This window comes from Budorcas taxicolor, chromosome 5 (genome assembly GCF_023091745.1).
Source record: "Budorcas taxicolor isolate Tak-1 chromosome 5, Takin1.1, whole genome shotgun sequence".
NCBI lineage: Eukaryota > Metazoa > Chordata > Mammalia > Artiodactyla > Bovidae > Budorcas > Budorcas taxicolor.
This window is the reverse complement of record NC_068914.1, coordinates 40,993,199-41,065,287: the sequence shown is the minus strand read 5'-3', so window position 1 is coordinate 41,065,287 and position 72,089 is coordinate 40,993,199. Positions and strand designations below refer to the sequence as shown.

The window sequence follows — 72,089 nt, the reverse complement described above, 5'->3', positions numbered from 1 at the left end:
ATTTTTAGACCAAGAAAAATAGAGAAAATTGACCATGAAATAGATTTGCACTGAAGGACATACTAAATGGTATTATTCAGGCAGATGAAAATACACTCCCAGCTGGAAGACCGGAAATGCAAGAAGCAATAAAGAACAATGAAAATGGTAAACGTTTGAGTTAATATCGGATTAACTACTAATTATTATTATTATTATGTCTTACTGAATTTAAAATAGAAAAATTTAAAACATGACAACAATAGCACATGTATCAAAAGGAGGAAAATGGTACTTCTGTTGCTTAGGAGGTGGGTAAAAGTACTGAATAACATTAGGTTTTGATAAGTCTAGGATTGCATGCTGCAATCTTTAGGGAATCCCTAACAGATTAGTCTGGAGATGGGAATGGCAACCCACTCCAGTATTCTTGTCTGGAAAATCCCATGGACAGAGGAGCCTGTCTATGGGCTCAGAGAGTGACATTAATGAGTGACTAAACCACCACCACCACCCACCACCACCACCAACACAAGGCTGAGAAATGGGAGAAGGCCTGGAGAAAAAGAACATAAAAAGTTAAGTCAATCTAACAGAATGCAAGCAAGGAAGGACACAAAAGAGATGAAACAAAAAAAGAACAAATAAGGAGGTGGTAGGTTTAAGCTGAACGTACCAGTAAGTACATTCAGTGTAATTAGACTAACTCGTTTAATTGAAATGAAAGGATATGGAAAAAAATACTATGCAAATTCTAACCAAGAGAAAACTGGTTGCTTCTATATTAATACATTTAAAAAGTTGGTTTTAAAGCAAACACTCTTACTAAAGAGTTTCACTTCTTAAAGAAAAAGAGCAAATGTTAAACCAAACTTTCAATTTAACAGAAATACACCACACACACATACACATATAATTTGCATGTGAATCACAAGATTTGTGTGGAACTAATAATTAGGAGGAATATAATTTATGGAACTATATATATACATTGTGTCACTGCTCACTGGGTGGTCAAGCTGTGCCACAGGATGGAATGTTATGTTACCAGAAGTGTGGTCAAGGCTAAAAGGCAGATAAGTGCCACCCAGGGAGGAAATCAGTGCAAGATTCAAGGTCGCTGAGAAGAGAAAACACAAACACCAGGCTCAAGTGGCCCAGTGTTTACTTATGGCAAGAAGAGAGGGTGATCTATTCTGCAACCAGCCAGGGGACTGCATCCTCTCACTTCAAGCTGCCGTGGAAGGGCCCCCACCCCTCCCACCCAGGATCTAAATACAGAAAGCTGGAGGTGTGCCTGGGGGTCACTGACACACGTGCTTAAGCAGAACAAAGGAGTACCTACATATCAAGCCCAGGACAGGAATATGCATTCCCTCCCAAGGCTGAGAGCCCAAAACAGGCCGTGAGGGCTTTTATCTCCCAGTGAGGAAGTGTTCCGGGACCACAGGCCATTCTTAGGCAGCTGAGCTGCAGCTGGCAGACTGTGTGTACATGACTGCCTTTCTATATAAAATTGACAGAATTATAAGGAGAAATAGCCAACTCCATAATATTAGACAGATTTTCATACACTTTTATCAGTAACTGATAAAATAAATAGATTCTAAAAAATCAGTAAGGATATATAGAAGATTTGATCAATATAATGAACAAACGGCTTAATTTACGTTACAAATCATTGTACTTAACAATTATAGAACACGCTTTCTATTCAAAAACACAAGATGAAGCAAAAATTCTAATGTGTGTTCAGTTGCTCAGTCATGTTCAACTCTTTGTGACCCCCCTGGATCGTAGCCCACCAGGCTCCTTTGTCCAAGAAATTTTCCAGGCAAGAATACTGGAGTGGGTTGCCATTTCCTCCTCCAGGGGATCCTCCCAACCCAGAGATTGAACCTGTGTCTCCTGCAATGCGGGTGGATTATTTACCACTTCATAATTATTAAAGAAATATAATCCAAAATTTAAAACCTTCACATACACACACAAGCAAACACGGAACTCATGGACTAATTATTTCAGTGTAAATTCTAATATTTAGAGAATAAATCATGCCATTATTAAGTGAATTCTTTCAGAGAAATAAAACAGGAGAAGAACCACTTCCTAATTTTGTTTTATGAAGAGAGCATCATCTTGATACCAAAACCTAACAAGGATGTCATTAAAAAAAAAGTTGAAGGACAATCTTTCTCATAAAGATAGATGTGAAAATCCTAAACAAAACAATAGCAAACAAAATTCAGCTTTGTCTAAAAGGATAATGAATTCCAATAAACTGGTACTTACCTTTGTAGTGAGAGCTTGGTTTGACATTTGCTATAGCTTCCTAGGGGCTTTCCAGGTGGCGCTAGTGGTAAAGAACCTGCCTGCTAACTAAGCAGATATAAGGGATTTGGGTGAGTTGGGACGATCTCCTGGAGGAGGGCATAGCAACCTACTCCAGTATTCTTGCCTGGAGAATCCTGTGGACAGAGATGCCTGGCAGGCTATGGCCCTTTGGGTTATAAAGAATCAGACATGAGTGAAGTGTCTTAGCACACATGCACACACATAGCTTCCTAGGTGGCACAATGGTACAGAATCCACCTGCCAATGCGGAAGAGGCAAGAGATGTGGATTTGGTCCCTGGGTTGTAAGATCCCCTGGAGGGGGAAATGGCAACCTACTCCAATGTTCTTGGCTGGAAAATTCCATGGGCAGAGGAGCCTGGTAGGCTAGAGTCCATGGAGTTGCAACGAGTCACAATTGAGCAACTGAACATACACATACATACTAAATAGTAAGACTTCATATAGGGCTTCCCTGGTAGTAGAGTGGATAAAAATCCTCTTGCCAATGCAAGAGACACGGGTTCAATTCCTGATCTGGGAGGACTCCACATACTGGAGCAACTAAGCCCGTAGCCACAACTACTGAAGCCTGTGTGCCTAGAGCCTGTGCTCCACAGCAGGAGAAGCCACTGATATGAGAAACCCATGCCCTGCAACAAAGAGCAGCCCCTGCTTGCTGCAACTAGGAGAAGCCGGGACGCAGCAACAAAGACTCAGGACAGCCCAAATAAATAAACAAGAATTTTAAAACTTCATGTGTAGTTATGATAATTTAGACAGGGTAGTATATGGATGGTTACATAATTTACGACAAAGGTGACACTGTAGAGCAGTAGGGAAAATGAATTTTTAACAAATTATACTTAGTTGGATAGAAAATGAAATTTGACTCTTACATTATGCTCAGTAATCAGTTCTAAGTGGATTGTAGCTTTAAGTTGAAAGGCAGAATAATAAAGCTTCTAATAGTTGATATAGGAAAATATCTTCATTACTTTGGTATAGGGAAACACTTCTTAAAGGTGAAAAAAAATCTTTGCCATAGAAAAAGAGACTTTAAAAATAAAGACTTTTATTCTTCAAAAGACACAACTGAGGGAGTAAAAATTCAGTCCAAGACTTGAAGAAAGTGCCTTAATACATAGAACTGGCAAAGAATTTGTGGGCAGAATATATCCCCCCCCCAAAAAAATATTCTACAGAGTAATAAAAAAGTACAAGCATTATGCAAATCAAGAACTTCCAGACTTCCAAGCCGGGTTTAGAAAAGGCAGAGGAACCAGAGAGATAATAGCCAACATTTGTTGAATCACAGAGAAAGCAAGGGAATTCCAGAAAAGCATCTAGGTCTGTTTCATCGAGAAAACAAAGGCTTCACACTAAAGCCTTTGACTGTGCGGAATCATGACAAACTGTGGAAAGCTCTTAAGGAGACGGGAATACCAGACCACCTTCCCTGTCTCCTGAGAAACCTGTATGTAGATCAAGAGGCAACAGTTAGAACCCTGTATGGAACAACTGATTGGTTCAAGATTGAGAAAGCAAGGAGTACAACAGGGCTGTCTGCTGTCATCCTTTGTTTAACCTATACGCTGAGCACATCATGAGACATGCCAGGCTGGGTGAGTTCATATAGGCCTTCCCTGGTAGTACAGAGGGTAAAAGCTGGACTCAAGATAGGTGGGAGAAAGCAACAACCTCAGATATGCAGAAGATACCATTCTAATGGCAGAAAGCCAAGAGGAACTGAAGCACCTCTTAATGATCGTGGAGGAGAGTGAAAGAGCCGGCTTAAAACTAAATATTAAAAAAACTAAGATCATGGCATCTGGTCCTGTTACTTCATGGCAAATAGAAGGGAAACAGGTGGAAGCAGTGACAGATTTCCTCTTCTTGGCTCCAAAATCACTGCGGACGGTGACTGCCGCCATGAAATCAGAAGATGATTGCTTCTTGGCAGGAAAGCTATGACAAACCTAGACAGTGTGTTAAAAAGCAGAGACATCACTCTGCTGGCAAAGGTCGGTGTAGTCAAGGCCCTTCCAGTGGTCACGTATGGTTGTGAGAGTCGGACTGTGAAGAAGGCAGAGCACCAAAGAACTGATGCCTTCTAAGGGTGTTGGAGAAGACTCCTGAGAGTCCCTTGGACTGCAAGGAGATCAAACCAGTCAATCTTAAAGGAAACCAACCCTGAATACTTATTGGAAAGACTGAAACTGAAGCTCCAATATTTTGGTCACTTAATGCTAATAGCTGACTTTGGAAAAGCCCCTGATGCTGAGAAAGATTGAGGGCAGAAGGAGAAGCTGGCATCAGAGAATAAGATGGCTGGGTGACATCACTGATGCCATGGACATGAACTTGGGCAAATTTTGGGAGACGGTGAGGGACAGGGAGGTCTGGCGTGCTGCAGCCCATGGGGTCACGAAGAGTCAGACATGACTGGGTGACTGAACAACAATAAAAGAATAAAAAAATCCAATTTTAAAATGGTGACTGAAGAACAGCTTGATAAGTGTGAAGGAGGAGAGTGAGAGTGCTTCATGTGAACATCCAAATGACCACTGAACGTCTGAAGACTTATTTCATCAGTAGTCACTAGAAAATGCAGGTTTAAATCACAATGGAATATCGTTACACACTTTGCAAGATGGTAAAAATGTAAATAAAGGGGTCTGTAAGTATGTGAAATAAATGAAACTCTCATACACTGCTGGTAGGAATATGAATTAATCCAAGAATTTGTTAAACATTTTGACACTTTTGGGGAGGTTAAATCTATGCATACTTTATTACCCAGAAATTTTGCACTTGGTACATTCATGCACCAAGAGGTTTATATAAGAATGTTCATAGCAGCATTATTTTCAGTAACCAAAGTTTGACAAGGACTCAAATTTTCATGAACAATAGACTGGATAAGCAAATTCTCAGCAATGAAAATGAACAAACTATGGCTACTTTCATCAGTATGGATGAATTTCACGACTATAATGCTGAATGAAACAAAGCCATATATAAAAGAATAAATATTGTTTAATCGAAAGTTTGAAACACCAAAACTAAGCTAGAAACATTGTGAGTCAGTTAAGTGTTTACATTTGAGAGGAAAGACGGTGACTGGGAGAAAGCTTCTGAGGTGTTGGTGATGTTCTGTTGCCAGACTGAATCGGTGTTACATTGAATGGATATTACACCGGATGTTATACAGGACGCTACAGTGGATTCATGGCGAAGGTACCATATTTTGTGTATTTTCCTCTGTATGTGACTTATATTTTGCAATTTAAAAGAGTGTTTTTTGAAGGAAGAAAATGATCTCACAAGGAAAATCTAAGATTAAGGAAGATATGAAGAGAAAAGAAAGTGGTAACAAACAATGAATAAACTGATGGTATATAAGAAGAGTCTAGATTGTAGGTGTTAGAAAAATAGTAGACAACGTATGTAACACGATGTAATGTAACTCAACAAAATACAATACAAGGCATGCAAATCTGGAAGAAAGAATTGGGATTAATATAATGTAAGGCAGAGACATTACTTTGCCGACTAAGGTCCGTCTAGTCAAGGTTATGGTTTTTCCTGTGGTCATGTATGGATGTGAGAGTTGGACTGTGAAGAAGGCTGAGCGCCGAAGAATTGATGCTTTTGAACTGTGGTGTTGGAGAAGACCCTTGAGAGTCCCTTGGACTGCAAGGAGATCCAACCAGTCCATCCTGAAGGAGATCAGCCCTGGGATTTCTTTGGAAGGAATGATGCTAAAGCCGAAACTCCAGTACTTTGGCCACCTCATGCGAAGAGTTGACTCATTGGAAAAGACTCTGATGCTGGGAGGGATTGGGGGCAGGAGGAGAAGGGGACGACAGAGGATGAGATGGCTGGATGGCATCACGGACTCGATGGATGTGATTCTGAGTGAACTCCGGGAGTTGGTGATGGACAGGGAGGCCTGGTGTGCTGCGATTCATGGGGTCGCAAAGAGTCAGACACGACTGAGCGACTGAACTGAACTGAACTGATTTCTTACAGATGAAGGATACACTTTTTTGGTATTGTTAAGTATAAATATTACAATTTCAAGGAAGACCACCAGATATAGACATATATATTTTCCAATCCAGTGGGAAAGAAAGGTTCAATGAGAAATAAAACCCACAATCAATTTTTTAATAATGGAAGTAAAGACGGAAGATTAGAAAAAGTTAGGAAAATAGAAAACAAAACACTTTGGTGGAAATAAATCATCAGTAATCATAATCAATGTCAATGTATTTAATTGCCCAGTTAAAATGCATGTTGTTAGAGTAGATTAAAAAATTAAAATTCCTTGTTATTTATAGGAGATGCTTCTAAAATGTAGTGCAGGAAAAATGATGAAAACTGAATGACGAAAAGAATATTCCAAGCGAATCAAAAGAAAGATGATGAACTCTCTTAATTTTTGACAAGTAGAGTTTAAGGCAAAAAGGATAACTAGGTATAAGGAGCATTTATATAATTTCGTTGTTCGTTGTTCAGCTACTCAGTCGTGTCCAAGTCTTTGTGGCCCCATGGACTGTAGCATGCCAGGCTTCCCTGTGCATCACTATCTCTGGAAGTTTGTTCAAACTTGTGTCCGTTGAGTTGGTGATGCCGTCCAACCATCTGGTCCTCTGTCATCCCCTTCTCCTCCTGCCTTCTATCTTTCCTAGCATCAAGGTCATTTAAATGCTTATATAAAGAGTATTTATATAATAATTTAATATATATTAGATAATTACAGAAGGCAATTTACCAAGAGGACATAACAATTCCAATTTTTTTCATACTCGATGTATCTCTAAAAAAATCAAGAAAATACATTTTGTCAAAAGTGCAAAAATGAAAAAGTGATATATCTATCATTACAGGAGAAGATTTTCACACACTTTCCCCAGTAATGCAAAGGTCAAGTAATCAAACAAGCAGTAAGTAAGGTGGCAGTAGTGGTAAAGAATCTGCCTGCCAGTGCAAGAGATGCAAGAGAGGCGGGTTTGACCCCTGGGTCAGGAAGATCCCTTGGAGTAGGAAGTGGCAACCACTCCAGTATTCTTGCCTGGAAAGTTGATGTACAGAGAAGCCTGGTAGTCGACAGCCCATGGGGTCTCGAAGAGCTGGACAGAACTGAGCGTACACACACAGGAGTTGAACAAGATGGTTCACAAGTTAACTATAATGAACCCTGTAGAGCCCTCACCCAACAGTTGTAAAAGGTGAAATTTGGGGGAGGCAACTAAAGTGATGTTTAGTAGGATACATGATTCATTGAATTCAAAACATTGTAAAAGAAGTGAGGCTGAATTTTTGTGAACTAAACAGGTGGTTTCTTTGAAAAAGAAAAAAAGGGTCACTTGTTGAAAGAAGTTTGATTTTTAGGTCCAGCACTGTGAGTTTCCTGTTGTGAGTTTCAGCAACTTCTTAAGAGCATTGAAGTCAACTCAGTTCTTTGAGAAGCAGTACATCTGCTGAGGCAAAAGGCACACGTACCAGAATGATTTGTATTGTAGTCTGGAGAGGTAGAGAAATCAAACCTGGCAGCTTTCTTAGTCACTTGGTAAATGTATTGAAGCGGGAAAACAGGAAATTATAAATGCTGCCTCCAGAATTCCAAGAGGCTCAGCAAAGGGACTTCACTGGTGGTTCAATGGTTAAGAATCCACCTGGCAATGCAGGGGACATGGGTTCGATCCCTGGGTGGGGAACTAAGATCCCACATGCCTTGAAGCAATTAAGCCCATGTGCCACAACTAGAGAGTCTGTGCGCCGCAAGGAAAGAGCCTGAGTTCCGCAACCAAGACCTGGTGCAACCTAAAGAAACACATATTTTTAAAAAAGGTCCAGCGAATATTGTACCACCTTCCCTGTGGTTGTGAGTGAAAGATATTAGAGCAGAATATCTTTTTGTGACATGGGTGAAAATAGCTTGACACATTCTAACCTACTAAAGGTGTAATTTCTATGATGTAGCAGAATCTTGTTTTTTCATGGATTTTTGTTTTCAAATCCTGTAAATATGTCATGCACTGCGTCTCAGGTCCTGCTATTTTTAGCTGTCTGGATCCTATTGGCATGCTTTCCTCGGTGTAGTGAATTACTGTTCTATCTTGAAGAAGAATAAGGCAGTCAGTCACATGTGGCAATGAACAAGAGCTACTATCTTGAGCCAGGATAGTAGAGGTGTACTGCTGTCCATGTCGGTTCAGTTCAGTTCAGTCGTTCAGTCGTGTCTGACTCTTTGCGACCCCATGAATCGCAGCATGCCAGGCCTCCCTGTCCATTGCCAACTTCCAGAGTTCACCCAAACTCATGTGCATCGAGTTGGTGATGCCATCCAGCCATCTCATCCTCTGTCATCCCCTTCTCCTCCTGCCCCCAATCCCTCCCACCATCAGAGTCTTTTCCAATGAGTCAACTCTTCACATAAGGTGGCCAAAGTACTGGAGCTTCAGCTTTAGCATCATTCCTTCCAAAGAAATCCCAGGGCTGATCTCCTTCAGAATGGACTGGTTGGATCTCCTTGCCGTCCAAGAGACTCTCAAGAGTCTTCTCCAACACCACAGTTCAAAAGCTTCAATTCTTCGGCATTCAGCATTCTTCACAGTCCAACTCTCACATCCATACATGACCAACAGGAAAAACCATGCAAGCAAATTCTTCTACTGTTATTTTTAAGTTATTTACAACCATTGAAAACAACCAAACTACCTTTCATGATTCCTACTTCTACCTTCCCTTTGAATTGGCTCATTGCGATATCTACATGGTCCGCTAGAACTCTGAGGTCAGAGGGCACACAGTCCCAGATGGCCCCAAGCAATAACATTTCACCATGGTGTACTGTGAGCTGCTGCCTTCCCATCCTGCAGCGTAAAGTGTGATTCTCTTCTGCTGCTTCTTAGCCTATAACCAGTACTGCGTTCCCCACAGGTTCCTGCAATCTGGGCTGTGGTTATGACCTTTGAATCAGTTAAAGTTTTTAATGTGGCAAGCAATGCAAGCTAACTATAATTTAAACAAGATGAAAGAATTTATTTGAGATTCTGGAGAACAACCAGCATCGAAAGAAAAGATGGACAATGGCTCTTTGGGGAGAATAGGAATCAGAGCAGTTTCAGGGATCGTATTCTTGGGAAGTCCTGGACCTGCAAATGACTCAGCTAAAATCATGTATCCTCCTAGGGTGTGTCTGTTTGAAAGTCAAATTCTGGGAGAGAGAACAGATTTATTTTGGATTATATGTCATAGAGAAGAACAAATGCATAAAGGAAGTGATATTGGGCAGGGCAAAAGCAACATGTTATATAATACCATAATATAATAGCATAACAATACATTCAAATCCAAGCCCATTTTTGGAAGTATGAAAAATGTAGGAAATCAAGGCATGGGAACCTACCATGCTTCAATAACCAAAGATATTCACGGTTATTATTTTTCTAACTATTATTTTCTTCAATAGAATAGGAAAAACACTATAAATAATTTGAAATAATTCAAATGTATACAACACATTAAAATTGCCAATAAACATACAAATACAACATTATATTTTGATGTTATTCATTAAAAATTTTAAGGTCAAAAGATTTTTAAAATTACAAACATAATACATGCTGGTTACATTCCAGAAATTATGCAAGGTGAAACAAATGTCTCCTATAATTCTGACACCCTGAGATAATCACTGTTAAAAGTTTGAGATTTTTCCTCATTATTTCTACATGTGCATATATTAATTTAATGAAAATTGAATTCTGTTGTTTCTTTTTGCTAAATCTTGTCATTAAATATTTCATTAAATGCCACTTAACTCTGTATCTTGTAAAGTATTTCCATGTTAGTACATTTACTGTAACCTCATTAAACAGCCCTATATTATTCTATTAAATGGATATACCATAATTTATTGAACTAATCCTATTGATAAACATTTAAGTCATTTCAGATATTTTACTATTACAAATAGACTTCATTGTAAAAATCCTTGACCTATGCTGACTCAGGTTTCTGAGTCAGTTTTTCTATAGAAAGACATATTTAATAGATTGACATCATATTAATAGTATATGTAAATGTATATCAAACTTTATTAGTTAGCATATCACTGATTCTTAAAATAGTATCAAAATGTGAGCTAAATGTAATCTTTATGTAAAATTCCATTTCATACAAGTGTCATAATTTAATTAATGTAATGGTTCTTATATTTTAGAGTTTTAATTTGTTTCCAAGGTTGGGTAATAGAAATAATTCTTCACTGAACATTTGTGTTTCTAAAGCTTTAGTTGCATTTCTGAATAATTTTAGGGGATATTCCTGGAAGTGAAATCTTTGGAACAAATAATATGAACATTATTTAAGGTTATTGATGTATATTGACAAATTATTTTTTCAAAAAGTTGTGGAATTTACATCAACAATATGACTAGGATTACTGGACTCTTAGCCATGTGGTGTTGGGAAGACTCTTGAGTCCCTTGGACTGCAAGGAGATCCAACCAGTCCATTCTAAAAGAGATCAGCCCTGGATGTTCTTTGGAAGGAATGATGCTAAAGCTGAAACTTCAGTAGTTTGACCACCTCATGCGAAGAGTTGATGGATTGGAAAAGACTGATGGTGGGAGGGATTGGGGGCAGGAGAAAAAGGGGACAACAGAGGATGAGATGGCTGGATGGCATCACTGACTCGATGGACGAGAGTTTGAGTGAACTCCAGGAGATGGTGATGGACAGGGAGGCCTGGCGTGCTGCGATTCATGGGGTTGCAAAGAGTCAGACACGACTGAAATGAACTGAACTGAACCATTGATTGTATTGTTAGTAACTTTTTCTGTGCATAGTTACATTGTATCGTTTATTCACTTGGTATAAACAACTTACCAAGGCATTTCAAACTCTTGGTAAATTTCTTTTCATAATATATTACATAAGTGAAGCATGGTTTGGTTTATGCCCTTGTTGTTGGATATTTTGACAATTTCTTGACTTACTCTTTTTTTTTCTCTCAGCTCCTATTTACTATGAAATTACAGAAAGTTTCTTAAAGTGTATTGTCAATATCTGTAGTTTTATTTATTTTTTTAATGAAAGTTGTTTTTTTAAAATTTTTAATATAAACTTATTTATTTTAATTGGAGGTTAATTACAATCTGTAGTGGTTTTGCCATACATCAACATGAATCCACCACGGGTGTACACGTGTTCCCCATCCTGAACCCCCCTCCCACCTCCCTCTCCATACCATCCCTCTGGGTCGTCCCAGTGCACCAGCCCCGAGCATCCTGTACCATGTATCGAACCTGGACTGGCAATTCATTTCATATATGATATTATACATGTTTCAATGTCATTCTCCCAAATCATCCCACCCTCTCCCTCTCCCACAGAGTCCAAAAGACTGTTCTATACATCTGTCTCTCTTTTGCTGTCTCGCATACAGGGTTATCGTTACCATCTTTCTAAATTCCATATATATGCATTAGTATACTGTATTGGTGTTTTTATTTCTGGCTTACTTCACTCTGTATTATAGGCTCCAGTTTCATCCACCTCATTAGAACAAATTCAAATGTATTCTTTATAATGGCTGAGTAATGCTCCATTGTGTATATGTACCACAGCTTTCTTATCCATTCGTCTGCTGATGGACATCTAGGTTGCTTCCCTGTCCTGGCTATTATAAACAGTGCTGGGATGAACACTGGGGTACATGTGTCTCTTTCAATTCTGGTTTCCTCAATGTGTATGCCCAGCAGTGGGATTGCTGGGTCGTATGGCAGTTCTATTTGCAGTTTTTTAAGGAATCTCCACACTGTTCTCCATAGTGACTGTATTAGTTTGCATTCCCACCAGCAGCGTAAGAGGGTTCCCTTTCCTCCACACCTTCTCCAGCATTTATTGCTTGTAGACTTTTTGATAGCAGTCATTCTGACTGGCCTGAAATGGTACCTCATTGTGGTTTTGTTTTGCATTTCTCTGATGAGTGATGTTGAGCATCTTTTCATGTGTTTGTTAGCCATCTGTATGTCTTCTCTGGAGAAATGTCTATTTAGTTCTTTGGCCCATGTTTTGATTGGGTTGTTTATTTTTCTGGAATTGAGCTGTAGGGGTTGCTTGTATGTTTTTGAGATTAGTTGTCTGTCAGTTGCTTTGTTTTCTATTATCTTCTCCCATCCTGAAGGCTGTCTTTTCACCTTACTTATAGTTTCCTTTGTTGCACAGAAGCCTTTATTTTTAATTAGGTCCCATTTGTTTATTTTTACTTTTATTTCCAATATTCTGGGAGGTGGGTCATAGAGGATCCTGCTGTGATTTATGTTAGAGAGTGTTTCGCCTATGTTCTCCTCTAGGAGTTTTATAGTTTCTGGTCTTACGTTTAGATCTTTAGCCCATTTTGAGTTTATTTTTGTGTATGGTGTTAGAAAGTGTTCTAGTTTCCATCTTGAGAAAGAAGAATGGACCTGGAGGAATCAACCTGCCTGACTTCAGGCTCTACTACAAAGCCACAGTCATCAAGACAGTATGGTACTGGCACAAAGACAGAAATATAGATCAATGGAACAAATAGAAAGCCCAGAGATAAATCCACGCACCTATGGACACCTTATCTTTGACAAAGGAGGCAAGAATATACAATGGATTAAAGACAATCTCTTTAACAAGTGGTGCTGGGAAAACTGGTCAACCACTTGTAAAAGAATGAAACTAGAACACTCTTGACTGAAATCATTTAAAAATGTTATTTAGGTCCCACTGGCATGATGATTTTCTCAAAGAGCAGACCAGAGCCACGTCCTATGTGGGACAGTGAGATGAGCAAGATCTCTGCAGACTGGATTCTTGCACAGACACGACCTTGAAGTAAGAAAGAAAGTGTGCTCTGGTGTCCCTGTGAGGCGAAAGTAAATAGTCAGATCAATGGGTATAATTTCAGATTCTGGAAGTGGTTTTGATCTGTCTTAGAAAAGAGAGCTGCTGTTTGAAATAGCAGCTGCAATTTGAGTCACTACCTAATTACACTTAGGATAATCCACTCTAATTACCCAAGACTCATTTTGCTCTTGAAAAAGAGGGAAGTTAAACAGGGTTGCGCTAAGAATAATCAGGTCTCTGATGGTGACACAGTCTCTGATTTCCCTAGAAACGTGGTGTTGCTCTGGCTTTGTCTTTTGGAAGGAAAATCTTCAGACTTCCACTGGGCCCTTCCTATAGCCATAGGATATACTTCATAGATCAGGTCAGTGTGAAAATTCTTCCAGATTTCAGTATTTGTATTCCAACTATCCACTTCTTTATTCAAGAAACAACTATGGAATGGGCTAGGAATCCCCTTGAACCCACCACGAGCATGACTCAGATAAAGGCTTTATTAATCATCTAGTGTCAATAAACCCCCACACTTACCAGTAGACCACAGTAGCCCTCTGGTTTCTAGCTAGTCTTTGCCATAATTATCCCAGTAAGTGAACACAAGTTCCTTAGGGAAGACTAGGGGGTTAATTTACAGAATGTATTGGTGATGTTATTGCTGGTGTCTTCTTCCAGAGTATCTCACTTCCCCTTTGCTCCAAGACATTCTAAGTCAATAAACTTACTCTGTATGGGAATTGGGTGAGCGGCAGTGATATTTGATCATGGACACTTGAGTAAGGCCTTATTTGCAGGGAATTTAGTGGGCAGTTTGGTTCTGGGGTCTGTGTGACCTACAGCCATTCTGATTATTGCCCCTACAGTGCTGTCTATTATAGTAATCACGGCACTTTAACTTTTTAAAGACTGATTTTTTTAAAGTTTTAGTTTCGGCTGTGGTGGGTCTTTGTCTCTGCTTTGGGGCTTTTTCTAGCTGTGCTAAGTGGGGGCTACTCTTTAGCTGTTCTCTTGTAGGCTTCTCGTTTAGTTGGCTCCTCTTGCGATGGAACACAGACTCAGGCACATGGTTTTAGTAGTTCTGGCTCAAGGGCTCTAGAGTATGGACTCAGCAGTTGTGGCTCATGGGCTCAGTTGCTTGGCAGTGTGTGGGGTCTTCCTTGACCAGGGATCGAACCAGGGTCCCTTGCCTTGCAAAGTGGACTCACTGGACCACCAGGGAAGCCCCTCCTCCCCCACCGCCACCCACCACTTTGATTTTTAAGTGTTTCTTCTGGCCACTGCCTAGGATCCCATTCACCTTGTCGGAATTAAAAAGCCCATTTCAATGGCAGAATCACCTACCTGCATCCCCAGGTTATTGAAAACAGTTACTAGAGCACTTTGAAAATATGATACATCCTTCACCATTGTACTTCTCAAGCTGTAATGAAGAGTGTATTCAAAGTCTTGTTACTGGAAATAAGGAAAGCATGAGTGAGTAGATGGATTTGATAAATCCATTCTAGCATTCCTGTCTCCCCTCCTCTATTTTATAAAAAGGAATTTCTTGCAATTTTATTCCATGTAGCGCTGGCCACCATTGAGTTCAAGTTTAGTTCAGTTGCTCAGTCATGTCCGACTCTTTGCGATCCCATGGACTGCAGCACGCCAGGCCTCCCTGTCCATCACCAACTCCTGGAATTTACTTAAACTCATGCCCATTGAGTTGGTGATGCTATCCAACCATCTCATCCTCTGTCATCCCCTTTTTCTCCTGCCTTCAGTCTTTACCAGCATCACAAGTAAGTAAACAAATTGTTAGAATCCCTCTCATCTGCCTGAGTTGTTCAGTCTCTAAGTTGTGTCTGACTCTGCGACTCCATGCACTGCAGCAAGCCATGACCCCTTGTCCTTCACTATCTCCTGGAATTTGCTCAAATTCACATCCCCTTAGTCAGTGATGCTCTCTAACCATCTCATCCTCTGTCGCCCCCTTCTCCTTTTGCCTTCAATCTTTCCCTGCATCAGGGTCTTTTCCAATGAGTCGGCTCTTGGAGCTTCAGCTTCAGCAACTGTCCTTCCAATGAATATTTAGGGTTGATATCCTTTAGGATTGATTGGTTTGATCTCCTTCTTGTCCAAGGGACTTTCAAGAGTTTTCCCAGCACCAAAATTTGGAAGGATCAGTTCTTCAGCACTCAGCCTTCTTTATGGTCCAGCTCTCCAATCTGTACATGACTATTGGAAAAATCTGCTTGAGTACCTTTCAATAAATTTGTTTCTACCTAAAAGTAATCCTCTTGCCCTAGCCTAAGACTTACCAAATGCATTGTCATTTTATTCTTTAGGTTTTTACCATGTAAATGAACAAAAGTTTTTGTTGTGTGAGGGCTTCTCCATTCAAGTTTGGCTTTGTAACTGGCTTCTGGATGCCTGCTTGGATTTGACCCTGTTAATAGACACAAGGGTAAATGAGAAGCCATGAAAAGGAAGAATAAGGGAATTTGGCCACCTCTTACACGGTGACTCTTAAAGGCAAGATCATTAAAAAATTTCCAGGCAAAGCAGGAACATCTCTATCAGATATGTGGGGTGGGAGATTGCATGTCTCCTTGCAAGAAATGCTCAGTGAAGTGTGGAGTAGCCTAAGTTACCCCAATACTCCCCTGTTTTCCCGTTTCAGTTATTGGAGTCTTCCATTCTATCTCAGTTAATGCCTTAATTTTGCATGCAGTCTGCTGATGCTGTGAATACAACTGAACTTTGCAATTTTGCAATCCATAGGTTCAAGATTTTAAAAATTTATTTTGTTGAGGTACAATGTTGTGTTGGTTTCTGGTGTACAGCAATGTGATTCAAGTGTGTGTGTGTATATATATATATATATATATATATACATCCATATGTATATATATATGCTACCCAATTGCTAACCTTGTTGCATATCACAGGTGTCTTGGTCCTTGGTGCAGGTTGGAAAGAATTTCCAAATGTGAGGCAGAACAAGAGGAGAATGGAGTTTATTAGAGTGGGAGACACTGTTAGAACAGCAGGCTGGCTCAAGATAGGGTGGACCCCTTTCATAAGCCAGTTTCTATAGTCTCCAGACAAAGAAAACTTCTGCTGGAAGGGTGGCATTAGATGATTGGTTAGGATGCTGAAAGATGGGCATGTTACCTAACATGGGGTCAGTGAGCTGGTTGGTTTAAGTCAGGGGGGCTCAGGGGAACAGTTGCTATGGGGCTAAGTCAGTTCTGGAGGTAGCCTTGTTACAGGACTCCACATCTGTGGCCTTGGTACAAGGCTTTACACCTATGACTTTGGTGTAGGACTCCACAACAGAATCAAATTTTGATCCTGATTTTATGCTACCTTAGTACCTAAAAGTGCTCATAGCACAAAGACAGCTCCTGGTTCTCTACTCTTGGTCAAGAATTTTATCTTGGGCCTGTCATCATCTTCCTGTTTGCTCCAAACATTGCAAAATGCATCTATGATATAAAGTCTATTCTTCATTAACAATTTTCTGTAAGTGTAAAATACTCCTGCCTGATTTGGGCTTTATTAACATTAATTTTTTTGTGTGAAAGTTATCAATGAGATTCTTAATTCTCTGTGTTTATCGACCTGCAGATATTATTTTTTTTATTTTCTGTTCTTTTTTCTTTTCCCTGCAGAGTCCTAACCACCAGGCCACCAGGGAATTTTTTGTCCTCCATTCCAGCCAAAGTTTGTGATTTCTATTCTTAAGCACCTAGAGAGATTCAACTTCTCGGGAAATTCTTATTTGAATTTAATTTCTGTGACACTTATAAGACCAGTTCAGTTCAGTTTGGTTGCTCAGTAGTGTCCGACTTTTTGCAACCCCATGAACTGCAGTTTGCCGGGCCTCCCTGCCCATCACCAGCTCCTGGAATCTACCCAAACCCATGTCCATTGAGTTGGTGACGCCATCCAACCATCTCATCCTCTCTTGTCCCCTTCTCCTCCTGCCCTCAACCTTTGCCAGCATCAGGGTCTTTTCAAATGAGTCAGCTCTTCACATCAGGTGGTCAAAGTATTGGAGCTTCAGCTTCAACATCAGTCCTTCCAATGAACACCCAGGGCTGATTTCCTTTAGGATGGACTGGTTGGATCTCCTTGCAGTCCAAGGGACTCTCAAGAGTCTTCTCCAACACCACAGTTCAAAAGCATCAATTCTTCAGTGTTCAGCTTTCTTTATAGTCCAACTCTCACATCCATACATGACCACTAGAAAGACCATAGCTTTGACTAGACGGACCTTTGCTGACAAAGTAATGTCTCTGCTTTTTAATATGTTGTCTAGGTTGGTCATAATTTTCCTTCCAAGAAGTAAGAGTCTTTTAGTTTCATGGCTGCAATCACCATCTGCAGTGATTTTGGAGCCCAGAAAAATAAAGTCAGCCTCTGTTTCCACTGTTTCCCCATCTATTTCCCATGAAGTGATGGGACTGGATGCCATGATCTTCGTTTTCTGAATGTTGAGCTTTCAGCCAACTTTTTCACTCTCCTCTTTCACTTTCATCAAGACGCTCTTTAGTTCTTCTTCACTTTCTGCCATAAGGATGGTGTCATCTGCATATCTGATGTTATTGATATTTCTCCTGGCAATCTTGATTCCAGCTTATGCTTCCTTCAGCCCAGCATTTCTCATGATGTACTCTGCATATAAGTTAAATAAGCAGGGTGACAATATACAGCCTTAACATACTCCTTTTCCGATTTGGAGCCAGTCTGTTGTTCCATGTCCAATTCTAACTGTTGCTTCCTGACCTGCATATAGGTTTCTCAAGAGGCAGGTCAGGTGGTCTTGTATTCCATCTCTCTCAGAATTTTTCACAGTATATTGTGATTCCACATAGTCAAAGGCTTTGGCATAGTCAATAAAGCAGAAATAGATGTTTTTCTGGAACTCTCTTGCTTTTGTGATGATCCAGCGGATGTTGGCAATCTAATCTCTCGTTCCTCTGCCTTTTTGATCTCCGGTTCCTCTGCCTTTTCTAAAACCAGCTTGAACATCTGGAAGTTCATGGTTTATGTAGCTGAAGCCTGGCTTGGAGCATTACTTTACTAGTGTGTGAGATGAGTGTAATTGTGCATTAGTTTGAGCATTCTTTGGCATTGGAATGAAAACTGACCTTTTCCAGTCCTGTGGCCACTGATGAGTTTTCAAATTTGCTGGCATATTGAATGCAGCACTTTCATAGCATCATCTTTTAGGATTTTAAATAGCTCAACTGGCATTCCATCACCTCCACTTCCACTAGCTTTGTTCATAGTGATGCTTTCAGAGGCCCATTTGACTTCACATTCCATGTCTGGAATGTCTTCACTTCACATGTCTGCCTCTAGGTGAGTGTGAGTGGTCACACCATCGTGATTATCTGGGTCATGAAGATCTTTTTTGTACAGTTCTTCTGTGTATTCTTGATACCTCTTCTTAATATCTTCTGCTTCTGTTAGGTCCATACCATTTCTGTCCTTTATTGAGCCCATCTTTGCATGAAATGTTCCCTTGGTATCTCTAATTTTATTAGACCAGAAATAAAAAATATATCATGTGACACTGTGGGCCACTGTTCTTTAAGTTCAGAGTCCTCCTACAGTTCATTTCTACCATAGTTTGTGGTCAATTCCTTCTCCATACATGTGGAAAAATGGTAAATGCAATCACCATTACACCGTGGATGTGATGGCATGGGTAAAGGAAAGGAAAGAAAATATTTTTTATATAATTGCAGCAACCAGGAGATAGGGGTAGAACCTGTAGTTCTTGTTTCTGCTAGTCTTCAGGCTGTAACTGGCATTTTCCTCCCCTGCCACTGTTACAGGAAGAGTCAACTATGACTCCATGTTGGATCTGTTATTTTTTACTTTAACCTCCACTTCCTCTTGCTTTTGTTCCCTAAAAAATACTGTTTATACATAATGAGCTGCCTTGGGGAACCCTGCCCTTCTACCTAAATATTAAACCAAAATGCCTTTGTTCAGGACCCTGTCCACCTGAGGGTGGCTACAGGAAGGAAGAAATTAACACATCTCCTCCCTGAGGCTAGCCATTCAAGAAGATATTTGCAAAATTAATGGCCTTTTAACTTCATTTCCTTACCTAGCCCTACTCTGTTTTATAAAAGAACCTGGCATCCAGACCCTGCAATAAGATGGTTAATTTGAGATTATTAGTCTGCCATCTTCTAGATCAGCTGGTTTTCTGAATAAAGTTGTATTCCTTGCCCCAACACCTTGTCTCTCGGATTTAGTGGCCTGTTATATGGCGAGCAGAGCGAGCTTGGACTCGGTCATACCTCTGAATCCATGTTTTTCCTGTCTTTGGCTCACACCATAGTTGGCTAAAGTTCTCTCCCAAATGCGGCAACCAAAACCTTCATTTCTGTGGGGCTTAAGTTCCTAGTGGTCCTGACTGTAAATTTAGTCTGCTGATAATTCTGACCCTTGCATACGGTATACAATAAAGGACCCCTGGGATCTCCTGTGTTGCAGCTGTACTTTCCCAGCATCTATTGTGAAAGAGCAACCTTATTTCCTTTTCATAGTCAAGGTCAGTTAGTTAGTGCCCCTCCTAACTTCCCCCTGCACCTGTTTGTTTAGTGCTGAGTTTCTCAACCTCTGTGCTATTGACATTTTAGACCAGATAATTCTTTGTTGTGGGGAGCTGTTCTGTGTATTGGAAAAGGTTTGGCAGTATCCCTGGCCTCTACCCACTAGATGCCAGTAATAACCCTACTCCTATCGTCCCAGGTGTGACAACCAAAAAAGTCTCCAGACATTGTCAAATGTTCCTTAGGAGGAAAATCATCTTTTATTGAGAACCATTGGTTCGGTTGTTTGAAGAGTCCCAAAGGGACAGGGGAGAGTGTTAGCCTTAGTGATGACCAGAGTCTTCCTCTGAGAGTGTTCTTCTCTGGTGACTACCACTGCTGGACCAGCAAAATCTATACTTGGAATGTGAAGATCTCCAAATAGCAGCCACACTGGCAGAGCTGGAGGGCAATTTACCACTAGAGTAAAGGGGTAATGTGCGCAAAGGGTGCTGGGCAGAACAAAGGGATACAAGTTCATTGCATTCGTTTTACATTAAGCAATGACCTTGTTACAGAAAATTTTAAAAATACAGAGGGAAGAGGGAAAAAAATCTCCTTATACCAACATTTGAAGCCAAGTACTATTAATATTTTAGAAATAACATCCTCCCTTATTATAAATATAATGTAGAGTTGCCATAGAGAGTTTGAAAAATGAAAATGAAACTTCCCATAATCATATCATTCAGAGAAAAACTCCACATTTAACACTGAAATATATTTGCTTCAGTCTTTATAACAAAATTTAAAACCTATATTTTCTTTTATAACATCTAAGCATTATAGGAATTTATACTTTAGAAAGTTCTCCATATTTCTGACTCCAGATATAACCACTGTTAATATCTGGAATATTCTTTCTCATATTTTTTTCCTATATGGTAACATAAATTACATTTTAAAAAAATTATGAAATAAGATCTCACTCTAAGTACTGTTTTGTAACTTGCCTTTTTTTACCAAATGATATATTTTGACTATCTGTTAATGTAAATAACATCTTACATGTAAGAATTAAAGATTTTAAAATTTAAAAAAAAAATAAAAAAAAAAACCAAAACAAACAAACAAAAAAAAACCCTTAAAAAAAATAAAAGTCAATATAGTATTCTGTTGTATAAGTGCATACAAATTTAGCTAACGAATGTACTGCTGCTGCTGCTGCTAAGTCGCTTCAGTCATGTCTGACTCTGTGTGACCCCATAGACGGCAGCCTAGTGGACATTAATTTCTAATTTATTTTATTTTATTTTTTACTGAAGTATGAGTGAAAGTTGCTCAGTCATGTCAACTCTTTGTGATCCCATGGTCGCACAGAGTCGGACATGACTGAAGTGACTTAGCAGTAGCAGTAGCAGTTGTACATTATATCCTTATGACTTATTTTATCCATAATATATGAAGTTTGTACCTCTTTATGTCCTGCCCCTATATACCCCTTCGCCTTCCTATTTTAACATACTATAAACAGTGATGCCAGGAGCATCTTGCATGTATGCATGTGTACATGTGCACACACACACATATATTTGCACAAATCCTGGTGCTTCTTAACTAGCATTTTTAAACATAAAAACATATTACATCAGTCACCTGTTTTTCTGGGTTGTGTTTGCAGTGAGTAAACTTGAGAGATGATGTAACATCCCTAAGAATAAAGCAAGCCTGAAAGTAAGTGAATGTGTTAGTCATGTCCCACTCTTTCGACCCCATGGACTGTAGCCTGGCAGACTCCTCAGTCCATTGAATTCTCCAGGAAAGAATACTGGAGTGGGTAGCCATTCCCTTCTCCAGGGGATCTTCCTGACCCACAGATTGAACCCAGGGATTAAATCTCCTGCAGACAGGATTCTTTACCGTCTGAGTCATCAGGGAAGGCCCAAACACTTAAATGTGTCAAAACTGCTAAGTTACTTTAGTCGTGTCCGACTCTGTGCAACCCCATAGATGGCAGCCCACCAGGCTCCCCCGTCCCTGGGATTCTCCAGGCAAGAACACTGGAATGGGTTGCCATTTCCTTCTTCAATGCATGAAAGTGAAAAGTGAAAGTGAAGCCACTCAGTCATGTCTGACCCTCAGCGACCCCATGGACTACAGCCTTCCAGGCTCCTCTGTCCATAGGATTTTCCAGGCAAGAGTACTGGAGTGGGGTGCCATTGCCTTCTCTGTCAAAACTACTTACTGCTTACTATAAAAGCAGTGGAGCCTCTAGTTCAGTGTCCTTCAGCTGTGACAAAAATTTGCTATGTGCACGGAATTCATCTGGGCTCCTCTGTATTTCTCCTGTAGAAATTGGGAAACAAAGGAAACCAATGCTACATGATACATTGCTTGTTGTGAGCAATTCAGTTTTTTATCTCTGACCCATGATTCTAACCTTCTCTGCTAGCATCTGTGAAATAGTAAAAGGCTAATGTTGTTAAAATGCTATGCTCAATATGCCAGTAAATTTGGAAAACTCAGCTAGTGACCATGGGACTGAAAAAGGTGTTTTCATTCCAATTCCAAAGAAAGGCAATGCCAAAGAATGCTCAAAGTACTGTACAATTGCACTCATTTCACATGCCTAGCGAGGTAATGCTCAAAATCCTCTAAGTTAGGCTTCAACAGTACTAGAACTGAGAAATTCCAGATGTAAAAGCTGGATTTAGGAAAGGCAGTAGAATAAGAGATCAAATTGCCAACATCTGTTGGATCATACAGAGAAGGCAATGGCAACCCATTCCAGTTCTCTTGCCTGGAAAACCCCATGGACGGAGGAGCCTGGTAGGCTGCAGGCCATGGGGTTGCTAAGAGTCGGACACGACTGAGCAACTTCACTTTCACTTTTCACTTTTGTGCACTGGAGAAGGAAATGGCAACCCACTCCAGTGTTCTTGCCTGGAGACTCTCAGGGACGGGGGAGCCTTGGGGGCTGCCGTCTATGGGATCACACAGAGTCGGACACGACTGAAGCGACTTAGCAGCAGCAGCAGAAGCTGGATCATAGAAAAAGCAAGGGAATTCCAGAAAAACATTTACTTTTGTTTTCTTGACTACACTAAAGCCTTTGACTGTGTGGATTACAACAAACTATGGAAAACTCGTCCAGAGATGAGTGCAGCAGACCATCTCACCTGTCTCCTGAGAAACCTGTATGCAGGACAAGGAGAAACAGACCAGACATGGAACAATGGACTGGCTCAAGATCAGGAAAGGAGTGCGTCAAGGCTGTTTATTGTCACCCTGCTTATTTAATTTCTATGCAGAGTACACCATGTGAAATGCCAGGCAGGATGAATCACTAGCTGGAATCAAGATGCTGGGAGAAATATCAACTACCTCAGATATGCAGATGATAACACTCTAATGGCAGAAAGCGAAGAGGAATAAAAGAGCCTCTGGAAGAGGGTGAAAGAGGTCAGTGAAAAAGCTGGCCTAAAACTCAACATTCGAAAAACTAATATCATGGCATCCAGTCATATCATTTCATGGCAAGTAGATGGGGAAAATGTGGAAACAGTGGCAAACTATTTTCTTGGGCTCCAAAATTACTGCAGATGATGACTGCAGCCACAAAATTAAAAGATACTTGCTCCTTGGAAGGAAAGCTATGACAAAGCTAAACATGAATTGAAAAGCAAGACATCACTTTGCTGACAAAGATCCATATAGTCAAAGCTATGGTTTTTCCAGTAGTCAAGTACAATGTGAGAGTTGGGCCAGAAAAAAAGGCTAAAAGCCAAAGAATTGATGCTTTCAAATTGTGGTGTTGGAGAAGACTCTTGAGAGTCCCTTGGATAGCAAGGAGACCAGTGAATCCTAAATGAAATCAACCCTGAATATTCACTGGAAGGACTAATGCTGAAGCTAAAGCTCCAATAATTTGGCCACCTGATGTGAAGAGCCGACTCATTGGAAAAGACCCTGATGCTGGGAAAGATAGAGGGCAAGAGGAGAAGGGGGTGACAGAGGATGAGACTGTTGGATGGCATCACTGACTCAGTGGACATGAGTTTGAGCAAACTCTGGGAGATAGTGAAGGACAGGGAAGCCTGGCGTGCTGCAGTTCATAGGGTCACAAAGATTTAGACAGGATTTAGCAACTGAACAACAACAACAACTTATTAGCTTGTAAGTAAGGTAAAAGCAAAGAATAGGAAAGATATAAGCATCTGAATGCAGAGTTCCAAAGAAGAGCAAAGAGATAAGAAAGCCTTCCTCATCAATCAATGCAAAGAAATAGAGGAAAACAACAGAATGGGAAAGACTAGAGATCCCTTCAAGAAAATTAGAGATGCCAAGGGAACATTTCATACAAAGATGGGCTCGATAAAGAACAGAAATGGTATGGACCTAACAGCAGCAGAAGATATTAAGAAGAGGTGGCAAGAATACACAAAAGAACTGTACAAAAAACACCTTCACGACCAAGATAATCACGATGGTGTGATCACTCATCTAGAGCCAGACATCCTGGAATGTGAAGTCAAGTGGGCCTTAGGAAGCATCACTACGAACAAAGCTAGTGGAGGTGATGGAATTCCAGTTGAGCTATTTCAAATCCTAAAAGATGATGCTGTGAAGTGCTGCACTCAATATGCCAGCAAATTTGAAAACTCAGCAGTGGCTGCAGGACTGGAAAAGGTCAGTTTTCATTCCAATCCCAAAGAAAGGCAATGCCAAAGAATGCTCAAACTACCTCACAATTGCCCTCATCTCACATTCCAGTAAAGTAATGCTCAAAATTCTCCAAGCCAGGCTTCAGCAATTTGTGAACCATGAACTTGAAGATGTTCAAGCTAGTTTTAAAAAAGGCAGAGGAACCAGAGATCAAATTGCCAACATCTGCTGGATCATCACAAAAGCAAGAGAGTTCCAGAAAAACATCTATTTCTGCTTTATTGACTATGCCAAAGCCTTTGACTGTGTGGGATCACAATAAACTGTGAAAAAATCTGAAAGAGATGGAATACCAGACCACCTGACCTGCCTCTTGAGAAACCTATATGCAGGTCAGGAAGCAACAGTTAGAACTGGACATGGAAAAACAGACTGGTTCCAAATAGGAAAAGGAGTATGTCAAGGCTGTATATTGTCACCCTGCTTATTTAACTTATATGCAGAGTACATCATGAGAAACACTAGGCTGAAAGAAGCACAAGCTGGAATCAAGATTGCTGGGAGAAATATCAATAACCTCAGATATGCAGATGACACCACCCTTATGGCAGAAAGTGAAGAAGAACTAAAGAGCCTCTTGATGAAAGTGAAAGAGGAGAGTGAAAAAGTTGGCTTAAAGCTCAACATTCAGAAAACGAATATCATGGCATCCAGTCCCATCACTTCATGGGAAATAGATGGGGAAACAGTGGAAACAGTGTCAGACTTTATTTTGGGGGGGTCCAAAATCACTGCAGATGGTGACTGCAGCCATGAAATTAAAAGACGCTTACTTCTTGGAAGGAAAGTTATGACCAACCTAGATAGCATATTGAAAGGCAGAGACATTAATTTGCCAGGCTAGTCAAGGCTATGGTTTTTCCAGTGGTCATGTATGGATGTGAGAGTTGGACTGTGAAGAAAGCTGAGCGCTGAAGAATTGATGCTTTTGAACTGTGGTGTTGGAGAAGACTCTTGAGAGTCCCTCAGACTGCAAGGAGATTCAACCAGTCCATTCTAAAGGAGATCAGCCCTAGGTGTTATGTGGAAGGAATGATGCTAAAGCTGAAATTCCAGTACTTTGGCCACCTCATGTGAAGAGTTGACTCATTGGAAAAGACTCTGATGTCGGGAGGGATTGGGGGCAGGAGGAGAAGGGGACGACAGAGGATGAGATGGCTGGATGGCATCACTGACTTGATGGATATGAGTTTGAGTGAACTCCGGGAGTTGGCAATGGACAGGGAAGCCTGGCGTGCTGTGATTCATGGGGTCGCAAAGAGTTGGACACAACTGAGCGACTGAACTGAAGGTAAAATTTCATAGCTTGACAAAAGTATTATAACTCTGTGATAAAAACACAAAGTGTTTTTGTCAAACGTGTTTATACTGGCTACATAATTACCATTCCGATGGATCCATCATAATTTATACAACTTACCCTTGCTTATTCTTACACAGAAAATTGTTTCCAAATTTAGCTAGTCTCTAGTATGTTGAATCCATATCTAAGTCTTTGTTTACATTTCTGAGTAGCTGCCTAGGATAAATTTTAAAAAGTGTAATTGCTTAGGTCAACTGGTATAAACATTTTTAAAAGTCTTTTTTTAAATTGAAGAATTGTTGATTTACAACATTGCAGTAGTTCAGGTGGGCTGCTGCTGCTGCTGCTGCTAAGTCACTTCAGTCGTGTCCGACTCTGTGCGACCCCATAGACGGCAGCCCACCAGGCTCCCCCGTCCCTGGGATTCTCCAGGCAAGAACACTGGAGTGGGTTGCCATTTCCTTCTCCAATGCATGGAAGTGAAAAGTGAAAGTGAAGTCGCTCAGTTGTGTCTGACCCTTAGCAACCCCATGGACCGCAACCTTCCAGGCTCCTCTGTCCATGGGATTTTCCAGCCAAGAGAACTGGAGTGGGGTGCCATTGCCTTCTCCAAGTAGCTCAGGTGTACAACATAGTAATTCAATGTTTATGGATTATACTTCATTTAAAGTTATTGCAATTTAATTTGTATATTTCTCTGTGCTGTACAATATATTTATTTTATACACAGTGCATTTTAATCCCCTGCAGCATCTTGCCCCTCCTTCTGACTCTCTCCCTATTGGTAACCAATAGTTCTTTTTTAATTGAGGAATAGTGAATTAACAATGTTGTGCTAGTTTCAAGTGTACAGCAAAGTGATTCAGCTAAATATTTAGTTCTTTGTATCTGTTGCTGTTTGATTGTACTGATTTCTCTTTTAGATTCCACATATGCGACAGCATACTCTATGATTTATTTCACTTAGCATAATACCTTCCAAGTCCATCCATGTTGTTGCAAAAAGCAAACTTTCATTCTTTTGTTGAGTGTATTTCATTATATCACATCTTCATCCATTCATCTATTTTCTGTGTTGATGGATACTTGGGTTGCTTCCATATCTAGGCTATTGTAGATAATGCTGCTATGAATGCCAGGGCACATGTATCTTTTTGAATTGGTGTTTTTGTTTTCTTTGGGTATATACTGAGGAATGAAATTGCTGGATCATAAGGTCATTCTATTTATAGTTTTTTCTGAGGGCTGTGTTTATTGTTTTACACAGTGGCTTCTCCAATTTACATTCCCACTAAGAGTGCATGCGGGCTTCACATCACTTTAAAAAGTTTTAGTACAAATTGCCAAAGTGCTTTCTAGAAGAGTTTCTCCAAAATGTATTCTCGTTAACTTTGTCTCCAAATCATTATACACATGTGAGCAAAATACATTAACGTGTTTTTCTGTGTATTTTTAAATACCAGTTGTGATCAAACTAAATTCAATTTCAACTTTTTTTTCACTTAACTAATCATACAATTCTCTGTGTTACAATACCTTAATATCATTTTCAAATACCCACTTTAGTCATTCATTTATTATTAGACACTCATTTCCCCCTGTTATAATGCAGTTATAAATATCTTAAACATTTTAAAAGTGTACCTTTATGCATAACACTACCCTTGATACTGCACAAGATAACTACACAGACTTGGTATTCAAGCTTTGCTGACTCAGAATAATGTCTACCTACTAGTCAGAAAACCAGTTTAACATGTAAAAAAAAAAAAAAAATCCCACTCATAGCACTTCAAAACTGTAAAGTTCATCAGCTCACTCGCTCAGTTGTGTCTGACTCTTTGAGACCCCATGGACTGCAGCACACCAGGCTTCCCTGTCCATCACCAACTCCTGGAGCTTGCTCAAACTCACGTCCATCAAGTCAGCGAAGCCATCCAACCATCTCATCCTCTGTCATCCCCTTCTCCTCCTGCCTTCAATCTTTCCCAGCATCAGGTTCTTTCCCAATGAGTCAGTTCTTTGCATCAGGTGGCCAAAGTATTGTGGTTTCAGTTTCAACATCAGTCCTTCCAATGAATATTCAGGGTTGATTTCCTTATCATTGATTGGTTTGATCTCCTTGCAGTCCAAGGGACTCTCAAGAGTCTTCTCCAACACCACAGTTCAAAAGCATCAATTCTTCAGTACTCAGCCTTCTTTATAGTTCAACTCTCACATCCATACATGACTACTGGAAAAATCATAGCTTTGACTAGATGGTCCTTTGTTGGCAAAGTAACGTCTCTGCTTTTTAATATGCTGTCTAAATTGGTCACAGCTTTTCTTCCAAGGAGCAAGTGTTTTTTTTTTTTTTTTTTTAAATTTCATGGCTGTAGTCCCCATCTGCAGTGATTTTGGAGCTCCATAAAATAAAAAGTCTCTCACTGTTTCCATTGTTTCCCCATCTATTTGCCATGAAGTGATGGGACAAGATGCCATGATCTTAGTTTTCTGAGTGCTGAGTTTTAAGCCAAATTTTTCACTCTCCTCTTTCACTTTCAAGAGGTTCTTTAGTTCTTTGCTTTCTGCCATAAGGGTGGTGTCATCTGCATATCTGCGGTTATTGATATTTCTACCAGCAATCTTGATTCCAGCTTGTGCTTCATCCAGCCCAGCATTTTGCATGACATACTCTGCATATAAGTTAAATAAGCAGGGTGATAATATACAAACTTGACATACTCCTTTCCCTATTTGGAACTAGTCTGTTGTTCCATGTCGAGTTCTAACTTTGCTTCTTGACCTGCATACAGATTTCTCAGGAGGCAGATCAGGTGGTCTGGTATTCCCATCTCTTTAAGAATTTTTCACATAGCATAAAGCTAATAAAAATATAATGAACCTAGTAATAAATATAATCAAAGTTAAGCAAAACTCAATCAATGAAGGACTTTAAAAAAAGAAATAAATCAGGAGAAATTACCATAGTTAATAGAGTTAACTCATTGCCATAAATTCTCCCCCAATTTCTCTATATACCCAGTGCATTTTAATTAATAGATTGACAAGGTTTTTCATAGACCTTGGAAAGCCGGTTTCAAAATAAGTAGGAACCATATGATCTAGCAGTTCTATACCTAGGTGCATACCCAAGAGACCTGAAAGTGTATGTTCACGTACAGACTTGCAGGCAAATCTTCACAGCAGTATTACTCATAATAGCCAAAAAGTGGAAACAACCCAAATATCTATTAACTGATAAACAGATAAACAAAACATAGCACAATCATATATTACATATACACATCTTTACAAATGAATATTATTCAGCCATGAATAGATTGAAGTACTGATATATGGTATGAGGTAGATGAATTTGCTGTGTGAAAGAAGCTAGACACAAAAAGGCACATATGGTATGATTCCATGTGTATGGAATATCCAGAATAGGCAACTCCACAGAGACAGAAAGATTAGTGCTTTCCAGGGGCTGAAGAGGGAGGATGGGAAATGACTGCAAATATGTTACTGGTATATAAACAAACAGACCGGTGGGACAGAATAAGAAACTCAGAGACAGAGCCAAGCGTGTATGCAATATTGATGACCTCTGTGTTGCTCTAAATCAGTGGAGAAACAATAAAACATCAATATGTGGTCATGAGATAATTTATCAATATATACACTTATTTCAGGTAGATTAAAAACATAAATGGAAATGCAAGTTTTATACTTTTATAAGAAAATATATGGTGGTATTTTCATAACCTAATGTGAAAAGTGAAAGTGTTAGCCACTCAATTGTGTCCAGGTCTTTGTGACCACATGGACTGTGGCCTACCAGGCTCCTCTGTGCATGGAATTCTCCAGGCAAGAATACCGGGAGTGGGTAGCCATTTCCTTCTCCAGAGGATCTTCTTCACCCAGGGATTGAACCCAAGTCTCCTGTTTGGCTTCTTTACTATCTGAGCCACCAGGGACGCCCCCACCCTGATATAGGAAAGACTTTAGTAAGGCCTCCGATACACAAAGGAAAAAATTGATAAGTTTGACTACATTACAACTTAAAGCTTCAACTAGTTACTGTAACAAAACTAAAAGATGATCTACAGATGGGGACCATGTAGCTGCATATCATTTGCTCATTCTTTCAACAAATATTGAATGTGCATGCTGTACCAGATGCTATATGACAGCAAGTTTGTCTGGTGGTGGGAATGATGCAGAAGAAAACAAACAAGAAGTATATATAGGAGAGAAAGGGAAGAATTCCTGGCACACAGGGCAGGGCAAATAGCCCAGGTATTTGCATGGCCCATTTGTTCTGCTCCTTCAGATCAATGGCACATGTCCCCTTCTCAGGAAGGCCTTTCCTGACCATCCTCTTGCAATTGCAACTTTTAATCCCATCCCAGGAAACCTTCATCTCTTCTTTTCTCCACTTTTTCTTTATAGCCGTTATCACTTCCTAGTGCCAAATATTTTATTTATTTGTCCTTCACTTGTCTCTTTTCACTAGAAAATAAACTTTATAAGACCAGGGATCACCAGTACTTAGAACAGCATCTAATAGGTTGGTGCAAAAGTAATTGCGGTTTTTGCATTGTTGAAATTTGCCATTTGATATTGGAATACATTCTGTATAAATTTGATTATGATATACATCATTTTAATGCACATTTCTCACTTTATGTTTTTGTGCTAATGACTTATTATTTGCTGTTTATTTTATATTTATTTTAGATTATGGAAATGTTGTTAGACAAAAAGCAAATTCAAGCAATTTTCTGATTTGAGTTCAAAATGGGTCGTAAAGCAGCAGAGACAGCTTGCAATATCGACTATGCATTTCACCCAGGAACTGCTAAGGAACATACAGTGCAGTGGTGGTTCAAGTTTTGCAAAGGAGACGAGAGCCTTGAAGTTGAGGCGCACAGTGGCTGGCCATTGGGAGTTGACAATGACAACTGAGAGCCATCATCGAAGATGATCCTCTTACAACTACATGAGAAGCTGCAGAAGAACTCAACATCAACCACTTTACAGTTGTTCAGTATTTGAAGCAAATTGGAAAGTTTAAAAAGTTCCATAATTGGGTGCCTCATGAGCTGACCAGAAATTTAAAAAAAAAAATCATTTTGAAGCGTCATCTTTCCTTATTCAACACAATACAATGAGCCATTTCTGGATCAGATTGTGATATGTGACAAAAAGTAGATTGTGTATGACAACCGGAGATGACCAGCTCAGTTTCTGGACTGAGAAGCAGCTCCAAAGCACTTCCCAAAGCCAGACTTACACCAAACGATCATGGCCACTCTTTGGTGGTCTGCTGCTGATCCACTGCTGGTGGTCCACCACAGCCTGCTGAACCCCGGTAAAACCATCGCATCTGAGAAGTGTGCTCAGCAAATTGACGAGATGCACTGAAAACTATGCCTGCAGCCAGCACTGGTCAACAGATGGGCCCGATTCTCCACAGCAGTGCCTGACTCCACATTGAACAACCAACACTTCAAAAGTGGAACATTAAGGTTTTGCTTCATCCACTGTATTCACCTGACCTCTGGTCAACCAACTACCACTTCTTCAAGCATCTCGACAATGTTTTGCAGGGAAAATGTTTTCATAAACAGCAGGAGGCAGAAAAATGCTTTCCAAGTGTTTGTTGAATCCTGAATCATGGATTTTTACGCTATAGGGATAAGCAGACTTATTTCTCATTGGCAACAATATGTTAAAATAGGTTCCTATTTTGATATAAGAAAGATGTGTTTGAGCCTAGTCATAATGATTTAAAATTCATGATCCAAAACCACAATTATGTTCGCACCAACCTAATATAACATGGTAGGTGCTCAACAAATACTTGTTAAATAAATAAGAAAATACTTGTGTCCTTAGTGGCACAAATCATATTGCCACGCATAAACTATGCACAGAAATATTTGTTGAAGGTTACCTGATCCGTAAAGGAAAAATATTTTATATATATTTTATTACAATTATAACTGTGGTGTTGGAGAAGACTCTTGAGAGAGTCCCTGGACAGCAAGGCGATCAGAACAGTCAATCCTAAAGGAAATCAACCCTGAATATTCATTGGAAGTTCAGTTGCTGAAGCTGAAGCTCCAATACTTTGGCCACCTGATGTCAAGAACTGACTCATTGGAAAAGACCCTGATGCTGGGAAAGATTGAAGGTAGGAGGAGAAAGGGACAACAGAGGATGAGCTGGTTGGATGGCATCACCAACTCGATGGATATGAGTTTGAGCAAGCTCTGGGAGTTGGTGATGCACAGGAAAGCCTGGCATGCTACAGTCCATGGGGTTGCAAAGAGTCAGACATGACTGAGCGACTGAAAAACAACTAATAACATTGAAGTATGTCTATATATCTACAGGTATATATTTACAGAATTTGAAAAGCTTGTTTCCCGTCACTCTTCTGAAAAACTTTTTATAGCTTTATTGAGATATAATTCACCTATTTACAGTTCATCCAATTCACGTTTTTACTATATTCACAAATATGTGCAAGCATCATTAGTCAATTTTAGAATATTTTCATTACCTCAGAAATACAATGCCCTTTAGCTACGATTCTTCTATCCCCTGCTTCCCATTTCTCTCAGTCCTAAGCAATGAATCTTTCTATCCCTATGGATTTGTCTGTTCTAAACATTACAAATGAATGGAATCATATATATGGGCTTCTGTGACTGACTTCTTTCACTTAGTATAATGTATCTGTAGAGTAGCATGGATAGTATTTCATTTGTTTGTTGCCAAATAATATTTCACTGTATTGTTATTGTTCAGACACTAAGTCATGTTTGACTTTGTGACCTCATGGACTGCAGCACACCAGGCTTCCCTGTCTTTCATTATATCCAAGAGTTGGCTCAAACTCATGTCCATTGAGTCAGTGATGCCATCCAGCCATCTTATTCTGTTACCCCCTTCTCCTCCTGCCTTCAATCTTTCCCAGCATCAGGGTCTTTTCTAATGAGTCAGCTCTTCGCATCAGGTGGCCATTGTATTGGAGCTTCAGCTTCAGCATCCTTCCAATGAATATTCAGGGTTGATTTTTTTAGGATTGACTGATTTGATCTGCTTGCTGTCCAAGGGACTCTCAAGAGCCTTCTCCAATACCACAATTCAAAAGCTCAATTCTTTGGTGCTCAGCCTTCTTTACAGTCCAGTTCTCACATCCTTACATGACTACTGGAAAAACCATAGCTTTGACTACATGGACCTTTACTGGCAAAGTTATATCTCTGCTTTTTAATACACTATCTAGGTTTGTCATAGCTTTCCTTCCAAGGAGCAAGTGTCCTTTAACTTCATGGCTGCAGTCACAGTCTGCAGTGATTTTGGGGCCCAAGAAAATAAACTCTGTCACTGTTTCCCCTTTTCCCCCATCTATTTGTTATGAAGTGATGGGACCAGATACCATGATCTTAGTTTTTTGAATGTTGAGTTTTAAGCCAGCTTTTTCACTCTCTTCCTTCACCATCAAGAGACTTTAGATCCTCTTCACTTTCTGCCACTGGAGTGCATCTGCATATCTGAGGCTTATTTCTTCCAGCAATCTTGATTCCAGCTTGTAATTCATCCAGTCCAGCATTTTCATGATGTACTCTGCATATCAGTTAAATAAGCAGGATGACAATATACAGCCTTAATGTACTCCTTTCCCATTTTGGAACCAGTCTGTTGTTCCAGGTCCAGTTCAAACTGATGCTTCTTGTCCTGCATACAGGTTTCTCAGGAGACAAGTAAGCTGGTCTGGTATTCCCATCTCTTGAAGAATTTTCCAGTTTGTTGTGATCCACGCAGTTAAAGGCTTTAGCATAGTCAATGCAGCAGAAGTAGATGTTTTTCTGGAACTACTTTGCTTTTTCAATAATGCAGCAGATGTTGGCAATTTGGTTTCTGGTTCCTCTACCTTTTCCAAATCCAGCTCGTACATCTGGAATTTCTCAGTTCATGTACTGTTGAAGCCTAACTTGTACGTTTTCAGCATTAGCTTGCTAGGCATGTGAAATGAGTGCAATTGTCCAGTAGTCTGAACATTCTTTGGCATTGTCCTTCTTTGGGACTGGAATGAAAATTAAACTTTTACCCAGAGGGATGTTGTGGGGAGGGAAGTGGGAGGGGGGGGTTCGTGTTTGGGATCGCATGTACACCCGTGGTGGATTCATGTCAATGTATGGCAAAACCAATACAGTATTGTAAGGTAAAATAAAGTAAAAATAAAAATTTTAAAAATAAATAAATAAGAAAAAAAAAAAACCTAACCTTTTCCAGTTCTGTGGCCAATCCTGTGTTTTCCAAGTTTGCTGACATCTTGAGTGCAGCACTTTAACAGCATTATCTTTTAGGATTTGAAATAGCTCAGGTGAAATTCCATCACCTTCACTAGCTTTGTTCGTAGTAATGCTTCCTAAGCCCCACTTGACTTCACACTCCAGAATGTCTGACTGTAGGTGAGTGACCACACCATCTCAGTTATCAGGGTCATTAAGACCTTTTTTGCATATTTTTCTGTATTCTTACCATTTCTTCTTAATCTCTTCTGCTTCTGTTAGGTTCTTGCTGCTTCTGTCCTTTACTGTGCCCACCCTTGTATGAAATTTTTCCTTGGTATCTTTAACTCCATTGTACTGATATACCATATTTTGTTCCTCCAGTCATCTGCTGATGTAAATTTGGGTAGTTTCCACCTTTTGCTTACTATGAAGCGTGCTGTTATGATCATCTGTGCACAAGGTATACTCCTAGAAGTAGAATTATTTGGGTCATATGCCAACTCCATGTTTAAGTTTTGAGACTGCCAAATGCCTTCTATAGTGATTGCACCTTTTTACATCCTTCATACCAACATATGAGACTTCTAATTTCTCTGTATCCCCACTAATACTTGTTATTTTCTGTAATTTTTTTTATTATAGTCAGCCTAGTGGGATGTGAAGTGGTATCTCATTGTGGTTTTGCCCATCCCTATTACTCCCTGAAATACCAACTTCCTTCTTCAGTAAAGATCTAGAACATTAATTTCCTATTACTTTCTAGCATTGCCTGAAAAATATATCTGTGAAATGGTATGTGTACACTTCACGATACCACTTTAGATCCTACAGGTATCTTTTAAATATTACAGTTACCATTTTAGAAATGGTCACTCAAGTTTCTGGCAGTTTCTCATAGCTCCCTGTCCCACCTAGCTCCCTGACCCCCCCGCCACCTCCTGTGCTTCATGTAATAAGCACACAATAAGGTAAACTCTGAAGCGCAGACCCTTGTGCTGGCCTGTTCCACCTAGCTCCCTGGCCCCCCCGCCCCCGTGCTTTATGTAATAAGCACACAATAAGGTAAACGCGGAAGCGCAGACTCTTGTGCTGGCCTGCGTTTTGTCTCTTACCTGACTTTGTGCTTTCTTAAGTAACCAGAACCAGTTTTTGCATGCGGTACTTTTTCCTGTAAAGGTGACAAATGTGAGGATTTATGGACTGAATAAAAACAGGTGCATTTAAAAGGTGTAGGACTTTATTCAGTCAAATGTGGCCAGATAGAATACAATATGAGGAAGAAAGAACACCATTCCAGAAGTGGAATCTTACTGAAAATCTTTTACCTTCCTTGCCCCAACTTAGGCTGGTAGCTTTCCCTTAAACACAAAAGAAAATATATCCCACTAAGTACCAAAACTATGTTTATGCATTTGAAGCAATAACACAAGGAGACAGGGTGGAGATGCCTTCTGCAGGTGCCACACAGGTTGAGAGGCATTTCCTGACAAAGGAGTAGCTACAGTTGGGACACCTGGGGTAACGACATATGCAAATGAGTACTGGGAAAGTATTCCTGGGATTCACCTCCATTAAGTATTATACTTTGAGGCATCATTATAGGTTATGAAACATTATAGGTTAGAAACTAAGTTTCTAATGAGAAAGAAGTGAAAAGCAGTTCAGTGAAACACTGCTGTATTTGAACAGATGAACAGGAGTGGTGGTTGGAGAAAGAAAAGGATATGATGGATCCAGGTTTTGGAAAGTTGAGGTCTTGTGAACTGCTATACCAGTGGAGTGGGTAAAAATACCCTTTTCCCACTATATACTTCAAGTAAGCACTGACTCTAATAATGTTGTAAATAACTGGCTTCCTTAGATATAGAAGGAGTCACATTAAAATGATTACAATTATATGAAAGTTCTCTCTCTTTCTCCTTTTTTTTGTCATGGTCAAGTAGAAGACCACCGGTATCTCTACCACTGGTATGACCTTTTCAGGGTCAGTAGGATCAGACTTCACACAAACTCGGAATTTTACGACCAACATCATCAGCAAAGCTGTTCAGTACATAAGCAAAGCAGTTCAGTCCAGGTCTTCAGGAGCCTACTTTATCCACAAGGAATCTGGCTAACTGATACATGTGTTCAAAGCTGCAGAGACGAAATGGGTGGTGTCTCCCAAGCGTCTTGCTCCAGAGCTGAAGAGACCCCAGAGATTAGCTAGAATAGAAAACCTTCCTATGACACAGGTCTGTCAGGCGCTTGAAATCACTGCCAAGTTATTTCATTTCAATCACTGTTCCTTTGTTACTAAATAAACAAGGAGGAAAGACTGTGTATATAAAGTGCCTACAATAAAGAGGTTATTTAGGGAAAACGTACTAAAATACAGTACTTGTGTTTTCCCAACCAGCCCCAGGCCGTCCAGCCTCAGCCCGAGTTCTACCCTAGAGAATGCTGTAGCGCATGTTCCTTTTGGAAAGCGACGGTGGGAGAAGGGTATCAAAGCTAATCTTTAACTGAGACTTTACTATGTGAAAAACTCTTCTGCGCTTCTTAGTGGTAACACATTTAATGGTCAAATAATCCTACGAGGCGGGTCCAAATTTAACCCTATTTCTCAGATGAAGAAATTGAGCTAGAGATGAATTACTTCCTTAAGGTCACACAGTCACTCAGCGACGGGGACCACCGCGAAAGCAGGCATCCCGGAGAGGAGCACAACGGGGGACACAAGAGGGAGGGAAAGGGGGAGACGGGGAGGCGGGAGGGGGACACACAGGGGAGAAATAACCAGGACTGTCTCGCACTGATTGATATGCGTATTTTCATCACTTTAGCTGCTGGCGTCACCGCCAGGAACGGAAAAGACTTCTACCTCTGTAAGGTTCAGCCTCGATAACAAGAAAACCATCGCACAGGAGACGCGTGGACGCTCCCTTTCTCACCCGCAGGTTCCCCGGCGTCGCAGGGCCGCCTTCAGCGGCGAACTACAATCCCCACTATGCACCGCGCGGGGGCCAGGGGCCCATGCGGGGGGCGCACGCGAGGGTGTTCCACAGGCGCCTTGAGAAAAAGAAAAAAAGTATACATCTTCCGTCGCTCTCCAGCCTTCACACTGTTCTCACTCTCAGAGGGATGCGGTCGTCTTTTTTATGAACAGATAATACGGAAAAGCGTGTAAGGTCGCTTCTGTTTTCAGGCACAACAGAGGGCAGCTGCGACAACAGCGCCCGGGCGCGAGGTCCTCGGCCAAGCGCGGGGCAGAGCCAGCGGAGGCGGGGCGGGGACGCGGCCGGAAGTGTGCTCAGGCGGAGAGAGAAACCTGAGTGGTTGCTGGTGCGCGCTTCCGGCTAGTGCGCTGACGTCGGCCGGCTGTACAGGGCGCCGCTGAGGGCTCTTCGGCCGCTGCCGCGCGTACCCTGCTCGCCCCGAGGCGCTTAGTCTCTTGTCTTCTCGCCGTAGGCCTTGACGACATGAGCAGCAAAGAAGGTGGCATCCTCAAAAGCTTTGGGCGTGATTTACTTATTTAATCCAGCCTTTTTGTCGCATTTTCCACTTCCCACCCTTGAAAGATGCTTTCTCCCCGCGCAGACTCGGGGGGCGGCGGCCCTGGTGATTTCCCCGGCCACATTGGCCGAATTTACCTCTTTTCCTTAATCCTCGAGGCATTTTTATCTTAGTTCGGTAATTGCCCCACCTTGTTCCAGATCAGGGAACCCACTGTGGGAGGTTTGGATGAGCTTAAGGTTTGGGAGGTGGTGGGGGAAGATTGTGCTGCTTTTTGTCCGTTTGCTGAGAAAGTCTCTGCGATGAGGCCCAGGGGAGGTCTGGTTTTAAGGAAGAAAGGGGTTTACCTCTGCTATGTGTTGTCAAGTCCTGGTGATGGGAGAGCCCTGTCCAACCTTTTTTTCCTTCTCTATGTAAGGATCAGGAGGGTTCAGGAAAAGGAAGCATGACAATTTCCCACATAACCAGAGAAGAGAAGGGAAGGATGTTAATTCATCTTCACCTGTGATGTTGGCCTTCAAATGTAAGTTCTCTGTCTGGAGGTTTTCCAGTGGTGCTCGGTCTGTCATGAAAATTGAGATTACAAAAGTCTTGACTTTATTTTCCCCTTTTAAGTTTCACAGGTAAACATTAATTAACATCAGACCTGCCACATAACTGGAAATTACTGTGCACCTGATTCACAAGCATACATATCAGCTATATATGTACAGATAATTTTAAACGTGTATTGGTTTTGTTTTCTCCGCTAGGCTTTTGGAGACTTTTATGTTTGTTTTTTTTTTTTAAGATTTTTTTTGATGTGGAACATTTTTAAAGTTTTTATTGGATTTGTTATAATAACTGCTTCTATTTTATGTTTTGACTTTTTGACCATGAGGCATGTGGGATCCCCGACCAGGCATCGACCTCACACCCTCTTCATTGAATGGTGAAGTCTCAACCACTGAACCGGGAGGGAAATGCTGTATTTTTGTTTTCACTATATCTTTTTGCAGAGAGTGGGCACTCAAGTGCATGTAAATTATATGGATATGTTTAGTCCCAGATTCTCTTTTCTCAGTATATTAACTTGGGAAAATTCCTCTTTGCAAAACAAAGTATAAAACAAAATTCATGTAACTCTTGTCTTCTGTCCAGGATCCTATTTTTTTTGTACACAATGTGTGGCAGGCAAGATCTTAGTTCCCTTACCTGGGATTGAATCCATGCTCCTCTGCAGTGAAATTGCAGAGACCTAGCCACTGGACCAGCACAGAATTCCCGCAGCATCCTATTCTTTATAGTTTCTGTAGTTCAGGAATCCAAGACAGGCTTAGCTGTTGGTTCAGATAACTTGGAGTCACCTTGAATTGAGTTGGAGGATCCACAACTATCAGTCACTTAGGCCTTCTGCTAGCAGTCAGCTCTGTGTGCCCCCATGTGGACCCCTCCATAGTACTACCTGAGTGTCCTTGTGTTACAGCATTTGGCTTCCCCAGATACAGGGAGGGAGAAGACCACAGTTCTCTTAGGTTCTAATCTTGGATATCATACATGTCACTTTTGCTATAGTTTATTAGTTAGAAATGAGGCAGTTTAAAACTCAGCCTCATGTTTGAGAGAAAGGGAATTTAGTGCTACGTTTTGAGAGGAGGAGTATTAAGTAAATTGTGGACATATTCGAAGATTGTCACAGCGCATAACTGTGATCTTCAGTGGTGTAAGACAACTACTTGTGACTGAGGAAAGAGCGTATTGATAGAGCTATATGCGCAGTGGAGAAGCTGCCCTGGGTCAAGTGCTCCCTGTTGTTACGGGCTCACGCACTCCATTGCTTGTTTCCAAGCATGTTTTGCTGTCTTATGTTTCTTCCTGCCTTTGTCTTCGTAGCTCATTAGGCCTGGAATAGCTTCTACCTTGGTGCCCCATTGCCCCGCTGAGATACTGCTCTTTAGGCCTGGAATAGCTTCTAGCTTGGAGAAGGCAATGGCACCCCACTCTAGTACTCTTGCCTGGCAAATCCCATGGACACAGGGGCCTGGTAGGCTGCAGTCCATGGGGTCGCTAGGAGTTGGATACCACTGAGTGACTTCACTTTAACTTTTCACTTTCGTGCACTGGAGAATGAAATGGCAACCCACTCCAGTGTTCTTGCCTGGAGGATCCCAGGGACGGGGGAGCCTGGTGGGCTGCCGTCTATGGGGTCACACAGAGTTGGACACGACTGAAGCGACTTAGCAGCAGCAGCAGCTTCTAGCTTGATGTGCCATTGCCCCACTGATGTTCTGTAATTTTTTTAAAGACCCATTCCAAGTAGCTTCTTCCTACTTTTCTGATCTTTTTCTGATTTTCCTCCCAAGCAAATTTGGTGACAGAGATTGCCTTCATTGAACATCCATCCATTTAGTCAAGACGTATTTATTGAACATCTGTGTTCTAGCAAGGGCTTCCCAGGTGGTGCTAGTGGTAAAGAATCTGCCAGCCTATGCAGGAGATACAAGAGACAGGTTTGATCCCTGGGTTGCGAAGATTCCCTGGAGTAGGAAATGGCAACCTGCTCAGGTGTTCTTTCCTGTAAAATCCCATGGGCAGAAGATCTTGTGGGGCTACAGTCCATGGGGTCTCAAAGAGTCAGGACTGAGTGACTGAACACTGCTAATACTGTGTTTCCGCATATGTTGATAGTGAACAAGAAAAATATAATTCCTGCTTTACTGAGCCTTTTGTATATATTTATTATAACATGATCACATTCAATTCTTTGCATCTGTCTCATACTGGACTGAGCTTGAGGATAGAAACTGCCTTATTCAACTTTTTATTCATAGTATCTAATTCACAGTGGTGATTAATATAGTCAACATGTGAATGCATTTGATTGTCTTCAAATGTTAGGCAAAATCCTAGCCTAATTATTATCTCAGTAATAAAAGACCGGATGTATTTAGGCCTTTGTTAGCTACTAATTTGGTTATTATTCAAGTTCTGAATACACTTTTGTATTCAGGTTCAAAGTATGACTGTGGACTGCCAGGCAACTTGCTAGTTCTTTGGAATGATAATTCTTCTAAAATAAAGTGGTTATTAAGTAAGTAAGTGCTTTATGGGTATTTCAACACCTAGGGCTTGAGAATTCAGAAAGTTGATGTTATTAAGGTTTAAAGCATAATTTGAAAATTCTGGTTTATTTTTTGTGGATATTTACATTGTGCTTGGTAAGGTAATTAAAAATAACTTTACATAATTTAGTGAAGTAGTTGAAAGTAATTTTTATAAGTAGTTATATGTGGTAATTTTGTGATAACAATCTCTTGATTAGAACAGATAATTTGTTACAATACATACATCTCATTGGAGGCTCTGGGTGGTAAAATCTAGTTAAGGCATACCTGTATTTGAAGAAATTCAGAATATCTTGGTTAGTAGCAGAGTTTTTGATTTCCAGGTATTTTAAAAGTAAATAATTTGATTTCTCCTATATACTGACAATATTGTTTCATTATACTTTCAAATGTAGAACAAGCATGCTTATGGTCATAATAATGTGTTTTTAGCATTTCAGCAGGAACTTGATGCAAGACATGACAAATACGAGAGACTTGTGAAACTGAGTCGAGATATAACTGTTGAAAGCAAAAGGACGATTTTTCTGCTCCATAGAATTACAAGGTAAGTAAGTATCTTTACATTTGTTACAGTTGGATACAGGTTGGTATGTATTTTATATTTATCAGTAAGTCAGTGGGCAGTAACTAGCTGACTTTTTTTAAACACCAGGATCAAGAGTCTGTTATTAGCAGGTAGATTTTATTTTAACAATAAACATTTTTTTTAAAAATAGGAAATTTTCTTATTTTCAGAACAGCTAAGGATTTGTGTCTTGTTAAGATCATTCACAGAGATAGAACTATTGTTTATGAATATCAGTTCAGTTCAGTCGCTCAGTCATGTCCGACTCTTTGCGACCCCGTGAATAGCAGCACGCCAGGCCTCCCTGTCCATCACCAACTCCCGGAGTTCACTCAGACTCATATCCATCAAGTCAGTGATGCCATCCAGCCATCTCATCCTCTGTTGTCCCCTTCTCCTCCTGCCCCCAATCCCTCCCAGCGTCAGACTCTTTTTCCAGTGAGTCAACTCTTCGCATGAAGTGGCCAAAGTATTGGAGTTTCAGCTTTAGCATCATTCCTTCCAGAGAAATCCCAGGGCTGATCTCCTTCAGAATGGACTGGTTGGATCTCCTTGCAGTCCAAGGGACTCTCAAGAGTCTTCTCCAGCACCACAGTTCGAAACCATCAATTCTTCGGTGCTCAGCCTTCTTCACAGTCCAACTCTCACATCCATACATGATCACTGGAAAAACCATAGCCTTGACTAGATGGACCTTAGTTGGCAAAGTAATGTCTCTGCTTTTGAATATGCTATCTAGGTTGGTCATAACTTATCTTCCAAGGAGTAAGCATCTTTTAGTTTCATGGCTGCAGTCACCATCTGCAGTGATTTTGGAGCCCCAAAAAATAAAGTCTGACACTGTTTCCCCATCTGTTTCCCATGAAGTGATGGGACCAGATGCCATGATCTTCGTTTTTTGAATGTTGAGCTTTAAGCCAACTTTCTCACTCTCCATTTTCACTTTCATCAAGAGGCTTTTTAGTTCCTCTTCACTTTCTGCCATAAGGGTGGTGTCATCTGCATATCTGAGGTGATTGATATTTCTCCCGGCAATCTTGAGTCCAGCTTGCATTTCTTCCAGCCCAGCGTTTCTCATGATGTACTCTTCAAATAAGTTAAATAAGCAGGGTGACAATATACAGCCTTGACGTACTCCTTTTCCTACATATTTAAACTTTAATCATTTATTAGAGCCTATTAACGTTAAAGCTTTTCTTGGATGATATGTGCAACAATTTTAGTATTAGGTAAACACTGCATTCTACTTATCTTCCCATTCATTGGACATTGGGCTTTCTGCCTCACCGAATTGAAATTGAAATTGTCTTTGTTCACTCATATTGATAAATCTAGTATATACTCTTCTACTGTTTTATTTACATTTTTGCAGCATGTGATAGTGTTGACTGTTTAATTCTTTGGGGGAATTCTGAAGTTCTTCCACCTTCAGCTCTGTGATATTCTTACACTATGAACTGACTGTTTTTCTAGGTGAAAGTATTAATTGCTCAGTCCTGTTTGGCTCTTTGCGACCCCATGGACTTTAACCCACCAGGCTCCCCAGTCAAGAATACTGGAGTGGGTTGCCGAGTCCTCTTCCAGGGGATCTTTCGGACTTAGGGATCAAACCCTGGTCTCCTGCATTGCAGGCAGATTCTTTACCGTCTAAGCCACCAGGGAAGCTTAATTCTTTGCAAGTTCCCCCACCTTCAGCTCTGTGACATTCTTTCTGTAGGTCTTTACTGTTTTTCTAGGGAGCTCTGTATATTTGATAGATTTCTTTGTTGCAAATAAAAAAAGCGAACTTAAACTAGCCTAGATTAAGAGGAGGGAAATAGAATATTTTATGAATGCAGCTGGGTATTTCCATTTTCTCATCTTTGTTTTGTATTTCATTTGACTAGCTTTCTTAGCTTTTCTGTTCTGCATTGAGGTAGAAATCATCCACCCTGTAGCTCACAGAGAGAGATTTTTTTACATTGGCAATTCCAAATGCCTCTAGAAGCTAGTGAGGATTGGCTCCCCACTGTGTGTCTGACAAAGTATTTAAGCAAGTCCAAGTGTAATTTTTGAGCTTTTTATTATTAAAGTAGTATTGAAGTATTCTATTCACGCACAGCTTTTAAGGTAACTCTGAGATACTTTAATTTTTATTCCATTAAGTGGAAACAATTTGTCATATGTAGATTAGTGGAATGTGGCACTATTAACATTTTCTTTTTTATACTTGGTTCTAAAATTAGTTTTTTGCTTGTTTTTTGAATCAGTTTTCGGGTAGCTTATACACACTTGAGCTTGTATTATGAAAAAAAGCAACACTGATCTGGTAAATTATGAACACCTTTTTCAATAGAAATTTCAGTTCTAAAACAATTGTCAATATTGAGCAGTTTAAAGAAATAGTAAAACTGCAACAGGAGAATTTCATATTTTGGAGAAAACTATGTTACTGTGTAACATCATCTTATGGTTGTCTACCAAAAAATAATAAATATTCATTATAGTAAACTTAGAAAATAATAATCTTTAGAAATATTAAAAATGACAGAGACGTTAAGGTACTGAGTGAAAGAAGTCAGTGAATGAAATACACTGACAGCCATTATCAGTAAGCAGATTTCATATGTTATGCTAATTGTTTCCATATTGTCCCTAATGTTTTTTGATTAGTAAACTAATAGTAAACTTCAGAAAAATTATAAACTAGAGAAAGTAAAACACTTAAAGAAATCAGAGTACATAAAGATAACTACTCTTAATGAGCACTTTTCATATTTTAACTATACTTTACATTTTCTTTAATAGATAAAGGTTAAAATAAATAGATAAGGGTAATATCTCTTTACCAGTGAGCTTTGGTAGTTTGATCTTTTAAAAAATTTTTCCATTTTGTTTCATAATGTTCTTTTATTTCTATAGAATCTGTTGTAATATCCTCTCTCTCATTCCTGAAGTTGGTAATTCATATCCTCTCTTTCTCCTGATCTGTCTGGCTAGAGGTTTATCAATTTTATTGATCTTAAAGGACTACTGTTGATTTCATTGATATTCTGTATGGTTTTCTGACATATTGATTTCTGCTATTTCCTTCTTTCTGTTTACTTTGGATTCGTTTGTTCCTTTTCTGAAGAATTTCTTAAGGTGGAAGCTGGGATCAAAGAAGAAACTGAGATCATTTCTTCTTTTCTAACACAGTGCTATCTGTTTCCCTTTTACACCTCTAAGTACATTTTAGCCACATTCCACAAATTTTGATATTTTGTTTTTCATTTTCATTCAGTTCAGAATACTTTCTAATTTTCATTTTCATCTTTGATTTCATCTTGGGTTGTTTAGATGTTGTTTGGTTTCCAAATACTTGGGAATTTTCCAAGCATGTTTTTAATGATTTGAATTCTTTTAAATTTACTGAAACTTGGTTTTGACCCAGAATATGGTCTCTCTGGACCTTGTACACTTGAAAAGTATATGTACTCTGCTGCTGTTGAGTGTAGTGTTCTATCGTGTCAGCTAAGTCAAGTTGGTTGATGATATTGTTCAATCATCTATGACGTTTCTGATTTTTATTAACATATACTTGTTCTGTCAATTATTGAGAGACGTTAAAAATCTCTTGACTATAATTGTGAATTTGTCTATTTCTTTTTGCAGTTCTATCAGTTTTTGCTTGATGTATTTAAGTTCTTCCATTTGATGTATTAAATGACATTTAGGATTGTTCTGTTGACTTGATGAATTGACCCATTATTATCATGATTATATCCCTGGAAATATTCTTTGTTTGGAAATCTGTTTTGTCATTATATTGATAACTACTCTCATTTTCTTTTGATTAGTGTTAACAGGGTATATCTTTATTCATCCTTTTATTTTTAATCTATTTATGTCTGGACTTCCCTGGTGACTCAGACAGTAGAGAATCTGCCTGCAATGCTGGAGACTGGGTTCAATCCCAAGGTCAAGAAGGTCCCTTGGAGAAGGGAATGGCAACCCACTCCAGTAGTCTTGTCTGGAGAATTCCATGGACAGAAGAGCCTTGTGGCTACAGTCCATGGGGTCACAGAATCAGGCATGATTGAGTGGCTAACACTTTAACACTGTATATATTTAAAAAGACTTTCTTATCTTTTTTGGTTTTTAATCCATTTATCAATTTTATCTAATCTCTGCCTTTTACATAGGTGTTTAGACCATTTACATTTAATGTGATTATTGACATGGTTGAAATTCAACCTGTGATCCATTTTCCTTTTTATTTTTTGCCTTATTTTGGATTGAGTATTTTTTATAATTCCATTTTTTATCTTATTTGTTGGCTTATTAGCTGTACTTTTTTTTTGTTTTTGTTGTGGTTGTTTTATGGTTTGTAATATATGACTTGTCACAGCCTGCTGTCCGTACTTTGTACAATACCATGTTAACTGAAACTTGTGCATTTCAGAATCTTGTCTTTCTTTGCATGGTTCTGTGGTAATAGTTACTTTGTAAATTGAGGTCACAGTGTTGATATGCACAGATTTCAGTTAACATGATACTGTGCAGAGTAAGGACGGCTTGCATATCACTTTGCCTATAATATATGAACCCTGTAATTCTATTCTTTCTTTTCCATTTCACTTTTACAAGCTTGGCTGGCCTTTGTACTACTTCTGAAATACATGCTACTTCTATCTTATTTATAATCCCTATTGGTGTATACTCAGTCATGTCTGACTCTTTGTGGCTCTATGGACTGTAGCCCTCCAGGCTCCTCTGTGCATGGAATTTTCCAAGCAAGAATACTGGAGCAGGTTGCCATTTCCTACTCAGAGGGATTTTCCCAACTCAGGGGTGGAACCTGCACTCCTGCATTGGCAGGCAGATTCATTACTGCAGTGCCACCTGACTTAGCCTATAAGTAAGTTAAGCCGCTCAGTTGTGTCCGATTCTTTGTGACCCCGTGGACTGTAGCCTACCAGGCTTCTCCATCCATGAGATTCTCCAGGCAAGAATACTGGAGTGGGTTACCATTCCCTTCTCCAGGGGATATTCCTGACCCAGGGATTGAACCCGGGTCTCCTGCATTGGAGGCAGATGCTTTAACCTCTGAGCCACCAGGGAAGATATAGGCTTAGCCTATAATCCCCATAATATACCAGAAATGGTAAATATATGGAAAAAGATAAATTTTTAATTAAAAAGTCATATTGTTTAAGTGAAAATAATTATTATTTTGGGGATTATTATTTTTACTTAAAATTTAAAAATTAGTACTTTAAATAAAAGTACTAATCCCCATAATACATTATTATTTTTAAACAATATGATTTTTTAAATTAAAGTTATCTTTTCCCATATATTTACCATTTCTGGTGTCCCTTATTCCTTTATTAATAGAACCATGTTTTCGTCTGGCATCATTTTCCTTTTGCCTGAAGAACTTCCTTTAATATGTTTTGTAGTGCCCGTGTGCCAGTGATGAATCAACTATTTCTGGTCTTGTCTGGGCTCTTGAGATTATTTTGTGTGTTCACTTAGAGTGGGCCTTTTTTCAGCCTCACAAGTTTGCACTAATCAAAATTCAACTGAAGACAGGAGTAGTCCCCTCTGTAGATCTCCGAAACTCTCTGCATGTATTTTCTCCTTTGTTTCTTTGCCTTGCAAGTTTTAGCCATTTTGACCACTGTGAACGCCCATCTCCTCCACCTCTACTGCGGAAGACTCCTAGGGGCCACCTAAGTTTCTCATGCCTACACTGTCACTTGGAAACTCTTCAGGCAGTCAGGAATAGTCACAGGGCACATGTCCTTTTTTTTCACTCTCATGCTGTCCTATGCTGCTTGTTTCACAATGTCTGAAAACCTTTTTATTTATTTATTTTTTATATGTTTGTTTCTCTTTAGTTGTTTATGGTGGGATGACAAATCCTGTTCATGTTATTCCATCTGACTAAAAGTAGACCTCTCTAGATGTCTTGTTGTTGTTGAGGATAATTGCTTCACAATGTTGTGTTAGTTTCTGCTGTACAATAGCGTGAATCAGCTGCGAGTTTACATATATCCCCTCACTCTTGAGCCTCACTCCCAACCCCATCCCACCTGGCTAGGTCATCACAGAGCACCAAGCTGAGCTCTCTGTGCTATATAGTAGCTTCCCGTTAGTTATCTCTTTTACACATGAAAGGAGATCAGTCCTGAATACTCATTGGAAGGAGTGGTGCTGAAGCTGAAGCTCCGATAGTTTGGCCACTTGATGCGAAGAACTGACTCATTGGAAAAGACTGTGATGTTGGGAAAGATAGAAGGCAGGAGAACGGGATGACAGACGATGAGATGGTTACCAACTCAATGGGCATGAGTTTTAGCAAGCTCCGGGAGTGGGTGATGGACAGGGAAGCCTGGCGTGCTGTAGTCTGTGTGGTCCCAAAGAGTTGGACACGACTGAGCAACTGATGTGAACTATGTATGTTAATTTAATGCTACTCTCTCAGTTTGTCCCACCATCTCCTTCCCCTGCAGTGTCCACCGTCTGTTCTCTACATCTGCATCTCTATTCTTGCCCTGTAGATAGGTTCATCAGTACCACTTTTCTAGATTCCATGTATATGCATTAATATACAATATTTATTTTTCTCTTTCTGGCTTACTTCACTCTGTATGACAGAGTCTAGGTCCATCCACATCACTGCAAACAACCTAATTGCATTCCTTCTTATGGCTAAGTAATATTCCACTGTATATATGTACCACAATTTCTTTATCTATATATCATATTTTTATGAACATAATTTCTCTTGTAGTTATGTTATAAATACAGCTTCTTATACTTCTACACTGAATATTACATTAAAGCATTTTCCATTTTTTTACCTATTTTTAATAAAATTATAGTTGTATTTTTGAGTTAGAAATTTCAAGATACATAGGATATTTATTTAGCTGTGCATTAGTTGATATGTATTTTATTTCAGTTTTTCACTATCAAAACATCTGGCTGATATTTGAAAAGTTCCCAATATCTTGATTGTAGTGCTCCTGATATGGAAGAAATATTGACTGAATCAGAAGTTAAATTGGATGGTGTCAGACAAAAGATACTGCAGGTAGCCCAAGAGCTCTCAGTAGAAGACATGCATCAGTTCCACAGAGCCATTACTACAGGTGAGTCTAGGTGTACTTTAGTGGTAATGTTTAAAAGAAAATAGTAATGTTAAATGATTTATGTATGCATTGCATGAATTACAGTTAACACTTAGTGAAATATTATTGGCTTTAAAAAATTGGGACTTCCGAGTAGTAATATAAAATAATTTCTTACTTGGCTTTATTTTCCTGTGTAGTGATAATTATTGATAGATTTTGATAAAGTAATTGAGGAGACACTCTTAATAGAGAAACTTTATTCTTGAATGAGTAGAGTGTATTCAGACAGGGTGTATCTCATTCCCCACTGAGTATATATTTCACTTGTGGCTCTTAAGTTTCAGTCACAGTAGGTTCATAAAAAGGAGGTATCACCTAGCCAGATGGACCAAAACATCTCATAGTGCGACTCCATACTGGGAATTCTAGGATAATACTGGGTTTTATATATTCATTTAAAAAGTTTCATGGAGTATTGGATCTTGGTGATTATCACCATTTATAAATCAGTTGCACAAACGTTTAAAGTACTTGATCTGATCCTCTTCATCCTTTTCTTGTTGTGAGTTCACTGATAGGAGAGAGAACTGTATAATTCAGACATACTCTAAAATTAGCGGAAAGACAAAGTCAAAGTTTGATTCATATTTGTAGAAGTAAGTGGAAGTTGCTTTCTGTCGAAGAGCTGATTCCACTGAGCTCAGGTCAGTTCAGTAGTAAGAAATGAGTTCATTTGGTATCTGTTCAATATATGTTCAATTTTACTCTGAATATTTATCGTTTCAGCACTTGTTTTTCAGAAATGTCAACTTGTGGTTGTTGAAATGTCTTAATAATTAGTAAGAGAAAGTGCCTGCATATATCAGTTAAAGTTGAAGATAACGTTATTATAAGCTAAAGTGATAGAATAGTTTTATGAAGAGTCATTATGGTATCTTCTGAAAGGAGATACATTTCTATCCTCATAATTTATTATTTACTATCAGGGATTTATTTGATTTTTAAATTAATAGCACACATAACTAAAAAGGCTTTATGAATTCCGTTTATGTTGTCAGGCCACACAGCCTTGCATATGACAAATTTGGGAGGATTGGGAGAGAAGATCAGAGGTAATGATAGGAAGAAAGTTAAAGTGAGAGTTAAACAAGCCTCTAGAAGAAAACATGTGAGAATGTCTTTATGACCTTGTAGTAGGAAAGATTTATTTTTTAAGTGATAGAAGAAAGTATTAACTATTAAAGGAAAATTGAATCAATTGAATTTTGTTAAAATTAAGAAATTGTCTTTATCAAAAGACATCATTAAGGAAGCAAAAAGGCAAATTGAAGTCTGAGAGATGATGTTTAAATATATACCTTAGATAGAAAACTCATATAGAATATGTGGAGAATTCCTACAAATCAATAAGAAGTCAATTTTAAAAATGGACAAAAAAAGTTGAATGGGGGCCTCAGAATGAGAATATTCAGATGACTATGAATATTCATGAAAAAGTGCTCAGCATCATTATTCACTAGAGTAGTGTAGAGTGAAACCAAATGAGGTACCATTCAGTCACCAGCATAACTAAATTGTAAATACTGACCATGCCATTAAAAAAACGGTTTGGCAGCATCTAGCCGAAAACCTGCATCTACCATGTGATTGCTTGTGGCTACGTACCCAAGAAAAGTGAGGAGTATATCACCAAAACACATGTGCAGGAGACCTCAGAACAGCAATAATCATAATATCCCAAAAGTAAAAGATCAGCAGGTCAGTGGGTAGGTACATTGTGGTGTAGCTGTCCAATGTAGAACCATGTAGCATTAGAAAAGGGTAAAGGTGTGCAGCATCAAATACGAATTTCTCATTCTGTTGGACAAAATAAGCAGACACAAAAGGGTATCTAACTGTATAATTCCATTTATGTGAAGTTCAGAAAGAGGCATAATTAATCTAGAGATGTTGATTTGCTTCATTTGGCCCAGTAGGTTATGTAGTAGGTCCTTCGTTTATCAATGAGTAAAGTGTAAGGAAAAGCTTTAAATAAGAGCGAGGACCATATGAATAGTGACACACAGAATGTTACTTAAGAAGTCATGCTTGGCTTTTAGAACAAAACCGAGGAATGGGGAAGAAAGGCAAAGGGGACATTTCATTGAATCAGTAGAGTGTTTCTTAAATCAGGAAGGAAGCACTAACTCTTGGAAAAAGTTTAGTTAGGGCATTAGTGAGATGGAAGGAATCTTTCTTCAGATGTTCCCACTTCACTATCACTGAGGATTATGAATTATTAAATCATAGTCACAGGATTATGAATTGTATGAGGATTAGTGCTTATAAGCACTGTATTTCATTTAGGGCTTCCCTAGTGGCTGCCCACAATGTGGGAGACCTGGGTTCAGTCCCTGGGTTGGGAAGATTCCCTGGAGGAGGGCATGGTAACTTCCTCCAGTATTCTTTCTTGGAGAATCCTGTGGATAGAGGAGTCTGGTGGGCCACAGTTCATGGGGTCACAAAGACTCAGACACGACTGAGTGACTAAGTACATATTCCATTTAAGACGTTTGTTTAGATTTGTACGTTTTGAGATTACTCACGAATTAAATATTTGAGGATTCTTTGTATCTCACTTTTATTTAGGAAGTCTTTAAAATAAAATGAGGTTCTTTAAATTGATGCAATAGAGATTTATTTCCTTAAAGTTAAGGAATAAAACAGTCAAGAGAAGCATCTGGGACTTAAAAATTTGCTCATAGATATTTTACTTGATAAAATAAGTTTATTTATAATTAGAGTAGCAGTAACAATGTGATGCTTATGAATAGCTTGCTGCTTGTAATTGTTAAATGCTTGTTTTGGTGTTACTCCAAATAGTTGTTCTTTTGACTTGAAGATAAAACAATTCTGGCATTGAACTAAAGGAGTTCCGTGCTTTTCCTCATTAAGAATAGTGCTAATGGCACGCAGAGCATTTCCCTAAGGGATACTTGTGTTAGCTCAAACATTGAGTATCCTACTAATAATTGAACAACAACAAAAAGTTAGGTCTGTTTTCTACACATTTCTTATCAGAGTACATTACAGATTGTCCCAAGGGATTGTTAAACAAATGACAAATAATTAGTTACTTGAAATAAATCACTTAAAACTTTTTGGTGCCCTATCATATTTTTAGTTGTTTTTTTTTTTCCTCTTGTTGAAAAATTAACAGTTGGGGGAAATGCCCTCCATCTCAAAGAAAAAAATACTTTTTTGGTTTAATTTATATCATTGTGATAATATTGAAAATTGTCATTTAATTTTGAGACATCCTAGTGCAGAAAACTTAAGTTCAGACACTAACTAATATTTTAATTCTCTTATCCAAGAATGTGAATGATGGGTTGAGTGTGTGTTTTGGGCCAGCTACAGATATTTTTTAAAACTGTTGTTCTTTATATATTAAATATTTATGTTTATGTGACCTTTGCAGTATCCCTGAGACATAAATATTTTTACCACTTTATAAGTGGGGAAATTGAGACTTACAAGAGTTAGGCAACTTGTTCAAGGTTATAAGCTAGTAAGTGGTACCACTGCTTGCTTATTGTGTGGATTTAATTTACCTGTTGAACTTTAGAACCTTACCCCAAGTAAAGGCTTTATATTGCTTAAATTTCTCTTTGCCCAAATATGAAGGTTTTTCTTAAATAATCCAGGACACATTATAACTCTTGTGTTGCTCTTTTTTTCCTCCATAGCACTTAACAACTTTGGCATAATCTCTGATCTCCTTATTTATTATGTTTCTTTATTGTTTCTCTTCCTCTACTAGAATGTGGCCTCTGTTAAGTCTCTACAGAAAGTTTTTTGTTATTGTTAACTGGTGTATCCTAGACACTTAATAGCTATTTGATAAATGTTGACAGAATGAAGAGCAAAAGTATTTTAAAAGGGCTTTTTTGTTCTTGTTGTTCAGCCAAATCTTTTATCTAATGATTTGCTTTTGCAGATTTTTGTTTGACTGTTTTTTGTTGCTTCCAAAAGGAAACATGTTTCCAGGGGCTGTTGCTTAGATATAATACAAAAATAGGATCAATATTAATCTTTACAGACATTATAAAGCTCATATCAGTACAGAAAAATTTGATATCATTTCAGTATATTAGCACAGTTGAGACAGCTTAGTGAAAAAGTGAACATGAAGACATAAAGATCTGCAAGCCTTTGGAATAAATAATGGAAGAATTTAGTGAAGGGCAAAAGATATAGCTAAACATTGAATTTTTCTTTTTGTGAGATTTTGTATGCAGAGATGTTAGTTCAGGTGCTTTACCGGAACAAATGGGAATGAAGCTTCCCATTCATTCACAGGAAACAAATGAATAAACTTACGATATTTTGGTGGCTTAACAAAATAGGAATCATTTCTTTCTCATTTGAAGTCCAGGCTTTGCGATGGTGGTTTGAGTGTGCTCTGCCTACTTAGTCATTCATAGACCCAGGATCTTGGGGCTCTGACATTACCAGTTTGTGGTTTCCAAGATGAGCCAGGATATCAACATACAGCTGGCAGGTTGTGGAAAGGATAAGTACAGAGTCATGCCTAAGGTTTTTATGGGCCAGCTCTTGAAATGGCATCCATCACTACTGCCCACATTTTATTGGCCAGGTACATGTCCACACCTAACTTCAAGGAAGAATGGGAAATATGGTCTCTGTGCCAAAGGCAGGGAAATATATTTGATGGATAGTTAATTTTTCTCTGCCCAGTTCAATAATTTGATGTCCATTTGGTTTAGTGGGAAATCCAGGCATATGCATGTTGATAGGTTTATGTTTTTTTCTGCATGTATTTTAATTTGCTTTGAAAGCATTCATTTGCCTGATGTGAAAATAATTTTAAAACTGAAAGAGATGTTGGAAGACATCTTGTGGTACCACCTCATTTTGTAAATGAGCTTAGAGGTGGTATTGGAATTGGAATCTGACTTGTTTATCTACCCTGATAAATGTTTTATATTAACTCACTTTGCTAGTTAGTATCTGGTACTTTACACTGTAAATGTTTTCTGCAAAGCCAGCAGCTTTCATTTGATGATCTTAGATCCTGTATCTGGTTGAAGACTCTCACTTCCTTTTGTTTTACATAGATAAAATATTTTAATAAAATATTAATAAATTTTATTAAATTTACATAATAAAATATCAATAAATTTTATTAAGTTTATTTAATAAAATATTTTAATTACACAGATTTAAAATATGTAGTTTAAATTTGCATTTAAACATGAGATGATTCAGGGTACATTTTTTGTGACTGCTTTGATTGCAATTAATTGTTTATATCATATTACAAACTTTCGTGGTGAATCCTGTAACTGTGAGAAAATCTGTCATAGGCATTTTCTGGGTCACAGAGACTGTTTATGACCATTCTTTTAAGGTAAATGTTGGATACACACTACTTAGACTGTCCCAAGTGTAGGCAGGTCTTTTCACCCAGTTTCTCTTTTTATCTCTGAACATTCTTACTGTTTTTCTGAAATCCTGTTTCATCAAGTTACTCTTGACATCTGTCAGTTGGTAAGGCTTGGGGTGGGAATGCTAAGTAGGAAGCATGGGTGAGAGAACTTCCTACTCAGTTTGAACATACATGCACCAAGTCAGAGAGGTCCTTATTCTAACAATAGTGTCCCTTAAAGTAATTTATTATTACTTCCTAATATGATCAGGCACATTGAGCTAGGGTGACATTTTGGAAGAATAATGGCCTCTAAACTATGAGCTAATACATTGGAAAGAAGACCAAAAAAACCATTGCTTTGTTTAAGGAAGTTTTAAATATTGTCTTATATAGTCAGCAAAAGCAAGACTTGGAGCTGACTGTGGCTCAGATTATGAGCTCCTTATTGCAAAACTCAGGCTTAAATTGAAGAAAGTAGGAAAAACCACTGGACCATTCAGGAATGACTTAAATCAACTCCCTCATGATTATACGGTGGAGGTGACAGATAGATTCAAGGGATTAGATCTGGTAAACAAAGAGTGCCTAAAGAACTGTAGATGGAGGTTCATAACATTGTACAGGAGGCAGTGACCAGAACCATCCCTAAGTGAAAGAAATGTGAGAAAGCAAAGTGGTTGTCTGAGGAGGCTTTACACATAACTGAGGAAAGAAGAGAAGCAGAAGGCAAGGGAAAAAGGAAGAAATACACCCAACTGAATGCGAAGTTCCAGAGAATAGCATGGAGAGATAAGAAGGCCTTCTTTTTTAAATTTAATTTAATTTTATTTTTTAAGTACTTTACAATATCGTATTGGTTTTGCCATACATCAACATGAATCCGCCTCGGGTGTACACGTGTTCCTGAACCCCCCTCCCTAAGAAGGCCACCTTAAATGAACAATGCATAGAAATAGAAGAAAACAGTAGAATGGAAAAGACTAGAGATCTCTTCAAGAAAATTGGAGATAACAAGGGAATATTTCATGCAAGGGATCTAACAAAAGCATAAGAGATTAAGAAGAGATGGCAAGAATACACAGAACTATACAAAAAAAGTCTTAATGACCCTAATGTGTGGTCAGTCATCTAGAGCTGGACATGATGGAGTATGTGAAGGCAAGTGGGCCCTAGGAAGCATTACCATGAGCAAACCTAGTGGAGGTGATGGAATTCTAGCTGACCTATTTAAATCCTAAAAGATGATCCTTAAAGTGCTGCACTCAAGGTATCATCAAATTTGGAAAACCCAGCAGTGGCCACAGAATGGAAAAGGTCAGTTTTCATTCTAGTCCCAAAGAAGGGCAATGCCAAGGAATGTTAAAACTACTGTACAGTTGCACTCATTCCACATGCTAGTAAGGTTATGCTCAAAATCCTTCAGGCTAGACTTCAACAGTTCATAAGCCAAGAACCTCAGATGTACAAGCTGAGTCTTTGAAGAGGCAGAGGAACCAGAGATCAAATTGCCAACATGCATTGGATCATGGAGAAAAAAAGGGAGTTGCAGAAAAACATCTCCTTCATTGACTGAAGCCTTTGACTGTGTGGATCACAGCACACTGTGGAGAATTCATTAAGAAATGAGAGTACCAGACCACCCTACCTGTCCACTGAGCAGCCTGTATGTGGGTCAAGAAGCATCATTGAGAGTCGAACATGGAACTGACTGGTTCCAAATTGGGAAAGGGGTGCATTAAGGCTGTATATTGTCTCCCTGCTTATTTAACTTTTATGCACAGAGTGCAACATGTGAAATGCCAGTCTGGGTGAATTGCAAGCTGGAATCAAGATTGCCAGCAGAAATATCAACAACCTCAGATATGCAGATGATACCACCCTAATGACGGAGCGTGGGAGAGAGTGGAAAGGAACTAAAGAGCCCCTTGATGAAGGTGAAAGAAGAGAGTGAAAAAGCTGGCTTAAAACAACATTCGAAAGGCTAAGATCATGGTATCCAGTCCCATTACTTAATGGCAAATAGATAGGGAAGAAGTAGGAATAGAGACAGATTTTATTTTCTTGAGCTCCAGAATCACTGCAGATGGTGACTACAGCCATGAAATTAAAAGAAGCTTGCTACTTGGAAGGATAGCTATGACAAGCCTAGGCAGCCTATTAAAAAACGGAGACATCACTTTGCTGATGGAGGTCCGTATAGTCAAAGGAATGGTTTTTCCGCTAGTCATGTATGGACGTGAGAGCTGGGGCATGAAGAAGGCTGAGCATCAAAGAATTGATGCTTTTGAATTGTGGTACTGGAGAGGACTTGAGAGTCCCATTGTCAGCAAGAAGATCAAACCTGTCAATCCTAAAGAAAATCTACCCTGAACACTCACTACTGAAGCTGAAGCTCCAAAAGAGCCTGATACTGAGAAAGATTGAAGGAAAAAGGGGGAGGGGACGGTAGAGGATGAAATAGTCAGATAGCATCATCGACTCAGTGGACGTGAATTTGAGCAAACTCTGAGAGAGAGTGGAGGAAAGAGGAGCCTGGCGGGCTGCAGTCCACGAGGTCACAGAGTCAGACACGACTTAGAGACTGAACGGTAGCAGCAACAACAGAATACTGTTCCAACAAAAGTTAATGCCCAGCATTCTTATTTTAGTAATTCCCACTGCAGTTTAATTCAGTAGTTACAGAGGGCTCTTGTACCAGACACTGACGTATTATTTCATATAAAACCTACAATGTAGGTAGATGTTTGTATTTTACAAATGAGGAAATTGAAGTGCAGCAACTTAATAGACTTCCCTTAGTTTATACACCTAGTAAGAGACCGGTCTGACTTCTGGACCTCAGATATCCTCACTTCAAGTCTGCTTTCCCTTATGATTTTATCATATTTATTTGGGAGGAAGGCTGGAGGCAGGGAGGTGAGTCAGGAGGCTCTGGCAGTCATTCCTGGTGTGGAGTTAGGACATCTCCATTTTGTCTAAGCAGTGGGGAGGAAGAGGAACGGGCATGTTCTTAGAATATGGCCTTTTTAAAAAGTGCAAAGAAAAGGGAATAAACTAGGAAAACCTTTAGGTTTCTGGTTTGGCCAGCTGGTTAAGCACGGATGTTATTTATTAAGAGATGGAAGACAGATTGGGGTTTGGATGTGGTTAATGTGGCACCCGAGCAGTTCCCTGGTGGGTGTAGAGACTCGGGGCACAGTTACAGCCCTGGAGGCATCACTTATAAGCTGTAGTTGAATTTACAGACAAGGATAGAATGGTCCAGAGTAAGCGTAGAGAGAGAAGAAAGCCAAAGACTGCATATGGAATCTTAGCTGAAGGAAATAGAATGGAATATTTGATGAGCTAGGGTCCCAGTAGCAGAAGCCTGTCTCCTCAGGTTGCAGTAACAGGTTGTGAGGTCAGTTCAGGGAACCTTGGTTTGTGTGAGACACATTCAGGAGAGGGGAGCAGCTGTTTCCATGCAGAGGAAGGGGTCTGGGGAGGGGACTGCCCTGGGTCCTAGCAGACAACCAAAGGACACACACACCCAAGGGACATGATTGTGCTTCCTTCCTTTCCTCCTCTGCTCTCTTCATCCTCCAGTGGTTAAAGAGGGTGAGCGATGAGAACAGAGCAGAGGTTTGATGACTGGTAGGGAGAGGTGGAAGCAGACATGGAGGCAGGCCTGTAAAGTCCCACATGGGCAGGATCCCCAGTCACCTAGTGACCATCATTTTAGTGGAAGAAGTCATGGGAAAAGTTTGGTGATGTTCCCAGTATCAGTCATGGCTCATTTAGCTGAAAGACAAGTCAAATGAAAGATCATGCCAGCAACATCTGAAAATCAAGAAATGACTGAAGAATTATCAGGATGGTTTGATGGATTGTTTATGATGTATCTTAAATCACTTGGGAAGCAGGTTTTATAATACGTGTATTTTAATATTTTAAGGGAATAAAAGAATACATTTAAAATTCTAGGTTTATATTGATTGGTAATAATTTATATTCCTGTTAAAATATTTTGACTATCACTCCAAGGGACAAGTGAGTTGAAAGTGCTGACAAGAATTGTTTCAGGAAGTATTCTAGCGATTGCAATAGGAGAAGAGTGTGATCCTCTCCCAGGGTCCCAGAGTCAGCTCTAGGGGATTCAGAAGCTCTCCAGATTGCTGTTAACTTTTCTGCTCATTCAGGTTTGCTTTTAACAGATAAACTTTACTCAGTGAGGTGAAGCAGAGAAAGAGACTTTGCTGCAAAACAGACCTGGGCTGCTTTGTTGGGGAACTGTGACAGCTGCTTCATGGAGTGCTTTGAAAATTAAATGGTATATGTTCGTGGAAAGCATTTCTTACTCTGGGACATAACTGTTAACAAAAGTTGTTTCTCTTCCCCGTGGAATTTAGCAGAATTAATCTGTAATAGTATGCTAAATCCTAAAATTTATTTTCATTTTAGGTAAAAACTCAGTAATACCGATTTGCCTAACATACACTGTTCAGTGGTAAAGTAAAAGCCTTGCTCAGATAGACAAAAATCCCAGTTAGTGGATTTGCATTTGTTTTACTGTTGGTAGTACATATTTATTGTCTGTATACAAGTTACATGTTTAAGAATACATTTTTTTAGCAGAGTGGCCTGTGAATCAAACCTAGATGTGATTTTAATGTTTCAGTAATCTGGTAAAGGTAACTTGTGAAAAAATTCAGGTTGTATTCTTTAAAATAGCTATAAATGCCATTTTAAAGATTGAGATATAATTTATGTATCATAAAATTAACCTTTTTAAATTGTACAGCTCAGTGATCTTTAGCATAACCACAAGGTTGTGCAGCTATCACCACTAGCTAATACCAGAATATTTTCATCATCCCTAAAGGACACCCCTTACCCAGTGGCAGTCATTCCCCATCTCCCTTCCCTCATCCCAAGACAAGCACTAATCTGCTTTCTGTCTACATGGATTTGCCTGTTCTAGACATCTCATAGAAACAGAATCATACAGTGTGTGGCCTTCTGTGTCTGAATTCCTCACTTAGCATAATGTTTCAGGGTTAATCTATGTCATTGCTTCTATCAGCACTCTCTTTTTTGTAGCTGAATAGTATTTCATTGTGCATATATACTACATTTTGTCTAACCATTCATTAGTTTTTGGACATTTGGGTTGTTTCTGCTTATGATTATTGTTAATGATACTGTTATGAATGTTCGTACAAGTCTTTGTGTGAACACGTGCTTTCAGTTCTCTTGGGTATATACTAAGAGGAATTGCTGGGTCAAATGTCAGATAGTGTTCTATAACACTAGAAGCTTGGAAAGAAAGTTGAGATTTGTAGTTTGAGTTATGATGAAATCACTGTATGATTTTTGATGGAGATTTGGGCGGAATGTATATTGCTTAAATATTATAAGAATAAATAAAAATAATCAGAAGCCTTTCATTGGGTTTCCTTGTACATGTTCTCATAGAAAAAGATGGAAAATAACAAATTACATAAAAGCAACCTACAGACTTCTCTCTTACAGCTGATTTTGTAAATAATTCTAATTGGGTTTCATCCAAGACAGAAGCAGAAGGGGAAGGCATTGTTTGATAGAATATGGCAGTAGATTGAAAATTTTCACCTTGGGGATTATTCACTGGAAATAGCGGATGTCCTTTTCATCAAGTTGGAACATAACTTGTTTAAACATCCTTTTACCTAGATGTGACCAAAAATGCTTTCAGTGTTTGGGGCCAGATGTCCTTGAACTTTCTCTATGGTATATATTGAAACCTAATTTCTATGGAGTAGAAGTTGGTCCCCTTATCTCTGAGGTGACTTAATCAAACACACCACAAGAACAACTTAAATAATGACTTTAGATAAACTTGAAAATGTAATATTTGACAGCCACCCACCTTAATAGAGATTAATACCACAGGTGAATTTTTAGGGCTCTTATTCCATATCCTTTTTTTCCTGTATGAAAATAAATCAGATAAGCCCTGTAATTCTGAACTTCATCGGTTTAAACTCTATAAGTTTGTAAGAATGTGTCTTTCTTAGTGGACTTAAATCCAGAGTACTATAGATAAAGGACAATTAGATAGTTCTAAACATTTGAATACCAAATACCAATATTTTTGTCAAAACACTTGAGTTTCATAAAGCTATTGAGGAGGAACAGTCCTATTATAAATTGCATTAGAAGCAGTTTACTAAGCATCTGAGTCAGTTTTGTATATGAAGTACTGTCTTGGGGAATGGAGAAAGGAGCAGAGTTGTATCAAAGGGATGATTCTTGCCTTCCTAGTTCTAGGGTGTAAAACAGGTGATCATGCAAAGCCTACTGAAGCATTTAATTGAAGTATAAGCTTTATGTAGTAGGTTTGAAGAAATGAGTGCTACCTTGATTAGAATGTATCAGAACATTTAAACTCTTTACAGGTAGAAAAAGATGTGAGAGAGAGCAACATAGGCACAGACTAGCACAGAATTGTGAAAGAATACAGGTAAACGAAGCTTGGAGAAAAACTGACCTAGGGGTTTAGTGGGGAAAATGAGAAAAAATGAGTATGTTTTACATGGAGTTGAATAAGGTAAAGTGAGAAGGGCTTGAAGTTACTCCTTCAGTGGTCTGAGTGAATTTCTAGCCACAGTTTGTTCATCCATAAAGTAAGGATAGTAATACAGCCATGTAAAGTTACAGTGAGCTCTGAAAAGCTGGATGTGTCAACTACCAGATGCATTATCTTACACTGACACTCGACTTAGACACTACCAATATTTTTTTTTTATATTTAAAAAAATTGTTGTTGGAGACTTCTGAGTATATACCCAAAAGAATTGGAAGCGGGAATCGAGCAGATATTTGTACACTCATCATCATAGCAGTGTTAGTCACCATACCTGAAAGGCGGAAGCAACCCAGGTGTCCATCGATGGGTGAATAGATAAAATTCAGTGTATTCGTGCAGTGGAGTATTGTTTGGCCTTATAAATTGGAAAGGAAGGGCATTCTGACACATGCTACAATACGGGTACATGCTCCGTGAGATGAGCCAGTCTCAGAGGGACAAGTACCATTTGTTGGCTAGTTGCTCAGGCGCATCCAACTCTGTTGCGACCCCATAAACTGTAGCCTGCCAGGCCCCTCTGTTCATAGGATTTCCCAGGCAAGAATACTAATGTAGGTAGCCATTTCCTTCTCTAGGGGATCTTCTTGACCCAGGGATCAAATCTACATCTCCTGCCTTGGCAGGCAGATTCTTTACTACTGAGCCACCAGGGAAGTCTGACAGATACCATATGATTCCATTTATATGAGGTACCCAGAGGAGCTGAATTCATAGAGACCAAGTAGAATACTGGTTGTTAGAGGCTGAAGGAGAGGGAATGAGAAGTCATTTAATGGGCATAGAGATTCAGTTTTTTGTTTTTGTTTGTGTGTGTGTATTTTGAGAGTCCAAACCATGTGACTTTGTGGGCTCTTAATTCACTGACCAGAGGTCAAACCTGAGCCCTCAGTATTGAAAACATGGAATCCTAACCACTGGACCTTCAGGGAATGCCCAGTGGTGGGAATTGGTTGCAGAGCAAAGTCAGTGCACTTAATGCAGCACACCTGTACACTTAAAAATGGTTGAAATGGTTGATTTTATGTTCTTTACCCTGTTTGGTGAATTATATTTTTTATGTGCATTTATTCATAAAATTGCAGAATTTTAGCAACATCATTCAGGGAAGTGCTTTGTTCCAGAAGCAAATGGCATTCCTGTTCAGTTGCCACATAATTTGGTTTCACTAAGATGAATTCTTTTTGATATTTCAATAGGAAGAATAGTTCATACCAGTCTAAATTTGAGAAGTACCACAAAGATCATGGTATCTAGTACTTTTGTTTTATAGTTGAGACATAGTCCTGGAAGTTGGTTGTACTTAGTTGATTTTATTAACTACAAATCATTTTTTAAAATACATTCATCAAAATAATTTTCCATGATTTGAGTTGGCTCGTGGATAAAATAATTCTACAACTAATGAATTCAGCCAGATACCTGTTTCTATTCATAAAGAAGTGATGTTCTGCCAATATGTTCTCCTGTAGTTAGTATCTTTTTTAAAGTTCATTCAGTATTAGGAATGGTATTTAAAATATTAATTTGCTTTTTCACGCTTGTTTTCTTTTCTTTTTAAAAATTCTTATTCCTCTCCCACTGCTGAACTTTGAAACTTGAAATTATTTCTCTTTGGTTATGCAGGCCATTTCACCTCTGTGGTTCTTGCCCTAAATTGAGCTCCACTTCTCCCCTTGCACATCCAAACACTCCTGAAAGGACATTTACTCTAGGATGCCCTTCTTAAGCATTGTGGTAGATAGGTCCTGGAATTTCAGTCTTTCCTTGAACAGAATCAAATTCCTGGACATGATTTTCCCCCAGTGATCTCTGCAAACAGACTATCTCAGTGTAACAGGATTTCCTCTAGGATGATTTAAACCACCTTACGCAGAGAGCCAAGGTGGTAAGAGTTCTTGTGATGTTAAGTCACAAGTTTTTCCTGTTTCCGTCTGTCTTTATAATCATAGTGTATATATTGTGTTTTAATTTTTATTTATTTATTGTATTTTGTGCTCTTTTCTGACATGCACATTTTCCTATTTATTAACTGTCCCTGTAAAACATTTTAAATTTTAAATTACGGAATAGGTTTTCAAAAATGGATTGACCTCATTTAACTCTATTTTTGTACCTGTTATATCAGGCACAGAGGGGAAGTAGTGAACAAGGTCGTCATGGTATTGCCCTTCTAGCAAGGGATGGAAGGGGACATTTGTTACAGATTGTCACGTTATTTAAATATCACAGCCCTGACTAGTGCCACAGAGGAAGGGCTCATGGCACCAGGACAGCACATAACAAGGCCGTGGCTTAGAATATGGTGGCGTCAGGCAGTTTCTTCAGAGGTGCTATTTGGTGGAACGTGGAACGATTAGTACATGGGGTTGAAAAAGAGGAGAGCGTGGAATGAAGGCTGAGGGAGCAGCATACAAAATCCCCTGAAGTCAGAGAGGGCACAGTGTGGGCGAGGAACTGAAAACAGTCGAGCACAGAGTCCAGGAGAGACCACAGAAATATGTGCGTAAGTTATGTGCACACTCGGTTATGTGAGCATTCTATCTCACCGGACACACCATTCCCGAAAGTCTCCAGGGAAGCAGAATCAATAGCACTCATGAGGTAGGGGGATGGGGCAGGTAGGTAGTAATTTATTTTAAGGGCTTGACTCTCATGATTTAGGGGCTAGCAACTATGAAATTTGTAGAGCAGGCCAGCAGGCTGGAATTTCTTTAAAGAGTTGATGCTGCAGTCTTGAATCTGAAATCTGCGAGCTGGAAACTTAGGCAGCGTTTCTCTGCCATAGTTTTGGGCAGAATTACTTAGTTGGCAATCCTCATGCTTCGTTCTTAAGGTCTTCAGCTGGTTGGATGGGTGTTCCCTCCACCCCCACCCCTCACCATTTTGGAGGGTTGTCTGCTTTACCTAGAGTCTTGATTTAAATGTTAATCACATCTTGAGAGTACTTTCACACCCACATTTAACAGGTGTTTGGCCTGAGCACCAGATGAACCATCACATAGTATTACCGTGAGAGAGCAGAGAAGAGACTGGTTCAGTGTAAGTGATAACCTCTTTTCTGACTGATTTCCTCTACCTTGAACTACACACTGGAATTTGTACCCTGTCTGTCAAATCAGCTTGAGATTACAGGTGTGTAGATAAAGTCATCCTTCACCTATAGGCTTACACTGGCTTATACCCATTACACTGAGATAACACTTGCTTGATGAAATCATTGAGCCTTAAGCATAAAGCCCCAGGGAAGCTTGCTTGCACCACCTTCAACTGATAGAATCTTACATGACGAGAACTTTGCTGCTTGTATTTGCAGCATTTAAAACACTATTTTTGTTCAACATGGCCCTGAAATGTAAGCCAACTTTAGGAATCTGGGGGCAAGATTATGCCTAGAAATACTGAAGAAGTAGGAAAATTCAGAGAGTGTTACTCAAACAATGTACTTTTGTTAAAGGATTTGTATGGATTTACGTATCCATCTTTGAAATGTATAACTACATGGGTATAGTTATATACTATATAAATGTATAACTCTCTGCCCATAGCATGAGTTGATGTAAATGGGGGTTGAAATTAAGCAGGTGCTTATCAACCATGTTAATGATTTTCCTCTGTATTCTAAGAGCCATGGAAAGCTATTTAGGCTTTAAGCAGGGTGGTGATGTGGTCATTATTATTAAACTGTTATTAATTATAGTTATTAAATAGGCAAAACAAGACTATTTACAAGACTATTAAAAAGTCTGTGGTGTGAGAATGGATGAGAAAGAGGGGGAAAAATAGATGACGGTAAGGCCAGGATCCTCTTAGAATTGGCAAAACAAAGATGGCTAGGTTTAGAAGGAATATTGTGAATTCATTGTTGATTATGTTGATTTTTGAAGTCCCTCTGATGGGATTGTCAAATATGCGTTTGGATATATGTGGTTCTAAACCAGAGATGTAAAGTTGGGAGATGGCAGCATTAATTGAAGCCAAGTATAGGTAATTTGTTGGAGAAGGAAATGGCAACCCTCTCTAGTGTTCTTGCCTGGAGAATCCCAGGGACGGCAGAGCCTGGTGGGCTGCTGTCTGTGGGGTCGCATAGAGACAGACACGACTGAAGTGACTTAGCATAGGTAATTTGAGAGCGTAGGACTGGCAGAGACTAAGAAGACATGGCCAGAGAGGTAGAAAAAAGGGGAACTAGGAAAAGATGCAGTAAAAGGGGCCAACGGGAAGCTTGTTTAAGCGAGGGGAAAAGTGGTCAAAATGCTGAGTGCTGCTACATAATTAAGACTGAAAAAATGTCCATTAGATTCATTAACTGGCATAATTTTAAGTTAGAGCTGTTTTGGCCTAGAGATGTGCTCAAGCTGGAATGAAGTAGGCTGAGAAGTGTGAGATGTGGTTATTAAGAAGCTACTTTAAGAAATTTAACTGTGGAGGGGAGTAGAGATATCGGGCAATAGTTGGGAGGAAAGATATGGCCTGTGGATGGGAGAGATCTGAGTGAGTGTAAATGTTGACGGCATCCAGTAAAGAACATCAAGTGGGAAACCTCAAATAAGGAAGGAAGCATCTGCGTTAAGGGTCCTGCTAGGACTGCATCTTGATCCTGAGGACAGGCACCTTGGCTGGCCTGTCACGATGGAACACCTGTCTACAGGAGCACCAGGGGTGAAGGAGATAGAGTACCAGTATTTGATTTTCTTAAGTTCCTATTGTAGTCATCAGTGTCCAAACAGGAAACAGAAAGTGCTTTGTTGTTCAGTCGCTAAGTTGTGTCCGACTTTTATTTCTGAACTTATTTTCCTCTTCCTATTTTTTACACTAAAGCCTTCAAAAAGAAGACCAAGTTTCTTAAACTGACAGTAATGATAATAATTTTAAGAAACACTTTTTTCCCTGTGAGTATTACCTTATAGATGAAGACATAATAAAATAATGCTGAAAAGTATGGGTATAGAATTTGGTTGTTTTAAAACACTTGAAAAAGTATAGCAGTATTTTTGACCTTTACTGACCTCTAATTCAGAGTGGGCTCTGTAGGATTTACATCTGGTGCAACTGGTATTATTACTCATTAGCTTTAAAAAAAAAATTCAACTACTGAAGCAGAAAGGATTTAATTTGAAGTATGAGGAAAATGTTATTTTGAATTTTGACACTTTAACCTTCATTATTTACAGTGTTTTGGGTTTTTGACCTAGGAACATTTTAAGGAAGAGCCAAATTATCTTTTAATTTTATCTCATGTGATTGTCTATTTTTGCTGCTTAAGGGAACAAAAACTAACCTGTATAAGTTCTGTTAAAACCTACCAGAATTTTGGTAATAGCCCTTTCTTAAATTCTTTAAAAAAAGTATTTTTCTGAAAATCTTTGCCCTTTCTCTATAGGAAAGGGTAGATTTTTAAGACTAATGGACTCATGAAATACAAGGAAGACTCTGAACAGATTTCTGTGTGAGCCATCTTAAGTTCAGTCACAGGAATGTTTGCTGAGTGCAGTGCCAGTCCCCACCAGCTATCCCCAGGTGGTGTGTTCTCAGAGTCGAATCTAGGGCTGATGGAATAGATAACCGTCAAGCTTTTGTTGAGCTAGATGATGATTAGTTTGAAGTTCATTACTGTGAGATTCTTACTAATTCAGTGGTTGTTCCTGAGTAATTTTCCTGTTGGTTTTTCAGGACTGCAGGAATATGTGGAGGCTGTCTCTTTTCAACACTTCATCAAAACACGATCACTTATCAGTATGGATGAAATTAATAAACAGTTGATTTTTTCAACAGAAGACAATGGGAAAGAAAATAAGACTGTAAGAATTTAAAATCATATTTCACATTTATTACATAGTTTACACAGCAGTGTGATGATTGTAGGGGATTCATTGGCTTATAATGCAAAGAATATTGAGATGAAAATGTTCTTTCTAAAGTGTGATTCCATAGATTCCCAACTAGGGAAATGGTCTTTCTAAATACATTAGTTAGTGGCTCAACACCTGTGGGTAGGTGGGGGGAACAGCACCCATTTATGTAAGCGTTATGGAGCGGTCATTGTGTAACCCCACTCTTAGTTTCCTGTGTATCTGCTAGTGCCCTGTATAAATACTATCTCATTCAATCCTTCTATTAAACTTACGAGGTAAGAATTACTACCCTCATTTCACATACGGCTTTTACAGAGTCTAAGTGACTTTTCAAGCCCTAGTCACGCACGTGTGCAGCCGACTTGGGAGCCAGGTGTCCTGAACCCAAAGCCAGGAGCGCCCTCGCCACTCTCCCAGTGTTTCTCACCGTGGGCCACGGGGCCCTGTGCCAGGCATCTACCTCAAAGGTTTTAAAGGATTTGAGTTAGAGACTTTAAATTAGGTAGCATACAGCACATGCCACATAGGTGCTCAGTAGTTAGCAGTCATAAGGGCCAATGTAATATGATACAGTGAGAGATGTTGATTTAATCACTGAGTTCATAATGCTTGTATCTGAAATAGTGTAATTCAACTTTTAAACAAGTACTGTTTTTTTCCCCTGAGTTTCAAGATATAATATTCAGGCCATGAGATAAAATTTTGAGTATTAGATAGTCTCCTAAGATATTAATACACTTAAAGGTACAGTTAAACAGTTTTTTTTCTTTTCTTTATTTTTGATCAGTTTCTCTTTCATTATTATTTTAAAAAATCAGGTAGGCAGAAAGTGGAAGAAGGTATGGAAAGCATATTTTCTTGAACGTTAATAAAATATTAATACTGAAAAGTGAGATAAGTTGGCATGACGGGTATAGCTTACTTCAAGGAAACCATATATTTTCTCAATTTTAAAAATTATGTGAATTTTATTGAGGAAATTCATCTTGAGAAGTAAAATTCTTTCATATTTTTAGTTTCATTTAGTGAAGATTGAATTACAGAAAGAAGTAAGGGGCGCTTATGTGACCCTGCTTCTTAAATACATTAGGCAAATTATGATACTTTCCTTTCGATTCTCTGTAATTCAGAATGGAAGCATCAAGGGCAAGAAAGTAAAGAGAAATGGGAGTAAATGCTCTATTCTGAGGATTTATGTAGTAAATTATTCTAAGATTAGGATGTCATAATCATACACGTGTCTTCTCAAAATGTTAAGACCACATTCATAAATAATATTTCCTTTCAGTGCTAGAGATTCATCTTGGTGCTAAAAATTCTGGAAATCCAATAGGGGAAGGTATTTTGCTCTGACTTGCATATTGAGAGTAGTGTCAAACCATTTAATTCTTTAAAACTTCTTCTGAAAAATTCAAATGCACAAGAAAAGAGGAGAGAATAGTAATACATGATCTGGAGTCAATAATTGGTAATATTTTGTCTTATTTGCTTCATCTAAATGCTTTTTGCTCAATTAGTTTAAGTTATAGGTATCCTGATATTTTTCCCCTAAATACTTCAAGTCCATTGTGAAAAATTGCATTTTAAGTAATTTTATTTTCCCTGGTTTCTAATATATATTATCAGTAAAGCAGAATTTATTTCCTTGACAGTTTGTTGATTTTTTTAACATGCTTTTTTCTTCAAAATCAACTTTTTAGTTATATTCAGGGAACTCCTTCTAATGATGGAAACAAAGAACAGTAATGTTTTCTTAAGCAAAAATTATTTGTATAAATGACTTATAAATACACCAGCCGCTTCCCCACCCCCCCCACGACTCCCACCATAATCTATTCTTTCCAAAAAGATGTCAGTTCTCTTAACAGTTAATAGAAATGAAATATAGCAGGTCAGGCTAATTGGGGAGCTGACTTTGGATACTTACCAAGTTCTAACCATTAACTAGTGATACTACCTGCAGTGTTTCTGGGACCTCATTTCTTATACTCCATATTGAGAAGATTGGAACATATGGTCTCTGAAAAGTCCAACAGTGTTAGGAGTCATGTCCTGGATACAAAGCCACCAGAATCATCTATAAGACCTAAATTTGACTCTGTCATTTGCTCACTTAATTTTCAATGTCTCTATTACCTGTAGGTAAAGTTCCAGTTTCTTACTGTGGCTTTCTCCCCTTGCTCTATCCCTTGTTCTGTCTTTCTAGACTCATCCCATACTACTTCTTACTTGAAATTTTACTCTAAAGAAATACCGCACTAGTTCCTCAAGTACACAGCACAATTCTCATCTGCATTCTGTTGCAGTTCCTTCTGCCTGAAATGTCCTTCAATATAATTGCAGCCCACCTAAGTCTCATCAGACTTTTAATAACAGTTCAGACATCTCCTCTTTCAGAAAGAATCCGTTAGAGAGAAGTTGATGTGGAGAGAGGAGATTGGTGTGGTGACGGTAATGGTGATAGCAGCTAACATTTATTGAGTATTTACTTTGTGTTGGGCACTATGCCAAGAACTTGGTAAATGTTATCTCATCCTTAAAAATAAACCTCTGAGGTAGGTACTGTTATCCCATTTTACAGATGAGGAAACTGAGGTTTAGAGAGATGAAATAACTTGCCCAAGGGCATACACCTTATGAAGCAAGGTCCTGGAAGAGGTGGGAGGAGATGGGTCAAGGTCATTTGGAAGAGTTAACCTCAAACAAGAGGAGGGACAACTCATCATCTGAGACTGAAGGATAGAAGGTAAAGATGGATGTGGACATAAATAAGTTTTTTTGTTTTGTTTCGTTTTGTTTTTAGGGATAAGGTAATTAAGAGAGCTTATGCCAGGGGATCTGGCAAATAGCCAAGCCAGTGAAAGAAGGCAAGATTGTTTACTGAGAGTGAAGAGGTTTGGGATTGAGTAAGGGGCTGAGGAGAAAAGTAGTGAAGGTTTGAAATAGTGTTCAAAGAGACGGGCGAGAGCCATCTAAGAAATAAGTGAAAGGATTGGTGAGTAATTTGTAGTGGTACAAACGCTATACAGTTGTGATCATTATTATTATTTTTTAGCCTAGTGGTACTCAGTACTTGAATAAAGCACTAACAAGAATAGTTTTTAATACTGATTCAGGGTGTGTTTTTGCTGGGCAGGTGCAGTAGAAAAATAGGAGTCTGAGGAAACTGAGGAGGATATAGCAAGAGAGTGTTAAATCATGATGGTCAGTGCTGAGTGGGGACAGAGAGGCCAGAAAGGGACTAAGTGACTGAGAAAATCATGACTGGATCATAAACCTGGAGGGCTTTATGATTTGCCATTTAAATATGTAAGTCATTGTCATGGGATGAAGTCATTGAGCCTTAAGAATATTTTATATGTCAAGTGAAGTTGGCAGTGGTTGATTTTATAATGATACAATATTAGATTTCAGAATTATCTTGAAGTCGTAAATTCAACTCCTTGCTGAGGGCATGAGTTCTTCTTATAACATCTTGAATGGTCATTTAACAAAATGGATGATTTTATTTAGAGAAGATTAGTATAATTGACTTGCTGTTGATTTTGTACCTTATATGTATACATAGTCACTCTTTTTCACAGTGTATTTTCTTTGTGTGTGTGTGTGTTTTTTTTTTTTTTTTTACCAGCCTTCCTCTGATGCACAGGATAAGCAGTGCGGTACTTGGAGACTGAAAATCACGCCTGTTGATTACCTTCTGGGAGTGGCTGATTTAACTGGAGAGTTGATGCGAATGTGTATTAACAGTGTTGGGAATGGGGACATTGACACTCCCTTTGAAGTGAGCCAGTTTTTACGTCAGGTGTATGATGGGTTTTCATTCATTGGCAATACTGGACCTTATGAGGTTTCAAAGAAGCTGTATACTTTGAAACAAAGTCTGGCCAAAGTGGAGAATGCTTGTTATGCCTTGAAAGTCAGAGGTTCAGAAATTCCAAAACATATGCTGGCAGATGTCTTTTCAGTTAAGACAGAAATGATTGATCAAGAGGAAGGCATTTCTTAGGGTAGCATTACTCAGTTGTTTTTCTCTTAAGAACTCCTAAGAGAGACCAATTTGTAAGACTGTTATTTAGTATATCATTTGACTTTATTGTGGCTTTAGAAATGTTTTCAGTTGTACTTGTTTTAAATTGTATACAGGCTGTACATAAAATTACCAAAATGAATCATTTCTTATATCTTACTCCTGAAAATTTGCATACAGATGTGTTTGCATATATGCCTATTTGAATTTTTGTTGGCTAAACTTTGTCATTTATCTTTGTTAAATGTGAACATGCTTCAGAGTGCACTTTCTGCCATACCTGTTTTAATTTACTTTGTGTGAATTTTGGAGTGGTAATATTTAGTGGAAGACATTTATAGTTTAAGTTGGTGATTTTTTTAATATATAGAAAGATTTCTTAGTTACACATCTGGACTTGAGTTTCCTGTTTCAATTTCTTGGTAATATTGTGCCAAGCCTCCAAAATAGGTTTATTCCATAGAATTAGAATTAAAATTATTATTAATGTACTTTAATTCTATGAGGTATTATAGTGAGAATTCATACTATATTCTGGCTAATTTTAGGTCATTTTGAATCCATATGAAACAGCCTTCCAGAAAAATTGACAGGTACCCAGATGTTAGTTTCTACATTGAATTTTTGTCCTTTATCACAGAAAGTCTGATAGAGAATTGGCACTAACATTGTAATATTGTCACTAATGTTTGAGTTGAATTATATAATTGCACACACAACTGAAAAGCTAGTGATTATTTAGTAATTTTTCTTGTTATTATATTTCATTAGGCATGTTTGGAGGCTTTCCTATTCTAACATCTATAAGAAATTACATCTAAATAATCATAATGAAGTTTTGAAATCTTTGAAATATTAAGTTAACCCAAATCTTTATAGTTGTCCAGTTGTGTTAATTGATACATAAAAAGTTGCCAAAGAAGATTTATCACATACAATTCAGCAATAAGACAATTGTCAACACAGTTGGGAATAACAAGTAGTATCACTAGTAATAGAAGTAGCATCACTAGTAATATTTAGAATTGGAATTTGCCTACTAAAATTAGTTATAGATTATTCCCTGTGGTGTGAAACTGACTTGAGCATGGCACTGTTGGCTGACAACTAGACATTTCCTTTTGGTTTTGTGAGTTTTGAGAGTCTGGATATTGGATTTTATTTTTGGAAAGATTAGCAGCTCTGTTTGCAAGGGCTTATTCTTAAGTGTAATTTTCCAAAAATTATCACCTAAAGGAAAATAAAATATATACATGCCTAATAGACTAGGTTTGTTTGTTGTTTGTTCTGGTGGTAGTATGTATTTTTGGTTTCCCTATTCAAAGATACTGAAATAGTTTTATTACATATTTTTGTTTCTTTTGCCACTTGAAGTTGATGAATATCTTATAGATGTTTAAAATTGAACTCTTTGAATAAAGTATTAAAATGTAATAGTTTAGCTTATTTTTTGATCAGTTGAGAAATACTTCATCAAACTGTTACGAATTTTTAGCCTTAACAGGAAACTTGATACAGACTTGCTTAATATAGAGATTTATGATTTCTTAAAATGGGTCCAGAGGTAGTGAGAGTTTCAGGAAAGACATCCTTTCACCTCTCATTGACCCAAACTGGAGAATCCCATGGACAGAGGAGCTTGGCAGGCTATATACGTCCATGGGGTTGCAAAGCGTTGGACGTGACTGAGCATGCATATCCCTTTAAACCAGCTAGTGGAAAGGAAGGTGAGATCACTTTAATGTATCAAAGTGTCCATTATCTGAGAGAAGAGTGAACACAAGAAACTGAATTAGGGTGTTACCATCATAGGGGAAGGGGCAATGG

General features: G+C 38.9%; 1 protein-coding gene across 1 annotated transcript; it reads left to right on the top strand.

The window, feature by feature from the left end:
* Window positions 1-37,437: 37,437 nt before the first annotated feature.
* TSNAX (translin associated factor X) lies at window positions 37,438-71,522 on the top strand. The gene is made up of 6 exons (XM_052639486.1): window positions 37,438-37,546; window positions 37,983-38,087; window positions 41,101-41,215; window positions 48,227-48,357; window positions 66,051-66,178; window positions 69,864-71,522. The coding sequence occupies exons 1-6, from the start codon at window positions 37,531-37,533 to the stop codon at window positions 70,239-70,241; spliced, it is 873 nt and encodes a 290-aa protein (XP_052495446.1). The 5' UTR covers window positions 37,438-37,530; the 3' UTR covers window positions 70,242-71,522.
* The last annotated feature ends 567 nt before the right edge of the window (window positions 71,523-72,089 follow it).

Coding starts and splice junctions, on each gene's coding strand:
- TSNAX (XM_052639486.1), top strand. Junction 41,216..48,226: donor CTGCTCCATAGAATTACAAG/GTAAGTAAGTAT, acceptor TCTTGATTGTAG/TGCTCCTGATATGGAAGAAA. Junction 66,179..69,863: donor ATGGGAAAGAAAATAAGACT/GTAAGAATTTAA, acceptor TTTTTTTACCAG/CCTTCCTCTGATGCACAGGA.